General features: G+C 34.8%; 4 protein-coding genes and 1 non-coding gene across 15 annotated transcripts; 2 read left to right on the top strand and 3 right to left on the bottom strand.

Moving 5' to 3' along the window:
* Positions 1-28,706: 28,706 nt before the first annotated feature.
* On the top strand, positions 28,707-33,976 carry LOC110897864 (spastin-like). 10 transcript variants are annotated; one of them, XR_002569041.2, is made up of 15 exons: positions 28,715-28,958; positions 29,145-29,193; positions 29,933-30,000; positions 30,229-30,306; positions 30,419-30,501; positions 30,598-30,722; positions 30,821-30,881; positions 30,965-31,054; positions 31,410-31,562; positions 31,640-31,767; positions 31,834-32,003; positions 32,101-32,205; positions 32,930-33,000; positions 33,237-33,355; positions 33,553-33,976. XR_002569041.2 is itself a non-coding variant. In XM_022144594.2 (8 exons), the coding sequence occupies exons 2-6, from the start codon at positions 29,145-29,147 to the stop codon at positions 30,680-30,682; spliced, it is 363 nt and encodes a 120-aa protein (XP_022000286.1). In that variant the 5' UTR covers positions 28,722-28,958; the 3' UTR covers positions 30,683-30,722; positions 30,821-30,881; positions 30,965-31,093. The 10 variants fall into 10 exon arrangements, 1 of the variants encoding a protein (XP_022000286.1); XR_004877148.1 differs by having other exon boundaries at positions 31,684-31,767; positions 32,935-33,000; XR_002569042.2 differs by having other exon boundaries at positions 28,716-28,958; positions 32,935-33,000.
* A 239-nt stretch (positions 33,977-34,215) lies between these two features.
* Positions 34,216-38,377, bottom strand: LOC110897865. The gene is made up of 6 exons (XM_022144595.2): positions 38,204-38,377; positions 36,975-37,162; positions 36,738-36,796; positions 35,348-36,640; positions 35,187-35,270; positions 34,216-35,107 (listed from the first exon to the last, which is right to left on the bottom strand). Exons 2-6 carry the CDS (start codon positions 37,099-37,101, stop codon positions 34,343-34,345), a joined length of 2,328 nt encoding a protein of 775 aa, XP_022000287.1. The 5' UTR covers positions 37,102-37,162; positions 38,204-38,377; the 3' UTR covers positions 34,216-34,342.
* Positions 38,378-38,784: 407 nt separating this feature from the next.
* Positions 38,785-38,887, bottom strand: LOC118486205. The gene has a single exon (XR_004878060.1). It is a non-coding gene; the product is annotated as a U6 spliceosomal RNA (small nuclear RNA).
* Positions 38,888-39,212: 325 nt separating this feature from the next.
* Positions 39,213-41,184, top strand: LOC110902659. Of its 2 annotated transcripts, none has more exons than XM_022149148.2 (4): positions 39,213-39,631; positions 39,753-39,822; positions 40,253-40,284; positions 40,966-41,184. In XM_022149148.2, the coding sequence occupies exons 1-4, from the start codon at positions 39,375-39,377 to the stop codon at positions 40,991-40,993; spliced, it is 387 nt and encodes a 128-aa protein (XP_022004840.1). In that variant the 5' UTR covers positions 39,213-39,374; the 3' UTR covers positions 40,994-41,184. The 2 variants fall into 2 exon arrangements, 1 of the variants encoding a protein (XP_022004840.1); XR_002571310.2 differs by having other exon boundaries at positions 39,418-39,631; positions 40,239-40,284.
* A 6,037-nt stretch (positions 41,185-47,221) lies between these two features.
* Positions 47,222-47,758, bottom strand: LOC118485770 (zinc finger protein 8-like). The gene has a single exon (XM_035982214.1). The coding sequence runs from the start codon at positions 47,756-47,758 to the stop codon at positions 47,222-47,224; it is 537 nt and encodes a 178-aa protein (XP_035838107.1).
* Between the last annotated feature and the right edge of the window lie 24,331 nt (positions 47,759-72,089).

Raw genomic sequence — 72,089 nt, forward strand, 5'->3', positions numbered from 1 at the left:
GGAATAAAAAAATTCACAAGTGTTTAAAATAAGCTTGAATATGAATAAATTAAATGAAAAGCAAGAAATATTAACAAATAAATAAACAGATAAATAATCAAGAAAATATTCACAAATATTAACAAGTATATACACCGAAAAAACAATGACTCGGGTCGTTCCTAAAGCTCGCCATTTCCCCGGCAACGGCGCCAAAAACTTGACGTGTGCGCGACTACACATATTTTTACAATGAAATTACACACTATTTGGTTTTAAATTTATAAAAGTGATTATTACTTTTACATCAAAACACACACGAAAGAGGCAAGTGTACCCTGTCATATATGTAGTAAAGTATCGGTAAGAAGCAAGTATCGATCCAAGGAAATGGGCGGAGAAATAATACTAGACCTTTGTCACTAAACTACCGGTAAAAACATAAGTTGTTTGATTTTTAATAAACTAAAGTAAGCATAAACAAATACATATAAAACATAGTAGATTTCAAATACTAAAATAGATAAATAGCCTTGCTTAATACACAACCAAAGCATGTCAACTAAGTCGGTTTTTGCACTAGAAGCATTCGGTCAATTTTCCATTTTTAAGACAATTAGTATCCCTTTCGGGAATCCTAACATGACAATCATTCGGAAAGCTAAACCGATAAAAACACTTTAACCACCTAAAATTGTTCTTTAACGTGCAATTGATAAATGTCTATGAAAATCTTCTAAAAATAAGTTAGTCGTCCGTTAGGAGTTTTCTAACCTCACTTAAACAAGGAAAGCGACACCGATAAACACAATGCAACCACCGAGACAAGCATAAACTAGATTAAATCACAACCGAGTTCATTTTACAAATCTTGCACATAAATTCACCAAGATAGCAATTTTGTCCTAAACTACTAACTAAGCTAACAAATCATGGCAAGAATTCATAACGACACCATTTAACCCGTTAAGGTCCTTACATGACAGCAAGCTTTCTTGATTAACAACAATTACATTTTATTAAACCACTAACCATTTCTAGTATCATGGTGCCCACATTTTAACCAAGCTAAACTAGTTAACCAAGTTTAAAGTTTGCTAATACATGATTAATTAAGCTTCATTTTTCAACTATCTCAACTAACCAAGTACCAATCATCCAACACAATTACTTATAATCAAGAAATCAATATCAATAACAAGGTTGCAAACTAATCATCAAAGATTAACATAGAAAATACTTCCAAATGTCATTACAAACAAAGATTAACATACTAATGGCTATAATCAAACAAGGGATTGTTGTGTTTTGGCCCAAAGGCTACAATAATACATAAATATTAATCTAAATGCTTGAAAGATTAACAAAATTCTAGAAAGATTAGAAAACCAAACCATAAACAAGCATAAGATTAAGAATCTGGAAGATAACGAAGCTTATCGGCACAATGTGGCTTGAATCCGGGTGAAAGCAGAAGCCTCCGGAGCCTGAAAATCGCCAGAATCGCTCCCAAAATGTCCAGAGTTACGAACAGAATGTTTCTGCAAGTTTTTTATATCATTTTACGATCGCACAGTCGTGCCAATAAAGTGCACGACCGGTCACTTTTTCATTACGTTGCACCATACTTTTATGACATCAGCAGAGTTGACTGGTCTTCGATCTCGCACTGGGGTGCCAATCGTTGCACGAGCGTGCGTCTCCGGGGTTGGGGTGGCACGAGCAGCTGCACTGGTAGTGCATATCCGGGCTGGTGCTGGTCATCGCATCAGCACGGGGGTGCCACCATTCGCACGGGGGTGCGTTCCCGAGATTTCATTGCACTCCTGATCGCACTAGGTGTGCAACACCGAGCTGAGCCTTGTTGTCGCATCTGCACGGGGCTGCCACCAACCGCACGGGGGTGCAACTTGCCCAGATCAGATTTCTTCACAGAATCTTCGCAGTTCAGCCGTTTCACCCGAAAAATCATCGTTTTCATCATTTTCTTGTTTGGTATGTTGTTTTAGGCCTGTAAACAAAAATATACCTGATTAAGTATCCGAATGACGGTTTTACGGCTGAAAACGCATAAAATAGGGATAAAATGGGGGACTAAAATATGTGTAAATTAGTGAATATCACCCAGCCAGCCACGTCTCCCCGTCTTGTGTCAAGCCTACTAGGTGAATCGACCCAGCTCGGGCCTAGTCTACCAGCCTCGCGGGCCGCGAAGGCCGACCCAGAATCCGTCGCGGGGCGCAAGCTGCCATACTTCAGGCCTATAAAAGGAGGCCTAGGCCTCATTTCTCAAACATTCAGAATTTCTTTCTCTCTCTAAATTCTCTAGTAGTCTAAACTCTCGGGAATTATACCCCTAAAAAGTGAAGCTCTGCCTCGTTGTAAGTATTATAACTCCCGATCACATATCAGTTACCCTACCCGATTGATCTAGGGCTCCGTAACACATGTCAAGGCTTTGCCTGACTCAGTCATTGGAGTTCTGTCTCAAGTTGTACGATTAATGTAATTTGGGTTATCTTACTAACACGTGTGCATTGTTTAATTTTAATAGATAATAACCAGGAGAATCACAAGAAGCTGTAGTTTTATCTAAGTCAACAATGTGAGTCATTCCCCTTTTATAAACTCTTTTTATGAGTCATTCTCTTTTTCTACCAAATTGTTTTACCAAAACCTCAAATGTTTTCAATTACAATTACAGTGATTATGTCTTTGTAATTCTACAATTGCTGCCAGTATTATGGGCTTTGTATACAGTATTTGATAACCTTCACAATTGGGCACGGGTATCCAATGTGTGATATGACCATAGTCACAGATCCGTCAAGTGACACGTACTGAACGAGTAATTGTGTAGATATAAACGTCGTAATCGCCCTTAATTGTCACACCCCGATTTTTCCATGTATTACCAGTGGGCCCGGTGGGGAGTATCGTGACGTAGCTGATATCATCATAGTCAATTTATCACAGTTCAATGCACAGCGGAAGTCTAAAGTAAAAATATTACAAATCGAATCGAAAGTAGCATAAGTATTACAAACGGAATGTAAAAGGATCCACAGGCGGATCAAAACAAAAGAAGATAATTGTTCAACAGATTTTTAAGCATCTAAAGCTTGCAAGACTCTTTATTGATACTAGGAGTAGCCAACCCATTTCGCTTAGTACCTGCACTTAACCTTTTTGGAAAATACGTCAGTTTACACTGGTAAATACAATTAACTGACACTTTTGAAAATGTTTTATGAAAATTTATTTAAATGCACAAGGCACAAATAATCTTTTATAACTTGGGATAATTATTTAAGAATAAACTTATAAAAGAATTATATGTTTGTTATACGTTCAGTACCCCGGGTTGAACACCGGGTTAAAGATTAATAGACACACCACATAAATAAACCCACGGCGAGTTATTCTCGAACAAGCAGGCATATTATTTTACATACGCACCGGCAGGTGTATGCCTACACCCCGTGCTTAAGTCGTGGCCATTTCAATGAATGAGCCGAGGATATCCAGGACATGGTCCTTGACCCCCCCCCCCCCAAGGCTTAAAACAAACAAAACAGATTAAACGGGTTATCTCAATGATTTAACCTTCATATGATTAAAAATTTAATACCCGACCAAGCGGTATTTTATATACCGTACCCCAAGCCCGTATAAGGGAAAATAAGTTAAAAGTATTTACCTGAGTAAAATATTCAAATTTATCTCAGCCGTATACAATCAGCAAGTGCAAATATCTTTTACTGGCCTCCTAAATCTGAAACGAAGGTTTTAATACCCTATTAGATTCCTAACGAATCTTACTTAAGTTTAAACTTAGACTGGTTAATTTTAAAGAAAGATATATGGTTCGAAATGCAAGATTAAGCGAAGACCGGATTAGAATGTGATTTAGACCCGACAAGTATGAAGACTTGTATAATATGGGTAAACTAAACACATTCTGGATTTTAAGGTAAAAATGATAAGGTTTGACCCGTTTCAGTCAATTTATGCAAACTAGTTACATAAACTGCACCGAACGCGAATAATGCATAACGGGTAACCAAAAGAGTCACATAATCACAAGTTAATATGCCTTAAATATGTTGTGATATTAGTAGGATACCTTCCATTATGCCCAAAACGAATTTAAAATCAATTTATGCCTCGTAGGGGTATTTTGGTCCTTTTTAAGATTATAAAAGAGGTTAAATAATAATCTGAGGTTCTGGTCTAAACTGATCAGTAAAAATATTTATTTTAGTAGGTTATATCAGTAAGATATTGCATATGTGTGAAATATATCAATTATGGCCAAACTATGCACCGTAGGGGCATTTTGGTCATTTCACATAAGCTTTAATAGTCAAATTTGGAAATATGATTTCAAAACTTTTACTTATTATTAAAGTATAAAAATTTACTTAAAACATCAGTAGGTAATAAGTCTTATGTGTCAAAAATAGTTTTAACCCATACTATGCGTTTAAAATGCGTAAAAATCGGTTTTAGGCGATTTTCAGGTTATATAAGGAAAGCTGAGATTTTTCTCAGTCCAGAAGGCTTAAAATATTTATTTAACATATAAAATCAGTAGCAAAAGGTTTGGTATCAAAATTTTATGTAAAACTTATTTTATTAGCAAAAAGGGTATAACCGTCAATTACCGAATCAAAGCAAGAACCCCATGTTATGATTAGTTTAAAAATTAATAAAAAAATCTTCAAAAATCCCAAAATATTATATTACATCAGTGGGTAAAAGGTTTGGTGTCAAAATTTGGGTTTAAATGGGTTCTATGCCAAAAATACTGTTTAATTAATAAAAAGGCTTCAATTTACGATATTGAGCATAACTCCTAATTAAACCTCAAACTGATGTCAAATTTTTAGGACAAGTTTATAAATCAGTAATAAAGGTTTCTATCCTCTCACATTTTTAAAAATCTTGTTTTAATGTCAAAAGGGCATAATGGTCAACATTTAAGCAATTAACAGAAACATGCAAATGAATCGGATAAATAAGGAACCATGTAGTATAACCTCAGAGGGTTTTACTAACTTATAATATGGTCCTAAAGGAACTTTAAGGCATATCTAAAACAAGCTAAATCGGGTCAGAACTGAAAGTCAAAGTAAAAGTCTTCTTTTGCGACTTTCGGTTCCGAACCGAGCCTAAACTCAGAATTGTCGGGTTGAACATGCTTAGACATGTTCTTACATTATTTACCAAGTTATTTTAGTGATAAAACATGTTCCATTACCTTTACATTATCAGTTATGAGTTTATTTGCAAAAATAGCTTTCTGATGACTTTTTAATATTAAGTTTGACCCGACATTTGACCAAGTTAGAATGATAATCAGGGGGTGCCCTTTTAAGGACTTATTACCCACATAATTACCAACTCATAGCCACTTTCAATTTGAATAATGACTGGACCATTAGTGATTAATCACTAAGTCAAAACTTAATTACGACGTTTTGACTTTTGGTCATTAAGCTAATAAAACTTGAACTAGAGAAGCTAAGAATGCTTACAATGACTCGTAGCACGAATTAGGAGCTGAGGGAAACTTGCTTGAAGTCCGGAAAGCTCCAGATAGTGAGTTTGAAAGACTTTTGTGAATGAACAAATGAACTAGCAAACAAGAGTTCTTATATAGGACTTAAACATCACAAGATCATTCCACACAAGCCTACAAATGATTTCTGATGATCCCAGGTGTCCCCTATGCATGTAAAACTGTTGGCTCAGTCCCTGAAATCGAAAACCACCATGCAATGGCGGTGTAACCTGCTGTACATGCACCTGTCTTTATTTTCTGCATCTGGCAATCGGACGCGGGCCGCGTAGGTCTTAACAGAAGCCTACGCGGGCCGCGTAGATGGCTAGTTCTGGTAAAAACTTTGCTGACTTTGCAGTTTTGGTCCCTGGTCCATAAAAACTTTATATAACTTCCATTTATTGCACTTTGGACCCCCATAGTTAACTTTTGAAGGAATTAGGTCATAGACTAACTCCGATAAGCTCCCGGTTAGTTATACGATCACCCGAAAAGTCTTGTTTTCTTCAAAACTCTACAAAATTTATATCTAATATTCTTGTGAGCGAAATATTAAATTATTCACAATGTTTTTGGGTTCGTTAAAGGTCACTCAGAGGTAACTTTAACATGTTGACACTTTGGATCCCTTTTATTAACATATTTACATTGTTTGATGAATTTCAGTCCCTCCAAATCAATCCATTCCACGTTTAAAGTCCATGACACGTGTCTTCATTATATTGGTCATGTTTTACGAGGTGTTACATTAATACTATAATGTGTAACAACTGATTTTTACAAATTGGAATGTACTCGCCAGTATTTCTTGCTGATAAAACCTTTTAAAAACGCGTTTCAGGTAACTTAATGTGAAGCCAATAGAAGCCAGCTGGAGAGCACTGAAGACTTAAAGTTGTGGCTATAAAAGTTACCAAATAAAAAAGGGAGTTTATGTTTTCAATAATTAGGGTTTACCCCTACAAATATATTGTCAATGAAACTTGGGTTTTATCCCATTTATTATTATAAAAGTTTGGTGTTTGAACTCTGATAAAAATATTTCCTAACTACGGTCCTGATGTATGAATTCCGCTGCCAAATTAATACCACCGATACCATCTGACTGGCTCATGACTCCCGCTCCCGGGGTGGGGTCGGGGGCTGCGACATCAGATCTAAAAATTTATATAAAACCGGAGGGTAAAAAAACGTATATACCGAAAAACTTCTATACGAAAACTACAAACTCTCCACTACTGAGCGAAAAGTTTGGGGGATCAGCCGCCCACTCCCGCCCCTTAAAAACTTCGCCCATGCCATTATGGGAAAAAAGTCGACTTATTCTTTCCTTGTAATAAGGCTACAAAGTATGGAAGAGAGCCCTAGCCCTAGGGCTCTATTGTGTCACATCATCATGTAGGTGTTACGTAGGACAAGAAGCTCTAGTGCGTCTTCTCAGTAACTCTCATGGTATGGAATTGAGCCTCTTCAATTATTACCTAATCATTTTTTTAATTTTGTATTTATTTTTTTAATGTTGTATTTATTTGTTAACATCTAAGAAAATACATATATATATATATATACTAGTCGTTTACCCGCGCGATGCGGCGGGAAACATATCTCTTAGGTTGGTGAGTTTAGGGCTATCTACGGGGATGTAGTTTCCAATGTGGCTTGTGACGACGATGGTGGTAGTGTAGCAGAATGTGATGGTCGGTTGAGGCCTTCTTCAGCGGCGAGAATCAGCGATTTGCGGCGATTGGTGGTTTCGTGATGGCGTTTGGTGGTTATTGTGCGACTCAGGAGAAAACAAAGAAAATTGTTTGATTCTAGTTATGTTACCTGAAATAGACGGACTACCTAGGCTTTTGTTGGTTCAAATTGTGATACAAATTCACAAATAACTAACATTAACTACTATATTGTAAGATGTACAAAACATAGTCAAAAATTTCCCAAACAGTCTTAGGTTTGTAAGAGTCCTTAATCTTGAATTCCTAAGGTTTGGAACTGAAATTTGTCACAAAATAAAGGATTTCCTTCAATTAGTTTCTTAAGTTCAACCAGCATCATACCTCGAGCAGATTTAGTATCTCCATATTTGGATAATTGTTCATTCTCCCTAAAGTAGTGATCTATAAAAGTCAGTCAGCAAAGGCGCGATAGATGATGCTTAATACAAAAATTAAAGTAAGATAAATAAGTTCGTTTACAGACAAATGGTTACAAACAAATCAATCGAGTCGTTAATCAAACGATTAAACGCATAAACAAAACAATAAATATGAATTTGTACATTCTGATACATATCTACTTAGAGGTGGCAGATTTTTTATTTTTTTATTAACCATGCCGCTGCGCTCGTTGCGGCTGCCCTCACCGCGCCGCTGCGGCTGCACTTGTTGCGCTCGCATGCTCACTGCACCGATCAAATTTTAGTAAAGTACACGGATGGTAAGCCAGAGACAACTGAGGTGATGGCACCAAGCAAGAATGACACAGTGCTGAACACTGCTGTTCCCTTTTACCCTGCATATACCAAACAAACTTGCGATTAGTTTATGCACAGCTATTCATAATCATTTTATCATGAAATAAGGATACCTGAACAAATGTCTCGCTCGACCAATAGTTTCCCTTGACGCATTATGCAAGGTTCGCTCGGTCCAACAACTCAAGCAAATGTTTTCTATGTTTTTTAGGGGGAAGATGGGTGCATCTCTCCACAGGGCATACAAGACACAGGTCATTGGCGGAAGCCCGCCAAATTTAACATATAAAGTTTTTTTATATGTTAAATATGGCGAGCTGCCGCCAATAACCTGTGTCTTGTATGCCCTGTGGAGAGATGCACCCATGTTCCCCCTAAAATGCAAAGAAAACATTTGCTTGAGTTGTTGGATAGATTACACAGGCTCAGTTTTTGCATCACAGCCTCAAAACACTTTCAGTTCAGATAGATTACACAGGCTCAGTTTTTGCATCACAGCCTCAAAACACTTTTAGTTCAGACAGATTAAGAACACAAGGTCAGCTTATGCATCATAGACTCAACACTTTTAGTTCAGACAGATTAAGAACAAAAGCTCAGCTTTCGCATCACAGCCTCAAACACTTTCAGTTCAGACAGATTAAGAACATTTGGACGGAAGATGTATAACCTTGTAAAGGGTAAAAGGGTTTGTGTTTTCTTGTTCCTTAAGAGTTGTACATTGTGCATTAAGTGTTTTTTCAACACCCTTTTCAATTACCATCTTGTCCTTCACATATGTTTATTAAGGATATCATTTGGCAAATCAGGCATTAACTCTTTTTATAAGTGAGCCGTTTGCCTCGAATCGGTGGATCTCTCCACAGGGCATACAAGACACAGGTCATTGGCGGCAGTCCGCCAAATTTAACATATAAAGTTTTTTTATATGTTAAATATGGCGAGCTGCCGCCAATAACCTATGTTTTGTATGCCCTAGGAGAGAAGCACCCATGTTCCCCCTAAAATGCAAAGAAAACATTTGCTTGAGTTGTTGGATAGATTACACAGGCTCAGTTTTTGCATCACAGCCTCAAAACACTTTTAGTTCAGACAAATTAAGAACACAAGGTCAGCTTATGCATCATAGACTCAACACTTTAATTCAGACAGATTAAGAACACAAGCTCAGCTTTCGCATCACAGCCTCAAACACTTTCAGTTCAGACAGATTAAGAACACAAAATCCGGAGTACACAACAAGAGTAATTTGCCACGAAACTTAAACAACCTTTAAGTCTCTATAAATAATTCAGGGATATCTACACTCTACTCACACTTTACAGCCTCAAACACTTTCAGTTCAGCTTTCTCTCAATGCTCACACATCTCACAAAACAACATCACATCTCACAAAAAGGGATGCCAAAAGCAGGGAAGTACAATCTACAGGAAAAAGCAACACTTTACTTTTGTGTGAAAGACAGCTTGCTTGCTGCAGTCTCTATAATATATCAACACTCTTCCATACACTGTTTGAAAGACAGCATGCTTGAAAGACAGCATGCTTGCTTCAGTCTCTATAAATAATTCAGGGATATCTACACTCTACTCACACTTTACAAACTCTCAACTTCACTCAACTGGAAGACTCAGACATGTAATTGAGAGATGAACACAACTACGGGTAAAGCCATGGCTGCAACACACGGTTGCAAAGTGAGAACTATGCAACCTGGATATTGCCCCGCCAAGATGCTACTCGGATCTTCTATGTACCCTCAAAATACAATCATCATCACAGTCTATTGTGTTATGTAACCTCGCTTTAAAGCATGATGTACAAGAGTATTTTTCCACCAAACTTAAACAACCTTTAAAGCATGATGTACAAGTGTTTTAAGCACAAGAAACACATATGTAACCTCACATGCTCAGCTTATGCATCATAGCCTTAACAGTTTCAGTTCAGACATATTAAGAACAAAGCTCAGCTTATGCATCATAGAGTCGACAGGCTCAGCTTATGCATCATAGAACACTTGGGTAATGAAAAAGTATATCAAAACATCCCACAGAACAAACTAAAATCAAAAGTACATAACAATCTATCTTTTCACTATTCCATATCTAAAATTGACCTAACTATCATAATTTTCATTGAACTACAACACTTATCATCCCCAAAAATGACCTAAATATCATAATTATCACAAAAACATGACACTTATCAGTCCCAAAAATGAAGGAAAAGATCAAAATATAACAGAACACAGTAAAATCAAAACTACAAAAACAATTTATCCTTTCACTATGTCATATCTGAAATTAATCTAACTATCATCACCAAAAATACAAATTCAAATATCACAAAACTTTCAACCTAATTTGAAATAACCGCATCTACTAACAAATCCACATCAAGATTAAAGATAAATCAACATTTAGAACCTAACCTGAGTCGATTCATCACAAAACACATGCGAAAATCCTTCGTAAACCTCAGATTTCGTCCTTCGAACATCCGTCAAGCTGTTCCTATCACTTTAATAAACACTTATAATGCACAATGTACAACTGTTAAGGCACAAGAAAACACAAAACCATTTACCCTTTACACGGATCTACATCTGCCGTCCATTTTTTTAACTTTATCACACGGATCAGACATGTACTTTTAGATCTGTGAATCTGTGATAATACTTTTACAACTGGAAGACTCAGACATGTAATTGAGAGATGAACACAACTACGGGTAAAGCCATGGCTGCAACACACGGTTGCAAAGTGAGAACTATGCAACCTGGATATTGCCCCGCCAAGATGCTACTCGGATCTTCTATGTACCCTCAAAATACAATCATCATCACAGTCTATTGTGTTATGTAACCCCGCTTTAAAGCATGATGTACAAGAGTAATTTTCCACTAAACTTAAACAACCTTTAAAGCATGATGTACAGCTGTTTTAAGCACAAGAAACACATATGTAACCTCACAGGCTCAGCTTATGCATCATAGCCTTAACAGTTTCAGTTCAGACATATTAAGAACACAAGCTCAGCTTATGCATCATAGAGTCGACAGGCTCAGCTTATGCATCATAGCCTCACAGGCTCAGCTTATGCATCATACCCTCACAGGCTCAGCTTATGCATCATAGAACACTTGGGAAACATCCAAGCCATCTAGGTCGTATAACTTAGGACCTTAGTCCGACAACCATCAAACTCTGAAATCGAAGTAAATAGAAGTTGTTAAGTTGATGTTTTGAAAGTAGGATTATTCAACTGAGATAAACTTACAATTTCAGTTGAGTGTAGTTGAGAGTTTGTAAAGTGTGAGTAGAGTGTAGATATCTCTGGATTATTTATAGAGACTGAAGCAAGCAGTGTTGTCTTTCAAACAGTGTATGGAAGAGTGTTGATATATTATAGAGACTGCAGCAAGCAAGCTGTCTTTCACACAAAAGTAAAGTGTTGCTTTTTCCTGTAGATTGTACTTCCCTGCTTTTGGCATCCCTTTTTGTGAGATGTGTGAGCATTGAGAGAGAAAGCATATGGTGATCCGTGTGAAGTCAAATGGACGGTCCCGATCTTGATCCCTTTTTGTCTGTAGCATAAGTCAAATGGGTTAAGATCAGTTAAAAAACAAAAAGCATAAAAATAACAAAACACATCATAAAACACAAAATATAGTCAAGTTTATATTCTCTCAGTAGCATAGCATGTTAAAAATTAATATTCAAGGCTTAGAAATTACCAAAAAAGAGCGAAAAACCGACTGAATTCGAATCTCAGCCCATTCTTGACACTAATGCTCCGTTGGTTCTCGCAAAGTCAACCATCATAAAAAGAAATCAAGTATTAGTAAAGATTTGATATTAGTTATAACCAGTACACTATTAACTTAAAATAAATTTAATATAAATCACATTTTGTCAAGTTGCAAATATAAAAACCTTTATTATAAAAAAAAAGAAAAGAAAATTGATGAATGATGATAAACTTTACTTTACCTCTGCTTGAGTGAGCATGAGACCACTAAGTGAGGGAACATTCTGCATATGAAGCCCCCATCGATTCGAATGAAGCAGCGTTCAGCGTCGCCAAAGCCAATTCCGAGACTCTCCAAGCAGATACACTTTCTCCGGCAGCCAGAAGATCGGAGTGAGCTTGTTCTGTAATAATAGTGATCGTGACAGTCGTTAACCAAAGGTATAACTAATTAAATTCAGATCCTAAAAAAAGGTTTCCTTGCGAGTTGCGAGTGACATACCTGAGTCGATTCATCACAAAACACATGCGAAAATCCTTCGTAAACCTCAGATTTCGTCCTTCGAACATCCGTCAACCGCTTCACCTGAAAAGTAAGAATCACAAAAGAACATGGTAAGATATATAACACTCATTGCAACTTATCAGAACATCAAACGGATCCCTTGTTCAAATCTGTGGATCCCTTGCCAGATAAAGCTTGTGATACATCTCATGAAACCCTAGATCTGCTCATCGAGCATCCCACAGAACAAACTAAAATCAAAAATACATTACAATCTATCTTTTCACTATTCCATATCTAAATGACCTAAATATCATAATTATCACAAAACCATGATACTTATCAGTCCCAAAAATGAAGGAAAAGATCAAAATATAACAGAACAAAGTAAAATCAAAACTACAAAAACAATTTATCCTTTCACTATGTCATATCTGAAATTAATCTAACTATCATCACCAAAAATACAAATTCAAATATCACAAAACTTTCAACCTAATTTGAAATAACCGCATCTACTAACAAATCTACATCAAGATTAAAGATAAGAATCACAAAAGAACATGGTAAGATATATAACACTCATTGCAACTTATCAGAACATCAAACGGATCCCTTGTTCAAATCTGTGGATCCCTTGCCAGATAAAGCTTGTGATACATCTCATGAAACCCTAGATCTGCTCATCGAGCATCCCACAGAACAAACTAAAATCAAAAATACATTACAATCTATCTTTTCACTATTCCATATCTAAATGACCTAAATATCATAATTATCACACAACCATGACACTTATCAGTCCCAAAAATGAAGGAAAAGATCAAAATATAACAGAACAAAGTAAAATCAAAACTACAAAAACAATTTATCCTTTCACTATGTCATATCTGAATTTAAGCTAACTATCATCACCAAAAATACAAATTCAAATATCACAAAACTTTCAACCTAATTTGAAATAACCGCATCTACTAACAAATCTACATCAAGATTAAAGATAAATCAACATTTAGAACCTAACCTGAGTCGATTCATCACAAAACACATGAGAAAATCCTTCGTAAACCTCAGATTTCGTCCTTCGAACATCCGTCAACCGCTTCACCTGAAAAGTAAGAATCACAAAAGAACATGGTAAGATATCTACTAACAAATCTACATCAAGATTAAAGATAAAGCAACTTATCAGAACATCAAACGGATCCCTTGTTCAAATCTGTGGATCCCTTGCCAGATAAAACAGATCCCTTGTTCAAATCTGTGGATCCCTTGCCAGAACATCTCATGAAACCCTTGATCTGCTCATCAAACGGATCTGGTGATAGATTCAAACGGATCTGGTGATAGATCTCATGAAACCCTAGATCGCCGAGAAGAGAGAGAGAAGAGAGAGAGAAGATCTGATGTTGTTTTGTGAGATGTGTGAGCATTGAGAGAGAAAGCATATGGTGATCCGTGTGAAGTCAAATGGACGGTCCCGATCTTGATCCGTGTGAGAAAGTTTAACAATTGGACGGCAGATGTATACCCTTGTAAAGGGTAAAAGGGTTTGTGTTTTCTTGTGCCTTAACAGTTGTACATTGTGCATTAAGTGTTTTTTCAACACCTTGTTCAATTACCATCTTGTCCTTCACATATGTTTATTAAAGTAGTATAGATATAGATATATATATATATATATAAACATAAAATTTAGAAAAAGATATACCATTTAAATTAGACCAACATTAGAGAAAAGTTAATATGAAATTTAAATATATATATATATATATATATATAAAAAGACATAACATCTAAAAAAGACCCAATTTTAAAGCATAATGAAGTTCTACTTGTTTAGATATTTTGCTCGAATGACTTCTTTCTCCATTTTCATGATCATATGGTCTTCCTCGGATAAATGAGATGGAATGAGTTTTCGGAGGAACTTCATGTCGGTTGCCACTTGCCTACTCATTTGCAATTGGATATCTTGTTCCTTTAGTGAGAGAATTCGAGCATGTTTCTCATTTAATTTGGAGTAGCCACCCGATCCACCCTCGGTATTTGTTGTCGTTGTATAACTAGAAGTCAACTTGTCTTTTCTTACTTTTGCTTCAGCTTCCTTACTTTTGTCTTTACCTGGTGGATATGGCAATTCTTGTGGTTCCTCAAAGTCTTGCTCGTTGTTGAAGTCGTTTAGGTCTAAATAAGAATGAGCATCGGATCTACCTACGGACGAGCGCGATTCAGCCATAACTGAAGAAGTCTTGGAGATATTTGATGTTTGGACAGACTTCACTGGTGGCACAAGATACCACATTGGCGAATTTTGAAACACCTCCCAAGGTTTTACCATAGTAAATGTATAGTCGTATGACACTCTAAACTCATCGAGGGTGGTCTGTGTTTATTGTTTATATGGTGGTTTACAATGTTGTTGAAGTTGCTACATTTTAACCTCATTGATAACCACGTCCCTGAGAACGAATCGTTGGCCACCTCAACGTTGTAAAGACCCGACATTCGAATGGGTTAAGGTGTTTGTCGAGGTTACGGAGATTGCATGTTCCATGATGTTGAATTCTCAATCGATAGCGGTCGGTATTCGGCTTCGCCGGTGTTGATGTTGATTGTCCCCGGGTGCTGTTGAGTTGTTGTGTAAGGTTGACTATTTGGAGAAAACGCGTTCGGATCGTTATTGAACGGAAACATGATGAAGTTAATGGTGTAAAACCCCGAAAATATAAATTTTGATATTTAAAAATTTAATGTCGGTAATAAACAAAATAAACTAACTAGGAATAAATAACCTAGTTAGTTACAAGTCTAGTAGTAATAAAGAAATTTGGTTAAAATACACTCTATGCAACTTGGGTAAATTAGAGGGGCCATAAGTGACAAACTTGAAACAAGTTTTAATTAAATAAAGAGTTAATAGCCAAAATGGCCCCTGAGGTTTGCTCACTTTTGCCACTTTAGTCCAAAACCCAAATTTTTTGCATCTGGGTCCCTGAGGTTTGCATTTTGTTGCCATTTTGGTCCAAAATTTAAAAACCCTATTTTTTGACTGTTGCAACCTCCTATTTTGTCTTTTAGTTCAGGGGCATTTTGGTCATTTTGCTTTTCATTTAATATTTTCTTAATTCAAAGATTAATATATATATATATATTAATATACACACATCAGATGCAGCAGTTCATCTTCATCATATTCTTCAGCACTCTCTCTCTATTCTCTGAAATACCTCCACACCACCACTGCATCATCCCCACCACCACCATCCCACTGCCGCCAACACCACCACCACCGTGATGAGAACCGACATCGGAAAACGACGCCCATCTCTCTCTTTCTCTCTCCAAACACCCATCTCTCTCTCCTCTCTCTCTCCTCTCTGTCGAACACCACCACCACCACCGTGATGAGAACCGGTGGAGCAGGTGAAGGATCTAGGTTGTTTGAAGGATCTAGGTTGTTTGCAGGTGGTTGGTGGTTAGGGTTGTTTGCAGGTTGTTTGGGATTAGGGTTTCAGTGAGGGTGGTGATGGTGGAGACGGTGGGGGGATTGTGATGGTGGATGGGGTGGTGGGTTTAATAGTAGTGGTTTGCAGGTTCTTGGGATTAGTGTTTTCAGTAGGGGTGGTGGGTTGAATCGTGTTGGTTGCTGATTTGGGTTAGGGTTCCGGTGTTGGTTGCTGAATCGTGTTGTTGCAGGTTTGGGGTTAGGGTTCCGGTGTTGGTTGCTGAATCGTGTTGTTGCAGGTGGGTGAAGGAGGGTGACAGAGAGATGGTGGTGGTGGTGGATTAATGGTGGTGGTGATGAAATTGGGTGCAGGTCTGATCAACCTGGGTTTCTTGTCGCCGGCGTGAGGAGGTGGCGGAGGTGGCGGTGGTGGCGGTGGTGGCGGCAGAGAGGAGTATAGGGGGAGAGAGAGAGGTGGTGGTAGGTTTATTATTTTTAATTAATAATTAGTTATAATAAAATGAAAATGACTATTTTACCCATGTGCAAAAGGACAAAACTTGAGTTTTTTTTTTTTGAGAAATCTGAGCAGATTTCATTTTTGGACTAAAATGGCAAAAAAATGCAAACCTCGGGGACCCAGATGTAAAAAATTTGGGTTTTGGACTAAAGTGGCAAAAGTGAGCAAACCTCAGGGACCATTTTGGCTATTAACTCTTAAATAAAACTCCAAACACCAAAACACACACCTTGAGTGTGTGTTCTGGTCGACATCTTCCACAGGAGCAAAAGAACTCCTTTTTTTCAAACCCTAACTAGCCTAAATCCAAGAAATTGAAAGGCCAAATCAGTCCCAAATCGAAATCCAAGCTCATATTAGTGATCACCTAAGTGAAGTGATCACAAGGTATGTTAAATTTCATCTTTTGGTTATGTCTTGAATTTTGGTGAAAACATGAAATCGAAAATTAAGCTTGCATGACCAATGTTTGAATGAAATTAGGAATGAAATCATGTCTAGGAGTAAACCCTAGTCAATAGTTTGTTGAATTGATGCTCATAATTATGAAATTCATGGTCACCCATCTAAGTGTAAAATGGGTTTTGTAGAATGATAAAGAACACTAGGAATTTGATTATAAAACGAGTGTTGTTGATTTACATGAAGTGAATCTAGATGTTATTATGCATACTAGATATAATGAACTTACAAAAGTTGTTTAATTTTGGCTAAATAGTTAGTCATGAACTTGATAATGGATTTTATAAAACGATGCCCATAAAGTGTTTGTTAAAATTCCTAAAAGAAAACTAAATGTTGAAATTCAGAACAAAACGCATATTTGAATGATGTTGTGAATTATGCATTATATGACATGAACAGAGTTCTAAACGAATCGTTGATTGAACTCTATAGGCAAAGTAATCGAGTCTTCAAGCGGACAAGCCGAAGCGGACACGCGCTTGAAGGGAACGCTCTAAAGGTATGTAACTTTGGTTCTGTTACATTATGCTTGGATATTGAATGTAGTTAGTTAACTTGAATTAGTGTTATAAGAGAATATGGCATGTTGTAGAAGTGATGTAGTTCACTAGATAATCAAAACGGGTCAAAAGAATGGTTAAAGTATGATTGGTATGTCAATGAAATGGTGGTTTCCATTAGACAACCGAACGGGTCAAACAATGGTTAAATTGGTAGTAATGAAATGACTTGAATGTCACTCGATGTTTTGTGGATTATGAAAGCGTAAAACCATGGAATAGTAAAGATGCGCCGAATTTCACAAGCCCCGGGAATGGGTAATTATGTCTAGAAACCACAATTGATGAATAATGGAAAAGTTTGACATATATCTAAATGGGTCGAATAAATAAAAAGGAACTTATAGGAGTTCAGCTTATAACCCGAAGGTTTAAACAAATAATGACAGTGATCATGTTCGTATTTAAATTACGGACGCGTAGGAAAAAGAATCACGTAAAACAGATTTCTAGAATGAAAGTTATAATGTTTCAAAGTTAGGATTTTGATTAAATTGTAGCTGGGAATATGCAGCATCAAAAACTAACCTTTCTGTCAAAAGTAAGTGGTCGTGTCGTGCGACACCAACACCGAAACATCGCCGCGTCACGCGACGTTGGTCGCGGCCCGCGAGGGCCTTAATTGCTGCAAATTGTTTGAATTTTGTTAATCTGACTCATGAAACTAGTTTCAATACATTTTTAAGTTATCAAAACTAATTTTTAAGTTGGTTTTGAATTCAGGTGATAATAATTACCGCTCGGATGAAGATCAAGCAAGCACCAAGAACCGAACACTTTGAAGCTTCCGATATGATCTATTTTGTTTTAGTTTATGTGAATCTTGTATATACTTAATACTTCATTTTGAATGTTTTTAACTAGCAGGGAAGTTAACATGAATACTTTAATCATGTAGGATTATTATCTTAACAAAGTTTTTGTAAAGACGCATTTTTGTATAAAATGTGTTGTTTAATATTAAAATCTTGATTTATTGAGACGGGTCTTACAAATGGGTTGTGAGAAATGGTTTTTGTGTAAAAAAGATGGGATGAATGGTGTGTTGTGTGTTAAATATGGGTTGAAGGGGTATATTTATAGGGTGAAAATTTGTTTTTAAAATAAAAAAAAAAATTATATAGCCATTGCACAACGGCTAGTCAACCATTGGCCCACGAAAAGAGCTCGCGAACCTCCGCTATTGCAATCCTTGCGCTTCAATAGTAAAGATAATTTAACCTTATTTAAAATTTATAAACTCACTTCTTTACCAGCTAATTAAAAATTTAGAAACATTGAAATTTTAACCATTTACCAACCCATTTTTACTAGCCCACTTCCGAACCCTAAAATCCATACACACCAACAAACACGTCTGCTTCTTCTTCATTTGAACCTGAATCTCCTTTTTTGTCTCCCTCTCTCTCTCTCTCTCTAAACACTTAAACTCCATCTTTGTCTTTCTCTCTCTCTAAACACACATTAATCAGTGGGGCCCCTCTTCTTCCCTTTCGTTATTCATCGCTATTTTGCTGGTGAACCTTCAATAACACCCACTAATGGCCAGTGGCGAAGCTTGAAACTTTTCAACGGGGGGTCGGAAGTCACCGAAACTAAAAATTCTATATAAGTAATTTTTTATAAAACCTGGGGGTCGAAAACGTATATACCTAAAAAATTCTACACGAAACTTACATACATAACACTACTAGCGAAAAGTTCGGGGGGGTCGGGCGCCCCACCCGACCCCTTGAAAGCTACACCCTTGCTAATGGCGCCGTGGAAATGAGATATGGGGGAGGGGGTGTTACTGACCTTTTTAAGGCTGAGTTGGAGAAGCCGCTAGCTTATACCCACCAGCCTAAGAGTCCTTGAATTTACCTTTTCACTTATCTTTAAACATTCAAAATATTAATGATAGGTGTACCAAAGTGTCAACGGGTGCCTCATCTCTCTCATGCATCAACATTGTTTACAATTATTGGAATGGAATTGGTTGTCTATCGCTATATAGATGGTTTTAAAAAGAATGTTTCATATGGTTTTAAAAAGAATAAAATGGTGCAATTGTAACACATTAAATAGTTTTTCTTATTTCATTTATTGTTATCTTTGACTAATTAATTATTCATAAAGACTATTATCCTTCACACTAAATATTTTCGAAATTTATCATACACCTATCGTACTTATTCTACACAGTTAGTAATTTATCGCACACTCTAATTTTTTTGATTTTTTGTTTGAAAATAATTTACAAAATTAATGTAGTTAGCTATTAAAGATAAAGAATACAAATTAATAATCTATGTAAGTTTACCAATATACCCTTACAAAACATTAAATAAAAATATTAAATGAAGTAAAATGAAGCATTCTTATCGGTTGAAATTTTTTTTCTTCTTACAAATAGTTTCTTCTCATTTGAACCCTCTACTCTATATATATACACACACACACACACATATATATATATAGGGTCAGGATTTAGGGAAAACGGTGAAAAGTGTGAGAACGTTGAGAATGCTTAAGGATCGTCAGATCAAAACAATCTATGAACTAGATTGGCGCGGTGGCGTTTTCATAAATAACCTCAATTTTATTACTTGAACGTGCTTCATTAAGGGTAAAAAGGGTAAACATCCTTTCTTACATAAAACGCTATAAAATATAACACGTCAACTAAATACAAAACGCCAATTTTATTACTGCGTAGTTTTTTCTGTGTTTTAGTTAAGGTCTTGGCCTACAAAAACGCCAAGCTTGAAAGATGGGACGTGTTACAGACTTAACAGATAAAGCTGAACAAAACCGGATACTTTATTAATTGCATTTATTATTATAATAATATCCCGCCTAAACTACGCGCCAGAAACATCCTATAAAGAGAAACGTCTCAGCACCTTCCATTGATCACACCAAAAAAACAAACACCATGGTTCCTAAATACCACTCACTGTAAAACGCCAAAAAGTTAAAAAAATCAACGATGACAAACATCGTTTCTTGGATATTCAGTATTGTTCTGCGTGAAGTTTCACTAAATGGTGTGTTAGGTGAGGGGAGTAAGATTTTGGTGCATGAGATGGACAAATCTTCAAGTAAAAGAGACTGATGACAGTCATATGTCATTTTGTCTTCTTTGTTCTTGAAGAAGGCTTGGATGAGGAGAAGAGACCGATCCCAGTGTAAATACTATTTTGAACTCTATAATGATAATGAAGATGACGGACAAATAGCATCCACCCACACGGCGTCGATCTATGTCTCCAACATCCACAAAGCCACTTCAACACACGAAGAACAAAAAACCACACCAAAACCAAAACGCCATTTATTTGTGACAGTTATTGTAGTTTCAAAAGAAGGAAGAGATTGATCACAGTGAAGATTTGGAAGATAAATTGGATTCGGATTTTTAATTTATTTTTTTGCTTCTATTTTTTCTCTGGTTTGTTATGTAATTTTCAGCCAAGAACAAATACAGTAATTCTTTAAGAAAAATGTTTGTGAAGCGTCATCATGCCACAAACGCCAAACTCCCAAACTAATAAAATTATTTTGGACAAGTATTGTTAAAAAACCAAAAAAAAAATGTATAAAACATTGTGCAAGAGAATAGAACAAAGTAACATCTTTATCTAAACGCCATTAAAAATTAAGAACACCAAAATCTAAAAAAGATGGGACGTGTTACCACCATAAAACAGATGAAGCTGAACAAAAAGTAACTACAAACAGTAAACTGAAACGACCGAAACTTTATTACTAACATTTATTATATTAAAAGCCACTCAATAGGTAATTGAATTTATTTATCTTTTCAAAACACCATAATTACCTGTCACGTTATAGGACTGCATCCTACATGACGGCAAAAAAAAGTCATTATAAAAGTAGAACACTTAAACACAACTTAACACTCCACACATTATCAAAAAACCACACATTGTCCAAAACGCCATACAACTTAAAAAATGGCTAAGGTTATTGCATGGAGGTTTGAGAGGTCGGAGAGACGTTTCATCCGAAAGTTCTCTGGTACGATTGTGAAAGGACTCGAAAGGTAATAGGAAGAATGAATAGAAAATTTCTAGTAGATGATGATGATGATAATATTGACGATACTCCTCTACCAATAGTTAGCAGTTGGGGGTTGGATGAAGAAGCAAGAACGGTTAAAGTGACTTATCGCCATGGGGTGGAATATTCATCCGATTGACGAAATGCTGAAGATAGAGAGACTACATCTTCTTGAACAACTATGTGATTTAGCACCTTCGAAGGATGCAAGATCCAGGGTTGTAATGATAATTAAGTATAGGCTGCAGCAAAGAAGAGACGAGAAGATGGCGTTATACGTCAATGCAAAATATGATGATAATGAATATGAAGAAAGTGATGAACAAAGCAATGGGTACATCTCTGATGTAATCCCATATACAGAAGACTATTAGTTTGTTTTGATTTTGTCTTATTGTAATCTTATGAAAATATTAATGAATTGTAATGAATTATTAAGAACGCCATGAACGCTAAATTACCTTTATAACATATATGGGATTAATTCACCGGGCAACACCATAACGCAAAAAAAAATATCTATGTGACACAAAAACAATTAATTCAACGAGACAGATCAAAAAAACAGTAAAACATCAGGTAGTTATTGAATCTAACTAAACGCCAAAAAAATCTTAGACGCAAAAAATGAAGCAGTATTGTGACACACGAATTGGGAAAAAAGAAGATTAAAAAGACAAAAAAGCCCCTCCTACCCTGATTATATCTCGCGCCACGTGTTCCATCAGGATGCATTCTCACCGTTCTCACACTTTAGGGCGTTTTCTTCTGATCCCGTTTCTATATATATATATATATATATATATATATATAGGGGATGGTTCAAATGAAAACCACTTTTATTGTGAAAACTCGAAAACTAACTAAAAAAAGCCTAAAAAAACACACAAAATTTTTTTTTTTCAATTTTTTTTTATAAAAATCGCTAGTTTTTATATATAAAAAAAAACTTTTTTCCAAAAAAAAAAAAAAATTTTGTGTAGTGCACATGTGTAATAATACACATGTGTAGTACACATACATATGTGCACATGTGTAATAATACACATGTGTAGTACACATACATGTGTAGTACACATGTGTAGTACATACATGTGTAGTACACATACATATGTGCAGTATTACACATGTGTACTACACAAAAAAAAAAATTTTTTTTTGAAAATTTTTTTTATATTAAAAAACCTGCGAAATTTTGATTGCAAAAAAAAATTGTATGTTTTTTTGGCTTTTTTTAATTAGTTTTCGAGTTTTCACAATAACTAGTGGTTTTCATTTGAACCTTCCCCTATATATATATATATAGGATTAGGTTCAAGAGTGAACACTAGTGTAGCTTGCGAACTGAGTGAACTAATCCTGGCCATACACGTGTGTAGATCAATTGCCAGGATTTGATGTTGAAATACACTAGTGTATTTTACGATTTGATTATGAGATCCTAGAAATACATGTGTGTAGATCAATGGTCAGGATTTGTTCACTCAGTTCGCAAATTCACTAGTGTTCACTCTAGAACCCCGCCCTGTATATATATATATATAGGAGGGTTCAATTAAAAACCACTAATTAAAGTGAAAACTTGAAAACTAACTAAAAAAAGGGTAAAAACATACCAATTTTTTTTACAAATTTTCGCTACTTTTTATATATAAAAAATTTAAAAAAAAACTTGTACTGCACATGTGCATTATTGCACATGTGCACTATAATTTTTTTTTTTTTTAAAAAGAGTCTTTTTATATATATATAAAGTAGCGAAAATTTATAAAAAAAAATTGGTATGTTTTTATGTTTTTTTAGTTTGTTTTCACAATAAAAAGACTTTTCGCTTGAACCCTCCCCTAAATAGGTAATCCCCATATAAGGAGGATGGGAAGTAAGTCCCGAAATTTAATCTTTTATGTAAGGAATGGATGAAGTGTGAAATTAAAGAAACGCCTAAAAAATATTCAAATTAGAGGGATGTGTCGTTTTAAGGGATGAGATGTTGTTTTAAGAATATTCCAATTTAGGGGTGGTAATGGGTTGGGTTTGGGTTGGCTATGGGTAATCCCATACTCATACCCAGATGTAAAATATTGTCTCATTATCTGTCGGGTATATTACAGGTATTTACGAGTCGGGTATCGGATATAACCACAGATATCGGGTATACCTATTATGATTTTCATGTGTATATATTTTTTACTTTCCTTTGTAATTTTATTTTTTAAAATCTATATATAGGTAGAGGTTCCTGTAAAAAAAATGTTTTTTTGTGAGAAATGTTAGAAAGAATCATAATGGCAAAATTATAAATAATGTTTACTATTAAACGTATTAATTTGAGTAAACTGCAATTTTACCCCCTGAGGTTAGGGGTGATTGGCACCCTTACCCCCCTAAGGAAATAATTGCAATTTTACCCCCCACTGTTTGCTGTTATGTCGCAACCTTACCCCCCGGGCTCAAATTTGTTGACTAATCTGTTGACTATAACTTGAAATGACTATAATGCCCTTTCATATTACCCCGTGTGTTTTGTGCACTCTGTGATATTACCCCCTGCCACCACTGCCACCGCCATTCACCACCACAATCACCACTGCCACCTCCAGCCACCACCACAACTTAATATCCCTTTCATATATAGCACCACCACTACTTCCGTCACCGGAAACCTGCAACTCCGGTCATCTTCTCCAATGACTGCCACCTCTAGCCACCATCACAACCACCACTGCCACTTCCAGCCAAACCGAAGCTGCTGCTTGCCAATGGATATGTGGCACTATAAATGGCAGGCAGGTTTACCAGAGAAGATATTATAAACAGAACAAAAAGCAGAGGAAACAGAACACTCTATTCTTCTTCATCTCGCTTTCAACCTCTGTTTTCTACTCTGGTATTCATCAAAAGCTTTGTTTTTTTTTCCTTTCTAGATTCATGCTTTTTAGTTAATTCTATTAGATGATTTTATACCTTTTTGTTCACATTCATATCTTGAAATTTGATTCTTTATTCCAGTTTTGATCCACATTTATTTGATTAATTAAGAGTTTGTATCTTACAAAATTTTAACTTTTCTGTTTTTGAAGGTTTAGAGATCTGAACAGAGCACCAACAAAACAACTGAGAGAGAATGAAGAATTCAGAGTTAGATCAAGCTTTTTTCATTGAGAGTGATGAAGATGATGACAAAGATTCCATTAGAGGAGAAGATGATGGGAATGAATCAGAATTTTAAAATTATTCAGATGATAATCCACATCACCAGAGCAAGCCTAGTTCCTTAAACCCATCCTGGCCTCAAAGTTACAGGCAAGTCTCCACCTTTTCACCATTTTTGATTCAAAGTTTGCAACTTTATTCATTCCCTTTGTGTTTCCTATGTGGGTGACAGTTAAATACTGAATCTTGCCGGTGACGGAGGTGGCAGAGGTGGCTAGAGGTGGCAGTGGTGGTTGTGGTGGTGGCTGGAGGTGGCAGAGGTGGCAGTCGTTGGAGAAGATGACCGGAGTTTCAGGTTTCCGGTGAAGGAAGTAGTGGCGGTGTTATATATAAAAGGGATATTAAGTTGTGGTGGTGGCTAGAGGTGGCAGTGGTGGTGAATGGAGGTGGCAGTGGTGGCAGGGGGTAATATCACAGAGTGCACAAAACACAGGGAGTAATATGAAAGGGCATTATAGTCATTTCAAGTTATAGTCAACAGATTAGTCAACAAATTTGAGCCCGGGGGGTAAGGTTGCGACATAACAGCAAACAGTGGAGGGTAAAATTGCAATTATTTCCTTAGGGGGGTAAGGGTGCCAATCACCCCTAACCTCAGGGGGTAAAATTGCAGTTTACTCTATTAATTTTCAAGATTAAGGGTATATATGTAAATTTAACTTTTTTTTTTAAATTAAGAAACTAACAATAATGCACATGTAACTCCCCCCCCCCCCCCCGTCTTTTTTAAACGTCAATAACTTTTTATACGTAACTTTTTTTTTAAATTACACCATAATAATGAGCGTTTTTTTATCTTTAATATGAGTACCATATTGCAATACTTATATAGAGAAAAAATATGTTTCTATCAGATGTTTAGTCCATGAATGGTGTTATATACTTGTTGAATGGTGTTATATACTTGCTGAATGATGTTATATACTTGCTGAATGGTGTTTATAGAGATCTTTTAAAAAAATCCACTTTCTATAATTAAGGTGGCGGTTATGGGAAGTTTTTAATTAATTGAATTAATGATAAAATTACTTGTTTACCCTTTTGAATTAATTTAGATTTAGGACACATGTTATCTCCACAATATTTCTCACATTTCTCACACTTTTAACATTTTTTACAATAACCTTACCCCAGAGGTTCCTGTAAAAAAGTGTTTTTTTTTGTGAGAAAGGTTAGAAAGAACCATCAGATCTTTGATCTTTGATCTAATGGTTGAGATCATAATGGCAAAATTGTAAATAATGTTTACTATTAAACATATTAATTTTCTAGATTAAGGGTATATAGGTAAATTTAACATTTTTAAATTAAGAAACTAACATTAATGCACATGTAACTTCTCCCCGTCTTTTTTAAACGTCAATAACTTTTTATACGTAACTTTTTTTTTAAAAAAAAAAATATTACACCATAATAACGAACGTTTTTTTTATCTTTAACATGAGTACCATATTGCCATACTTATATAGAGAAAAAAATATGTTTCGATCAGATGTTTAGTCCATGAATAGTGTTATATACTTACTGAATGGTATTATATACTTACAGAATGGTGTTATATACTTGCTGAATGGTGTTATATGCTTGCTGAATGGTGTTTATAGAGATCTTTTAAAAAATCCAGTTCCTATAATTAAGGTGGCGGTTATAGGAAGTTTTTAATTAATTGAATTAATGATAAAATTACTTGTTTACCCTTTTGAATTAATTTAGATTTAGGACACATGTCATCTCCATAATTTTTCTCACATTTCTCACACTTTTAACATTTTTTACAATAACCTTACCCTATATATAATATATTAAATTATGATAAATTTCATACATATCATCATCACAATAATAATATTTGATATGTTAAAAGATGTATATATATTATAATATTAATCTCAAAATTTATTTTTTTTGCATTTCATATCATAAAAATATGTATATGAATAATATCATCAAAATATATATTACAACCAAAAGTTTATTTTTCAAATAAGAAAACTACAAGGATGAAACATTACAAACAAATATGAATATTTAAAAGTTTTCGGGTGTATATTTAATCAGGTCGGGTGTCATCTAATCCCATACCCGTCTCATGCCCACGAAATATTTTCTTCCATACCCATCCCCGACCCAAAACCTGTTGGGTATCAAATATATTCGTCCTAAATGCTTCGAGTTTCAAATTTACCCATCAGGTATTTTTATCATCTCTAATTTTCATCCTAATACCCATTTACACCTTATCCTGTAATCTAATGAAAAATTAAAGGAAATTATCCAAATCACTTTTCCATCTCATTCTATAAAATAAGGATAAAATTACCTGACCTCTCTTTTTATTTCTTTTTTCGAGATTTGAAACTCATGCCTTCAACTTTCAGTATTAACACCTATCAACTTTCTAAAAACCTTGTAAAATGTAATTTTGACACCCTTCGAATTTTACATGCTTATATTTTATGTACGTCTCGATATATATTCAAATTGGTTTACGTTTTTGTAAAAATGGTACAGATCTATAAGCAACTACTAAAGATCAAACAGAAACAACAAAAATAACGACAAAACGTGACCAAAACTTTTATTGATTTAACCCAAACCAAAAAAACGCCTAACCGAAACCCTAGATCTTACACAGTAAAATCTGTAACGATTACCAACAATACAACGATCAACTGATGAAATATCAGTTGATCAAATATAAGAACGATACAGAAAATACAAAGATCTTCACACAGATCTTCAAGATGAGATCAACAAGATCTCTAACAGACACCAAGCTCGAGAGCAACAACAATGAGAGAGAACAAAGTCTGGTTATAAAAGTGGAGATATTACGCAACAGTAATACAGCCCCTTTATATACCAGATCTAACAAAATTACAACCAGACCCTTCAAAACATACACATAGAACCTTCAAGTTAACAAGTTTCCATCGCAACCCCTAATAACTTACAGCAGCCACCTCCGTCTTCATTTAATGTTCTAGAATAGTCCCTTGCTTATAATAACCTGTACCATACTCAACCAAAACATAAGAACCACTTGTAACAGCAATAACAAACTAATTGATTTCACATTGAATGATAATATTTCAACAGTTTTGGCGTTATTTTTTTCAAAAATTAGTTACGTAAAATATAATATGTTTTCATTAGATGGTATAAAGTCGAGTTATTTTACGTTTCGTGAGTCATGTCAAACATGATACACTTTGGTACTTTTGTAACGTTTTTAGTTGGTCTACGTTTTGACATTTATGTACGTCTAGACATAAATTCAACTTAGTTCACATTTCAACGTAATGACATTTTGACCACCTCGAGTTTTACGTGCTTATTTTTATATAAGTATTGGTGTAAACTTAAGTTGGTTTACGTTTTGACATATATATTTTTTTTTCAAAAATGAGTAATGTCAAATATAATAAGTTTTTGTGCTTATTTTTCTAGATGTTTTCGGTTGGTCTACGTTTGACCGAAGCAATTACAAAGAAATTCAGTACCCTTATGTCACTTTAAAAAACCGACCCCGCTTTTTCTAGATGTTTTCAGTTGGTCTACGTTTGCACATCATTCTCTCCCAAACCCCACCACTTCTTCCCCCGCTTCTCCCCCATTCAAAGCAATTCGTATGCTTTCAACATTTCAACATCGATCTCCTTTCAATACGTAAATTTGTTAATATGTAAATTTGTTATTTAAATGTTTTGAATACGCTATCTATACTTTCTATAAAAGGAGAAATCTCAATGACATAAGAAAAGCTGATGTATCAGCTAGAGAGCATGTCCAACAAGGATTTTCTTATGTCATTTTTACATCATAAAGGCTAATATATAAAGACTTTAAAATTCAAAGTTGGCCCACTTTCACCTTTTCCAAAGGTATGCCCATTCAAAATTACCACTGATGATTCAAAATTCATCACTGTAATCAAACCACTGATGATTCCAAAGGTCTGGCCCACATTTAGATTCCAAAGGTCTGCCCATTCAAAATTACCACTGTAATCAAACCACTTATGATTCAAAATTACCACTGATGATTTAAAATTCAAACTTCAAAACCAAGTGACGATTCAATATTATGGCTCCAAATTCAAAATTCAAAATTATTGCTCCAGATATATAAGATATCATCTTCTTCAATCAATTTTTTCTGAGCTTATGAACTCTCTCTCTCTCATGGATCCAAATCAAGAAACGATTATTTGTTATCTCTCTCTACTCTCTCTCTTCGATGAAGAATACAAAGCATCCGATATACCCGTTCTTTGTTTTGTTGTTAGCTGGGTTTGTTTTAGTTTCAAACGATTGAACAAATCTTCAACATGAGCAGACGCTTAGAAACCCTAACTTCTGGAAGATCAAAAGGCAGAGGTTCAGAATTTGTTCATCGAAACTGAAGGTAATCTGAAAGAAGCTAAGAAGTAATATGTGTTGATTATTAGTTTATTACTAAGTAAGATGTGTTGATTATTAGTTTATTATCCCCAAATTAGGGATCGAAGATTCAAGTTTATTAGTTTATTACTAGGGTGTAAATAGTTTTAGCTTATTGTTATGTGAAGATGATTCCCTATCTCTTCTTCAGATGATGCAGTTGCTTCCGGTTCCGTTTCCTCCACCAATAACGCCTCCAGGTCTGTTTAGTGTTTATGTATCAGCGATTGTTTTGTTTTTAGAATTTATCTGTTGTTGTTTATGTTTAGATGTATGAAATAGATGATTTGTGCAGATAGTTTTAGCTTATTGTTATGTGTTGATTGAGGATTCATCTCGTAGAGGCTCTATTGTTGATTTGATGTCTGTTTTTTAGATGAATAAAGTTGAGTAATCTTGCTCTTAGTAATTGTGAATTTAGAAGGTGAATTTCATTGGTTTGAACTTTAAATGAAGCAATTATGCTTGTAGTGATAAGGATTGTTGATAATGTTGTGTGTATCCTGGTGATTCGTTTGGTTTTGGAGGAGCTAAACTAGAAATAAGTGATGTATGCGTATAAGAGATATGGTTTTTGATGAAGTTGTTTGCACACGTTTAGGTCAAGGTCATGTTGTGAAAACTGGACTGTGAAGATGTGTTCTATAGGTATGCGTTTGCTAAAGGCTTTATAGATATGAGTAATAGAAATTAAGAGTAATGTTTGATACGAATTACTTGTGCTTGCACGAATTAGTATTTTGATGAAGTCTTGATCTGCATGTTGAAGAGGCTTTTGATGAACCCATGTATGCCAAATATCCAACCAATATTACCTGTCCATTTTCCACTTCTATTGGAGCTACATAAAACTCAAGCTTACAAAATATTCAATCTTATAAAACTGTCTAATGAAATATTGTCATATGGCTGATCTGTGTTGCATACTCCAATCACCAGATGATTTGGTTGACTCATTGATGAACATTATTCGCCACCGTGAAACAGAATACCTGACTTCCCTACAGGTTTGGTGTTTCATACTCTCTTTTACGAGTCCTTAAACGTTTTAATGTAGATTTATATGCTAACATTTTTTCAATGACAGACGTCTTATTCTAATTTGATCGATATATGAAACCGATATTTTACATGAAGACCGATAACCGATATATCATATACCACCGATATTAACTGCATAGGAAGTAATATACATGTCTTATGTTTAGTTTCAACCATATCTGATTGTAAAACAGGTTGATTCCTTTGCTACTTCTCATGATAGTGAAACTCATGAAGCTACCTGTAGAATCTTGTCGGTCATATTACGTCAGGTAACGTTTCTTTCCCTTACGCGTATACCCCTGAATTGTTAAAGAGCGTTGACTGTTTTGAAATAATCAACCTTACCTACCATACATGTTTATGTTTACCGCTATACTGCAGATTGATGGGTTCGAGCAGGACAAAAAAGTGGTCGTGATAGCTGCAACCAATAGAAAACAAGATCTTGATCCTGCTTTACTAAGGTGCATATTCGTTTTGTTTTTAAACATAACATGATCTCTTATAATTGAAGAAGCAAAACAGTTTTTGAGTTTTCTAATCTGTCAACTCTTTTTCAGTCGGTTTGACTCCATGATAACTTTTGGCCTACCTGATCAACACACTCGTCAGGAGATAGCAGCTCAAAATATGCAAAACACTTAACAAAGACTGAGTTAGTTGAATTTGCTGCAGCTACTGAAGAGTAAATCATTCTTTCTTATTCTTGTAGACGTGCATAATGCATGTTTGTAGTTAAAGTTATTGTTATCGCTGCTTCTAACTTCATTATTTACAATCCAGAATGTCTGGATGAGATATTCGAGACGTGTGTCAACAAGCAGAGAGGCGTTGGGCGTCAAAGGTAACTAATGTATATGTTGTATGACACATGTACGATATTGCAACTTGCAAGTAGTTTGATGTTACTGTTTTTGTTAATGATAGGTTATACGAGGTCAAGTACAGAAAGATGAAGATGGTGCTTCTCTTCCACCACTCCAAGAGTACATCGAGAGCGCTTTAGAACGACATAAGGTTCTACTTGCCGCCATACTGGCTATATATAAATAATGTTGGATATCTGAATAAAATATAGGGTTTTTTTTATTAATATTTGGATACAAAAAGAAATATGGCATACATGAAATTTAACACATATCATATGCCGAAATTGAAGTGGAGTAAGCTTAGTAAATATATAATCAAAAAGCAAATTTTATTAAATATATAATTATGATAAAAATAAACTATGGTATATATATATAACCTTAAAATTATTACTGTACATAAACACTACTACAAATATATAGACATAAAATGTAACTAATAATATACGTGTTCATTTTGAGTTTAAAAACTTACACAGAGTCTGGGTTTGATCTTGCTTAAGTTAAAGTAGATGGACTTAAGCTTAGCCGAGGAAGTTGTTGCGGTGGATGACGGTACGGATCCGGTCATCGGAAGTTTTGTTCCGGAGCGTGATTACTTCAATGAGTTGTTTGAAGACCATGAACTAAATCCTGAAGTTCCTAAAAGCTTACCTGTAAGTAGTTGAGTTATAAATTGTTTTGAATTGGTTAAACTAGCGTTTTTGGTTAAATTAGTGTTTGTTTTGTGAAGATTTGTGATATAAGGTATTCGGAATTGATACTGTGTTTGGATAGACATCTTATATATCAAATGAAGTTGAAGCTTAATTTGATTTTAATGGGGCATTATGAGCGGCATTGTCCACCTACGGCGAGGAGGTATAATTGTCTTATTTTTAAATATGGGTGGTTGAAAATTGGTAATTAAATGGTAAAATGTTGCAGTGCGATGTTTGGAACAGTGATATGGCCTGCAGCTGAATATGGAAGAACAATGTGATGGATTTATTTACCAGACTGACATGATACATGGATGGAACAGATGAAGAATTTAGAAAGCACACTTGAGAGAGTGAAGGGGTCGCTTGAAGCAAGGATAAAAAGGAAGACGAACTGTAAGTTGTTCCATATATAGAAAGTAACCTTTCTAACTACTGTTTTATCAATTGTTACTAATCTGTTTATGTGTATGTAAAACATGATTATCCGAAGCCAAAAAAGAGCAAAGACAGTCCGACGGAAACCTAATTTCACAGATTCTTTTCAATTCAAACACATTTTTCGCTAATTATTCTTCCAAATCAAATTTGTACTCCGGTAAGTCTTTAGTTTCGCAAAATTTCTATTTCTAGGGTTTGTTATTCATTCAAACGAAAAGTGTTATTTTGGTTAGGTATAATAGGCATTATGTGCTATTGGTTTGAACTTTAGTTGAATAAAGTTAAGTAATTTACTCCGAGTAATTGTGAATTTAGAGTAATTGTTAAAATAAAACAGTCGTTGATACATCTGTTGACAGTCAACAGATGGATGAACAGATGTTTAAAACCACTGTTGGGTTAAAATAGTGTTTTGTGTAGAAAAAGTGAAACCACTGTTTTGGGTTAAAACATATGTTAGAAACATTGTTTTGGGTTAAAATAGATGTTTGAAAATAAAACAGTGTTTGAAACAACTGTTGGTTTAAAACATTGTTTTAACCACCTTTGAACCACTGTTGGGTTAAACAGATATTAGAACCAGTGTTTTGGGTTAAAACAGATGATAGAAAATAAAACAGTGTTAGAACAGTGTTTTGGGTTAAAACAGTGTTTTGGGTTTGAAGCAATGAAAGCTGCAGAGAAACAGTGTTAGAGCAGTGTTTTGGGTTAAAACAACGTTAGAAACAGTGTTTTGGGTTAAAACAGTGTTTTGGGTTTGAAATAGTGTTTGAAGCAATGAAGGCTGCAGAGAAACTTCAAAGTAATTTACAGTCTGAATATCCCTCTTTTGTAAAGTCAATGGTCCGTTCTCATGTGTTGTGTGGTTTTATCATTTATAGTACAGATGGATACCAAGAGGGCTATAGGCTATTGCTAAACTAAGAGAGGAGAACATTTAGTTTGCAAACAGGTACTTTAACCTCATTGACTCAACTGTACAAAGAGTTTTTATGTAATTAACCTTTCTAAAATAAAGTCATTTACAAGGTTTTGTTTATGAATACATTTCATATTGCGACCAGGACTTAAATTTCTTAATCCATGGATTTGATTAACGTTTTGTTGCCCATTTTGGACATAGGCCGTATTTTTTTTCTTTTCTTAATTTAAGAAAAAAAAATTAGTTTATGTTTTTTTATATGCCAGGTGCCTGAGACATGAAAAGCCAGAAGAAAACCCTTCCGCTTAACAAAGATAAATTTATCTTAAAGATGTTTATTCGGGGTGAGTCGATTATCATTGTCCTTATCGGTCCCAAATGAAAGGTATTTTTCTTTCTATTTCATGTGGATAAAAATAAAATAGATTAAATAGGAAATGAGTTCACTTAGTTAAACTCGTGAAAAGTTGACAAAAGTTTATTTATACACATTTTATTTCAAGAGGCTCTCATTTACTCTAAAAATGACTTTCCATTAATTATTTGTTTTATCACTAATCTCCTTATTTTCATTAATCATAGTTGGAACGAACAATTCTCGGTGAAACCGGTGAGACAATCATTGACTAACCGACTAGATCTGAACCAAACAGTAACTGAATTGATCCTGGAATAGAATAGCGACTCCGAAAGTTAATATGTTTGTCTCGAGAGCAATCGAGGGGAAGATTCCAACTATGAAAGCTTTGGCGAACAAGGGCATATAAGTACAGAATTCATTATGTGTGTTATGGGTACAGCAGACAAGATAGTAGATCATGTGTTGGTAGATGCAGCCTTGCAGATATGAGAGGATTAGAGATGCTTCAATGTAATCTGTTTTGAACTTGCTCTACAACATGGTTTCTATAACAACTTGAACTTGCTCTACAACATGGTTTCTATAACAACTTGCTGTAGGAGCTTTTTTTTTGTTTTTGAATGAAATTTCCTTTGCCTTTCTTTATCTACAATTTGTTATTTTCTTATGATTAATTGATAGACATAGCTCATCTCACTTTTTTTAGTGTTTGCTTACAATTTTTTAGTTTTAATCTATTTTTAATTAAAACTTAAAAAATGCGTATTATTTGTCGTTTAATAATATGTGTTATGCATGGTTTTCTAAGAAACGACCCGTGTTTGCACACGGGTCTTACCACTAGTTTTTAATAAAAGAACATTCTGCATAATAACTCCATCAAGTACTCAAAACGAATTGGAAAATTTTACCATGCATAAAATATTTTACAAGTCGAGACCATTACAATTTCTAAAACTACTATTCATATCTAATTTAATCACCAAAAAAAAAAAAACAGAACTGTCTCCCTTAAAGAACTAAGATATCATCCACTATTTCATTGATCAAAGAATCAAGCAATCGGGATTCGATCTCGACCCCGATTTCCAACTCTTCGACATCAAAATCGAGCCATTTTTTGTAACTATGACCGCTCATATCCATATCAACAAGCTCATCAACCATCCTGTCTTTCATATCTTCCCACCCTGTGATCTCTCGGTACACTTCTTGAGCTAACCAGTCCGGTCTTCTCACAACCGCTAGCCCTTTGGCCCACACCCTGCATCGCGTCTCCATACACTCACTCACACAATTGAACATGAGCTCGCGCCTTAACTTAGCCACTTCTTCAACCGGTTTACCAACTTCTAACCGGTCAAACACACGTGGGTTCACCGGCTTTCGGGTCTTGCCTATGGTGAAATCGACAAACATGGTCTCGATGTTTGCAAGCACTTCTTTCACGTAATCCGGTTCCCATTTGGTAACCGTTGTGATGGAAGAAGCCGAGTCTAATAACTCAGTATCAACATCCATCGGGGTCGGGCGTGTTGTAAGACTTGCAGCGATTAGCTCTTGCGCTTGAACCGAAGTCGAATTTTGCCTGCAACTATCCGCAGTATACGAAGAGTTACAGCTTTCGGTGGTGAAAGATGGTTCGAGTACCGAGTTTGGGCTCGGTTGTTTACCAAAAAGATATTTTCGATACTCATAGTCGCGAAACATCGGTTCTTGAGGATCAGATGAAGAAAACCCGAAACTTGATTCATCTTTATTGATTAGATCTCCGCCCTAAAAACATCGAAAAGATCAAATTAAGTATTTATAAATCATACAAAGATTCGTTTGTTGTTCATGAATCATGACATACCGAATTAAGATTGTGATGCTTCTTCATAAGTTCTAAAGGATCATTTGTCGAAAACGCGTAACTTGAATCATTTCTATCTTGATCCTACAAAAAAAAAAAAAAAAAAAAAACATATTAATCATATTTGAACTACAAGAAATAAGTATAATGCTGATGCATACCTGATCAGGCTTGTACGAAGAAAACCCGTAACTCGAATCATCTCTAACATCGGTTTCCATCGCTACAAACAAATCTTGAGACACGGATTCGGAATTATCGGTTAGTTCCCTTAACTTTTGCTCCAGAAGGGTACTTAAAGCATCACTCCCAATGACATTATACGTCAAAGACGACAAGTTTGAAACATTATCGGTCAAGTCGGGCGTGTTTTTAATTCGATTAGTGGACGGAGAACCGTTGTTAGAGACCACAGGGCGTGCAATCGGAGCGGTGAAAGTAAACGAAACAACATCACTTCCACTTCGGTTACTTCTATACTGTCTATCCCCAACAGAATTCTTTTCGGGATGATTATTAGTATGCTCACTTTCTTCCATAGAGCGTTTTCTTCTGGTGGAGTACGGTTCCTTTTTATGGCTCGTTTTTTGGGAAACGGGCTTTCTCGCTAGTGAGCCGGTCGTAGAACACGAAGACTTTGTGGTTGACTTTCCTCGGTCAACTAAACCATTTTGTTTCTGATTATTCTGCTTTAGAACATTTGAAGAAACGGGATTTTTCGGTGGATTTCTTTCGGTATTAGACTGAGTTCTAACCGACTGCGATCGATGATTCAACCCTTCGCGTTTTTGAACATTAGCCTTGGCTTGAAGAGCTAATGAAATTGACTTTTTTGGTTCTGACGACTGTTGACTTTTCACGTTTTTGACATTTGTTGACTCTAATGGCCTGCGAGGAGGCTCGGGTAGCTTCGGTTTTTTTGAAACTTTCACTCTAAACTGAATTGAAGATGACGGTGACGGTGACGACGATCCAACAAGCGGTATCTTCGATGCAGCTTCCATTATACGAGCGGGATTACTCGATGACACATATCCCGAGCTTTTAATCGGAGATAAGAGCTTGTTACGGGTAATCGGGATCGATTTAGCCGATTTTGGCGGTAAAGTTTCGGTTTGAAACTTCTCAATCGCCCTGCCAATCACCATCTTCTGCGGTTTGACTTTTACGGGTCTAGAAACGGAAACGGGCTCCATTTGACAGTCAACGGGCTCAAATTCGGGTTCTTTTCTAACGTAACTTGTGGACAAATCTCGAAGAGACTGAGAGTCAAAAGACGGATTTGAATACGTGTCTGAGAAATTAACGGTTGGCAATGAATCTAATCCCATAAGTCTTGCAACGACCCCGGGTGCTTTGGTGCCGTAACCGTCTTCGTCGGTTACTGACGTTGCGCAACTGTAATCACTACTTCCTTTCATGCTCATACCACCTATCATGTCGTCTTCATCCATCTGTAAACAACAAGAGTTGACTTTTTTCTTTGACTTTTAAGATCAAACATGTCATTCACAAAGTCGGAAACGACGGTACATAAAAATAAGTATATACCATATTGAAACGAGTCATGGGCATGTTGCCATCGGTTCTCTTTGTTTGCTTCGGTTGTTCTACATAAATTTACCATCGACAGTTACATAGGTCAAACGGGTCAAAAGAAATTTTATTCAAAAGAAATTTAAAAACAAAGTAGCTTAAAAGGATGCAAGTCAAACACGTCAAAAGTTACCCGAAGTGTATTTTCAATGCATAAAACCATCTAAATCGGTTTATTCATTGATCTTATACCTGGTGATTCCGTCTTGCTTGAGAACAACTTCTTGCGAGATTTTGCATTCCAGTCGAACAAATGGAGAAAACCGCCAACGTAACCGCTTCCACCGCTACTCTTTGAGCCATGTTTATGAGCACCCATCTCGTTATGTAGGATTTAGAGGCGGCTGCTACTATAACTTTGTATATAAACCAAAGTCCGTCTGTGAATATGAATAATGTGATTCAGTACGTCACTATATGAGGCATCTTACACGATATAGGGGCTACACAATGATTGTCATTTTTTAAAGTCAAAGATTAACTTGCTTGACATTCATAGATACCTAATGTTTTTCGGTTGCAAGGGTGATATGTATTTTAACACTAACAAGTAACCACAATGTGACAATTTCTAGAACATGTAATCAATGCCCAACGAATTATCATAATTAAACATTCCACCTGATGGAATGTCCAACCGAAGTAGTTAATGCGGTAAAATATCGGATATCGGTCAAGAACTGATATTTGAGATATCGGTTATCGCGGTGGGATATCGGTAATTTTAATATCATGCTAAATTTATATATATAGCAATTTAACACTAACAATTCAGTATACTCTCCTACCATTAACAAATTAACCTTTTGCCACTTGCAAAACACTAACGACTGTAGCAAGTAGGAACTGACTAAGACTTAAAACACTAGCATTTAACACTAACAACTAACAATTAAGACTTAAAACACTAATAGCAGCAATAAGAAGAATACGAATGGTAGAACTAAGAAGAAAGGTACTGATATCGGCAAAATTTGTGATATATCGGTCAAATATCGCCATATCGGTCAATATCGCCGATATTATCGGTACCGATATTCTGACTAATATTTTGCACCCATATCTCGGCAGTGCACCGATAACCGATATATCATATACATTCAAAGTCTTCATCATTATCTTCATACATATACAGTAAAAGTAACCACCTAACAAGCAATCACAAAAGGGCAAAAACTCAGTTCAATAAAACCCTAAACCTTTAACATCACACTAAACATTCATACATACAAACAAATCTGATTATATAAATTCACAAAAACCCTAGATTATAAACCAAAAAATGCTCAATCAACCACTATCAAATTACAACAATCGGAACCCAAAAACAAAACATTCACAAAACCAGATCAAACAGCACAGAAAGTTCAATCAAACCAAGAAATCATCAAATTACACAAACCCTAGATCAAAAAACTTACCTAAAGAGAAATGAAACAGCAAAATTGACAAATGGGTATCACCATTTTAGGTCAAGAAGCTTCGAATCTTGAAGAAAGTTTTGAACTTGCAGCGATTTTGAGAGGAATTGTAACGTTATTGAAGAGAGAGAAAGAGTGGGTGACATTGATCTTCAAACCAGAAGCTTTAAATGCTATATCAAATTGCTTGAAACCGGCTGGTTATTAAAAAATGTGTTTTTTTTTAATTATTATTATTATTTTAAATTTAATTGTTTTATTTTGAAATGTAAAGAAATGACAAAAAAGCTATAACGTCTCTTTATGGGGAGGGAGAGATTTCAAATTACAAATGAGAAGGTTGTTAAGATGTAGTTCTGGTGTGTCGCGGTACATGGTATGTAACTGTGCCGCATCAACACATTTACATATCCTATGGCTGTGAATAATTAAATATGTGTGGTAATATTTTAAATGAGTCAACATATTTGATATCTTGGATCATGTATTTGTGGGTCAGGCTTTTTGGGCCTAAACATGATTCTTTATAACAATTTTTTTTTATTTGAACATAATTTTCTTTTCCTAAGTTCAAAGGTTAACTTAATGTAGACCATTTCTTGATTTGTAAGTGTTATTCTTACGCAAGGGTCATGCTAATCTTCTCTGTATTATTCCAGTTTTATCGGATGTCCCGAAAGGGACTCAAAGGTTAACTTAATACCCTTCATTATTGTCATTCATTACTTCCTTGAATATTTGACCACTACTTAATCATATTTTTTTAAAGGCCAACTTTATAAAAATACATTGTATTATCAAAATTGAAAGTAGACCATTGAGCCCAATCCAAAAGATATGGACCTTGAGCATTTTTTTTATCCACCCAATGATTTAATATCATCCAAAAGCTTCCCAAATATACATATTTTTTATTTGAAAACTGCTTCGCTTCAAGCTTCCCAAATTGCCCAACCAGCTACCATAATGGCCGAGTGCACCGTCCTCTTTTTTATTTCTGAACCATTAATCTCTATACCTAATAAAAGAACAAGGTTCTGCCACTTGGCACCCCCACATTCAACCAATACACATGTCAAAATTCTAGCCAGTCCACATCATCCTATCCTAGGTGTAATTTTGTGAGATTTTTCAATTTTTGTGTATTATTAATTCTTTCAAATATGCTGAAATGTTTGGGCGGCCAGATTATGTGGATTCAATTTTTGAATTTGAATTCCATTTACTCATCCCAAGAAACTCATTACCCTGTCCTCTCACTATCAACTTTTGGATTCATTATTTCCCTGCACCTTATTTCCTTTTTCCTTTCAGCCAAGAAACCCTAAATTTGTTTTTATTCGTTTACATATTCAAGTTCAACAACGCATCACCATTCCATCTCTCCTTCTTTCCAGTATTCTCCTCTCATTTCCTTTCCGAGTCAAGGTACAACAACTCTAATCAATCAATCATCATCACAACATCAATTTCAATTTTATTATTTTCAGTCTCCAGATCTGCGTTTTTGCGCCTATTTGACGATTGTTTTGTTGATTCTACATTGCAGTTTGTTTTGTTTATCAGCGATGGTGTTTTATCGGAGCGTTTCGCTTCTTTCGAAGCTAAGAAATCGTGTTGTAAGTTGTTTTATAATTCGTTTATTGTTCTGTTCATTTGTATCTGTTATTGATTGATAGTTAATTTGTGTTATTTGACTGTAGTTTGTAACAAATGATAGTATTATTTTGATCAACGTGTTTTAATTGTTTACAAAGTAATTGTTATGATGCACAGTGTAGTTTTAATTTTTTAAACAATTTAGGATTTACTACAATTTGAATAGTTGAATGACCTAATCTGATTTTTTAAGTTAATCGATTGAAGTGAGTTACTTTCGGAAAGCCGATATGTCATAAGTTTTTTCTGTAAACAAAGAACTAAGAATTGATTATTTGTTAGATGTACAGTATTTATATAACAAAGAACATACGACTTTGACTTTGTAATCTCTTAGTGTTTTTCTGTTTATTTCTGTTTCGATTGATGGTGTTAGAGATGATGATATAGCGGAAGACGGTGGACCAGTGGGCTTCTTCAAGGTTAGTTCTATCAGTTTTTTTTTTTTTTTTTAATTTCAAGTGGTGGTGAAGCATAACAGAAGTAAAGAAATTGTTGGTGGGGAATAGAGTATGTTGATCAGTAAAATGGGGAACTAGGTACATAGTGAAATGATAATGGGGAACTAGGTACACAAATCAACTAAGAATCGAAGTCTTCTGTGATATTAGGTTAAAGAAAGAGTGATTTGTATTTTGATTAGTTGTTTTGATGGAAATTGTGAGGTAATTATAGTGGAATTTAATGACCATAATCATGATTTTAGAACTGTAATGCTGTTAAGATTTGTTAGTAGCATTCCCGATCCGAAACCCATATGGGCTGGTTCGTAAAACAATTGTCCGTTTTGACTTTCGACCCATAACTCAATGCTGCCTTGGCCTGGCAATTCTGACCCGTGCATCTAAAACTGGGCGTATAAGGTTTTGGAGCTTCTTTGTTTGAATCAGATTGTATTTTGAATCTTAATTGGACATTACCAGTATACTTCCCTTAGTGAAATTAAAACCATATTCTTTAACTATTCAAGTATCATAGAAGGAATGTACTAAAGGCAAGTGATGCTATTTGATGGCTTCACTTCTGTTCAAGATAATTTAAGATATGAAATGGGACTTGGTGTTTTTTTATTTTTTGATTTTTTATATCTGTTTTTTTTTCAGATTGGCTCATACAATGGAGATAGTATGATTTTGGTCCTGGCACTGCTGGTACTGCTAATGTGTATTACAAGTTACAAACAAATCATGACACTGTCAATGAAGGTGAGGCCCAAGTGATTACACTTCAGTTGTGGATTTATTCAACATATAATAAGTTTGAGAAGTGTATTGAACAAATACAATTTTAAGTTTATATTATTAATATTGAATTTATTTTCATTTAGTTTTCATTAAATCTGAACAAATTCAAAGTATTTTCATATGTTAAACCGCGTGTACACGCGGGCTATAACCTAGTCACACTATAAAGGTTAATGAGATCATGAATAGAGAATGCGAACACCGGGGAATATGACACCACATGGCTATTTGTTGCTATACGAAAGTCACCATCATGAGGGTTGTAAACGAACCGAACGAACACGAATAAGGCCTTGTTTGTGTTCGTTCGTTAAGGATAAAATGTGTTCACAATCGGTTCATGAACGCTTATCGTACGAGATTTTCTGTTCGTGTTTGTTCATTAAGGAAAGAAACGTCACGAACACATATAAAATCGGCTAAGACGAAGGTGGCTAGAGGTGGGTGGTGAGAGGGAGCGACGCTAGACCTTGAAGCCCTAATCTTCGAATGAAGGTCGATAGTATTTTTCGATGTGAATAATAAGAAGGAAAGTGGAGCAGTGCATAAACAATGTGGAGATAGGGTTTCCTGATTTATTTGTTTGGGTAATGAGATTAATAAGAATTAAAGAATATAAAAAGTTTAGCTAAAATAAATAAATGTTATATAATCTTTAAAGGACAACATAAACAAACAAACATGAACAAATGTTCACGAACACATTATCGAACTTTCACGAACGTAATTGAACGAACGAGACATATATTCGTGTTCATTTTATTAACTAACCGAACGGAATTTCTTGTTCATGTTCATTAATTAAACGAACGAATGTAAATGAACTTTCCACCAAACAATTCACGAACTGTTCACTAAACGTTCGGTTAGTTTACAGCCCTAACCACCATGCACGATACGAAGAGATGCTCCAAGCTCTCCTCAGCCTCACCACATAGTGGACACACTCACACACTGCAATGTTGATGTTAATTCCTCTTCTAGGCCTAGCCAACGTGTCTCGAGTCGGTAGCCTCAAAAGGTTTAGGCGCCACCCAAATATATTAACTTCAGTATTTGTCACCCATTTCCCATTTATCCATCCCACCATCCAACCTTAATCCCCACCACTTGATCCATTTTTTTTACAAGTTTACTTTTTCACCCTCTTCATAATGTCTATTATGAATTAAAAGTTCATATATTTATTTTTGTCCCTTTTGTTAATATGAAATTAGGCTAAAATATAACACCAACAATGTAAAATAATTAACAAATATGAACTTATAATGGTATGCTTTTATCTTATATAACAATTTTAAATTAAAATAACACATATGGAATTTCAGGGATTACAACTCCATCCACCAGTTAAAGCATTTACAATGAAACCTCTATTCTTATTCACATTTAGTCAAAATTTGTTCTCTTTTTAAAACTCGTCCATATTTATCTCCCGTATAAATTTATAATCAATTAAATCATACATTCTTCTAGTCGCAACCTCATTAACTATATGATTGAAGATTAATGTGAACCCCCAAATGTAGGGGTTTTGTTTAATTTTTCATATAATTGGAGAGATGGGTATGAAGATGGGGACTCCAATGTAGAAATTAATATGAACAAAAGATTATGTTTTTCTCATAATTTGGGTATCGGGAAAAGGATGGGGACTTCATTGTGAGTGCTCTTAGGTTTCCTCCTTAGATCACCCTTAGTGGTGAGGTGATTGGGCGTGATTCACGTTCACCCCCATAATGCCGGAAAACACCGCAAACACCACCCCCGGGGAGTTTTCTTTGGTTTTTTTTTGCTTGGGCGTGTTTGTCAAAACGCCATGAGTTGTGGGAATTTCAAGAAATCGGACCATCGTGCAATGGATATAAAAATTATTTTTCAATTTTATTATTTACTTTTACCTCTTGTTTAAAACCCAATTCAACCCATTTGTATACACCTTTTCTACACACTCTTCTCTTATTTTTATAAAAACATACTATGCATCTGTTTCGCCCCCCCCCCCCCCCCCCCCACCTGGCGCTTCGTCTCGCCAAGCAACCCAAATTTGTATCGCCTAAACACCACCTAACCACTTCCAACCTATAATTTTCAAGATTGTGATCCGAACACAATGGGGTACACGCAACTATTAAGCACGCCCCAACAATACTTTCAATGGCCACTCGGTTTTGCATCAAATATGAACATCAACATGGGCGGTACGTACGGTTTCCAAGACGAAACCGAGCCCGAGATCGAGACGGCGCCGGAGACACAAGCCGAGAGCGAACTCGAGGGCTCCCAACGTGGAAGACGCTCGCATAAAAAAGAGTGTGTCGTTCCTTGTGCGAAAAAAGACCTACCAACCTTGGACAAAAGACGAGGAGTACAAGCTCGCACGGGCTTGGCTCGACATCTCAGAGGATCCTGAAGTTGGTAAGTGTTATTTTTTTAAAGCGTACTTATTTTTAAAAATAAAGTATAATAATATATTTTCTAATTTTTGTAACCAACTATCAAAGACTACCCATTTTTGGACGAAAATTCGGGCAAACTTTTTTGCTTTCATGGGTAAGGGGAATATCAGGATAAGGATTTCGTATCAAGCAAGTGGACCGATGTAAATGGAAAATGCCATGGGTTTTAAGAGGTCTTCCAACGTATGTGGAACAATTGGGGTAGCGGTCAAAGTGATGCGGATATATTAACCAAAGCATTGGACGAGTACAACTCAACGCAAGGGACATTCGCATACTTGAAGTGTTGGGAGCTTCTACGTGGAAGTCCTAAATGGTAGGCGCAAAGCAAAACTGTTCAAAACATCCTCTTCTGTTGATCCGGAAATGCCCACTTCCAATGCTCGAAATGTCGATTTAAACAATACTATCATCGAGGATGACGAGGAGGAGGAAATGAATTTGCCCCGACCTCCCGAAATAAAAAGTGGGAAAAAGGGGGAAGGGCGAAGTCGTCTTCAGCAGGTGCCGAAATAAAAGAAGCTCTGATATATTATAAGATTGGAGCTTGTATTATAAGATTAGTGTGTAAATGACACTCAAATCGCTTTGTTAAAAGTTACATCAAACAAGCTCAAACCTAGATCGGAGCTTGTATGATAAATAAGGTTGAGCTCAAGCTTCATACACTGAATTTGATGAGACTTAACTTAGAGTACCTAATTTAGTATTATTTATAAATACACACACCCAATAGGGCTTGTAGCCTAGTCATATCAATCAAGTTGGATAGTAAAGGTATTACTCCTTAAAGTGGTTGAGGGTTTTAGACTCATGGTGGATTTGGATATAGATTTATATTGAGGTTTAGACCAATGGCATGTAAGTTACATGGGCGGGTCTAACATGAATTATCGGGTTTCTAGGAACCTACTCAGTTTGGGATTTTTAGTGAAAACATAGATAGAATTTTTGGTGAAATAAGAACGAAATGGAAAAAAAATTATTAAATCCGTCACTGCTAAGTTAGCCGTTCTCGTATGTGTGTGTGGAGGATCAAGCTACATTACTCCGAGTTTAAATAACCTTTTAGAACTCTGTGTAATGATTTTTTTTCTTGATTTTGTTGCTAACATGTTTTATATGTTAATAATGTTTATGGAAATTAAAAATAAAAATAATAATAATAATAATAATAATAATAATAATAATAATAATAATTGATATATGATAAAAAGGAAACTTAATGAACAGTAATTTATTATTATTAAATTAATTTATAGTAACATTATTAAGAGATGAGCAAATGGTATCGAGTATAGGTACCGGTATTAAATTTACCAAACCGATGTATTTTTGGTACCGGTTCTACACAGGTATTCACCGGTTTTTACCCTCAAATACCGGTGCCGTACCAGTACTGACCGGTACCGAACCGTACCATACTAGGTATATTCGGTACCGGTACCCACTTTTGGGGATTTCGGTAACGGTATTTTTTAATGAACAGTAATTTATTATTATTAAATTAATTTATAGTAACATTATTAAGAGATGAGCAAATGGTATCGGGTATAGGTACCGGTATTAAATTTACCAAACCGGTGTATTTTCGGTACCGGTTCTACACAGGTATTCACCGGTTTTTACCCTCAAATACCGGCGCCGTACCAGTACTGACTGGTACCGAACCGTACCATACTAGGTATATTCAGTACTGGTACCCACTTTTGGGGATTTTGGTACCGGTTGGTACCGAGCTCATCAAATCCTGTAGCAACGCAGCAATGCAAGTAATTGCACCGTTTAGATTACTTTTCATACACACAGTAAGTAAACTGTATTTCGTTTGAATGAGGTTTTATATACACAACAACTTATTTTGCTTTCTTTTTTGTCTTTTTCTGTAATGAATGAATTGTAGCATGTAAAATTAACTTGGATATTTAGAATATTGATGAGCAAATCGTATCAAGTCCTGTTAACGAACCGGTATCGTATCGGTACCAAATTTACTAAACCAAATCATTTTCGGTACCAATTTGGTACCCACCTTTTGGCGTTTTCAGAATCGTTACTTTCGGTTCGACACCGGTCTAGCACCATACCTGTATTTATTGATTTTTACCTTCAAATACCATGCCGTATTGTACCGAGCATTTTCGGTGCCGGTACCTAATTTCGATGATTTTCCGGATCGGTACTTTCGCTGCCATTACCGGTATCGAGCTCATCCATATTTCAACGTGTTAGCACCGTAATAACTGAACTGAAAACAACCGAATTTCCAATGTATAGGACGTGTGGGTCCTATTATTATATATTAGGTTATTTGACGGAGTGACTATCCTTATAACGTCATTTTATTTATGTTTTGATATTCGGTATCTGTTTGCCGTTGCAGACACGCCTTTTGTAGTCATTGGGTCCTGCCGCAACGCGCGGGAGGAAAATAACTAGTAATAATAAAATTTGTATGCACACATGTAAATAAGTTCATCATACTCAGTAAATCCCACCAATAGCAAAGTTAAGGTAAGTTTTGAGGAGGGTAAGATGTAGACAACCTTACCTCTACCCCATAGGAATAGAGAGGCTGCTTCCAGTGAAACCCCCGGCTCGATAGTAGTTTTGCATCAAGCCTTGGACATAAGGCACATAACACTCAGTAATTGAGACAACTGCCGATTAGTGCATGTACCCCCTTATCTTTCGGTTGTCAACGCCACCACATGATACATAATTAAACATCCCCTTTTTTAATATTATTTCCAAGAAGTAATAAAATAACTTTAAAATTAGTACACATGTAAATAAGTTGTAAAACTAAATTACACATATATAAAATATGGCGAGTATTTAATTACACGGCTTTTTACACATATGTAAACTTTTTTACATGTATGTATGTTTGATAAATAAATAACAATAGACGAGTGTTGAGTTGACATGTTTGATAAATAAATAGTAAACAAGTGATGAGTTGAGAAAAGCATGTTTGATACGGTCATTCACAATCGATTTTCTACTCCATCTTTATAATTACATAAAAAATACTATTATTTCTCTCTTTTTTTCAAATAGATAATATTGTTTATACTTTTATAGTTGCTTTTTTTTCTTTTTTCAACTCACAACCACTTCAAAAAATATTAAAAAATTATAGAGGGTAAACAATAACCCTTCAAATTTACTATGAACGGTTACATTTTTTCTCTTATCCACTCACAACCACTCTAAAAAATTAAAAGGATACAATCGCATAAATATAAAGATTTGATTGTGAATGCTCGTGACGAGTTGAGAATAGCGAAACTCGGGCTTGTAAAATTAATAGAAACCAGACTAAAGTTATAATCATAGAACTCGTTTATAATAACCGATGCTATTATGTGAACGAAAAATATAATTTTAACCCAGAACAAAATGCGGTGTCACTATCATCGTTATTTTACATTAATATTATTTGAATCACTTGCAGGATAAATCAATATGAGAGTAAAGTAAATTATTTTTGTTTTTTGTTTTTTGTTTTTTGATACAAATCACCACATTATTTTTGTTTTTTCATACAAATTTTATTATTTAATTCATTCGGATTTAAAAGGATTTAAAAGGCAAAAAGTATAAATTAAAACCAAATAACATATTAATCACCCAAAACAAAACTAAAATAATCAAAGGTGCAGATTAACATCTACACCATTACAACTGTCACCTGCTTCTTCAATCATCCTTGTTTCATTGTTACCAACATTTCTGAATTCCAGTGGTCCTCCAGAATAAAACCTACCCGGAAACCTTAGTGGAACACCAGACAGTACCCGTGGTGTCGATGGTGGATATATATAGTGATCCACCACCGGCACCAGCGGTTGTTGAAAGTGTCCAAATCTTGTAGCATGTGCATTATGCATGGTCACTGGCGTTGCAAAGCGCCGGTGATTATTGGTCGTGAAATGCAAACTTTTTAATCTTTGACGTTCTTTCTTGTGTGAATTTTGATGGCCCCCTAATGCTTGAGAATTGGTGAAGTCTCGTTTGCAGTATTGGCACTCGTATCTTTTGTTTTCGCAGTCTGGTTGTGTCGCAGGAGTTGTGTCGAGGTCACTGACCGCGACACCAAACAGCTTCACCGAGGAAGAGAATGAGGGATTTTGGTCATGTAAGTTATGGGAGTTTTTCTCTATTGGTGATGAGGAACTCTCGCCCATTGTGGATGTTTATATAAATAATAATGGGATGAAAAGCTTGTTAAAATATAATGAAGTGGAAACCGATATATATAAACATTTTAAGTAATGATTATATAGTTCTAAAAAGAAATGTATTCTTATGGTTCATTGTAAAAAAAATTAAATTATATATTATGGGGTTTAGCAGTGTATGTGGTCATATATTTACTCTAATTATAATTTATTTTTCTCTTTTATTATATTATAGGATGAAATAATAAACAACGTTTAATATGGTACATACTCTTGCTAGGGCGGAGCTAGTATATTAGAAGGGTAGCACCGGTTACCCCTCAACCCCATCTCAGTACCGTTTTTATAGTGTAAAAAAATTCGATTTTATACAAAGCATACCACTGATCCTAAAAAAAAATTGGGATGCACCTGAATTTTTGGGCTAGCTCCACCACTGACTCTTACGTCGAAGCTAGTGCGCTCATAGAAGAACCTCCCACCTCTTACTATGACGAGGCTAAAAGCTAGCTACTTCTGTATTATGTGTACAAGTCTGGAGAAGTTCAACAAACGAGGTCCTACAACCCATATAGCAATGTTATCAACGTATCCATGCCTACCAATATTTTGTACATCGTCAATCGATAGTTGTTTAAAACAAAATTTAATATCAAACGGACGACTTCTTTAACTGAAAAAGAGACTTGATTTCGAATTACTAAAAAGCTAATATAACTAATTAGGTTTTGCTTTGATGATACATAAATCTCTAATCTCGTATATAAAAGATATCTCAATGCGTAATTCTACTTGAGTTATCAAGTACACACACAGGTATCCCACCAAACATAGACCTCAATAAATTTGGTAGGGGCGTAGGGCATATTCTGCTTTTATCATGATATATATGGTCTAGCTTTTCAAGTGTAGACAATACAACATTTCATTTTGCTTAAATGCAACGAGACATCGTAAATGTGACACTATGACACCACTTTGTGGTGTTGCTAATGTTGGTGGGAACGACGGTGTTGATAATGATGGCTATTTAGAGCCACCTACGCATGTGATCAGTCATTCCACTAACAATTACGAATTATGATATAAGGTTGGCTTTCAATCAACCGATCATTAGTGTCACTCGATAGAAATGTGTCATTATTGTGGGTGTGTCAAAATGGTATGGATAAACAGACGAACACACAAAATAGCGACAAAAAACAAGCGACAAAACTTTATTATTTACCCAAACCGAAAAACTCCCCCCAATACCCTTGATCTTACAAACAGTAAGATCTGATAACAAGTATAGAACAACGATCACCGGTACAAACAACCTGATGATCAAAAACAGTGATCACACACGATCACTAGATCTATCAAAGATCTAACAACAGATATATCAAAACAAAAAAAAAATACAAAAGAAGAACAAAGCAGAAAGAACTAATCTGCTGAAACTCTTGAAGAAACTACTGATATACAGCCACTTCAATCGAACATGAAGAAGAACAATATGTGTAGATCCACAGATATGCGAACACACCACACCAGAGAGCAACCAACAAATTTGGGGAAGAATCTTGAAACCCTAATGCGCATACTTAGCCTTTTATAACCCATGTACATAAGAATTTACATAATAGTCCAAAACTATGCCACATGATGATCGGGACCCTTAGAAAGTTACATAATACACCCTTGACTTCCAGTTGTATTCCAATTACTCACAACAACCATCAACCAGTTATAACAACCAATTATTCCAACATAAACAAACTCTTAGGCCCAAAAATTTATAACACACAATCCCAATAAGCATACCAGACCCAGATAATAATAACAGGCCCAGATAACAACCAACATATGAATGAGAATTACTTGTCATCTTTCAACATCCCCCCTTCATTCATATGTTTGAACAAATTAACCAGACCCAATCTATCACAGAATATCTCATGCTGTGATACAGACAACCCTTTAGTAAACACATCTGCAAGTTGACATTTTGTGTCAACTTTCTCAGGACGTATCAAACCGCAGGCAACTTTCTCTCTCAAAAAATGCAGGTCAAGTTCAAAGTGTTTTGTCCGTTCGTGAAACACGGGATTTGCAGCTATAGACATAGCTGCTTTACTATCACAAAATAAATTAACAGGTAAACTAATATCAACTTTAAGCTCTTTCAACAAGTTCAAAATCCACATTATTTCACACGTAGCCGAGCACATAGCCCTGTATTCTGCCTCGGCAGTTGACCTTGACACAACACTCTGCTTTTTACTCTTCCACGACACCAAAGACGAACCCAAAAAAATGCAATAACCAGTTACGGACTTTCGAGTGACCAAACATTTTCCCCTGTCTGAATCAGCATAACCCAGCAACTCTAACTCATTTTCTGATTTAAAATTTAACCCTTTACCCGGACAAGATTTCAAGTACCTAAGTAACCTTAGAGCAACTTGTAAATGTGACTCTGTCGGGCTATGCATAAACTGACTCAGAAACTGGACAGCATATGATATATCTGGTCTGGTCAAAGAAAGATATATCAACTTTCCTATTAGTTTTTGAAAACCAGTAATATCTTTTAGCAAAATTGAATTTTTCTCAGTTTTAGACGACACTATATAACTTTGTTCAATAGGAGTCGTAACTGGTTTACATCCTAATAGACCGAATTCATTTAGTAACTCCATACAATATTTTCGTTGATTCAAACAAACACCACTTTTATCATATAAAACTTCTATCCCAAGAAAGTATTTTAGTTTGCCTAGATCTTTTATCTTAAAACTATCACTTAACAGCTTTTTTACCTTATTTATTTCAGCAACACTATTACCAGTTAATATTATATCATCCACATACACAAGTAAAACCACAAACACAGAATCATTGCTTAAAATAAACAAGGAATGATCACATAAGCTTTGTTTAAACCCAATTTTTCCTAAAACTTCAGTCAATTTTTCATTCCACTTCCGTGGTGCTTGTTTGAGTCCGTATAAGGACTTAACAAGCTTGCAAACCTTGGTTTCATTCTTAGAATAATAACCTGGGGGTAACGACATATACACGTCTTCAGTTAAAGAGCCATACAAAAATGCATTATTAATATCAAGTTGAAACATAGACCACTTATTTTTAACAGCAAGAGATATAACACATCTAATGGTAACCATTTTAACAACAGGAGAGAAAGTTTCACTAAAGTCAATACCTTCTCTTTGATTGTAGCCTTTAGCTACTAATCTCGCTTTAAATCGTTCAATCTCGCCACTGGCCTTATACTTGACCTTATATACCCATTTGCACCCAATAGGTTTCCTATTGGGTTGCAAATCAACCAAAACCCAAGTATTATTTTTAAATAAGGCCTCCATTTCAGCATTCATGGCCTCTACCCACCTAATATCTTTGGAAGCCTCGTTATAACTAACTGGTTCAATCACTTTTTTTAAAGAACTAACAAAACTGTAATTTTCAGCAGACAGACATGAGTAATTAACGACTCTATCTATCCCATATTTAACTCTACCATCAAGCACAAAACCATCCAATTTTTTTGGTATAGACACAGCCCTATTAGACCTTCTAGATCCAGTTTGGACTCCCTCAGAAAGGTTGGTCTCTTCATTTGAGATCCTAGTGTCCTCAACCCTGCTATTATCCTCACTACTACTACTCTCAACCCTAGTTTCTAAATGTTCTGTTTCATGACCATCCTGACTAGAGGAGGCAGATGTAGAAGGATGATCTAGCTGCTGATCATCACTAGGATACTCATGAGAACCAATAACCTTCTCTTCATCATCGGGAAGAAGAGAAACTTTAGGCACACTTATTTCAACACAATCAAAAAAGTTAACATGATTTAACCTTTTATCAACAGAACTTTCTTGATTTATAAACTGTTTTGTTTTAAACGGATAAACATTCTCATAAAACTTAACATCTCTTGAGTAGAAAACCTTTTTACCATCCAAACTCCAAAGTTTGTATCCTTTTTTAACCTCCGAGTACCCTATTAATACACACTTATCAGCATGATAAGCGAATTTATCTGATTCATTTAAAATTGTGCTAAAACAAAGACACCCAAAGTTTCTCAAATGGGACAGAGAAGGTTTAAAACCAAAAACAACTTCATATGGACTTTTACCACCTAACACGGACGACGGCAACCTGTTAATTAAATAGACAGCAGTTAAAACACTATCAGACCAAAACCTAAGAGGCAAGCCACCCTGTAACATCAACGATCTAGCCAAGTTTAACAAATGTCTATGTTTACGTTCAGCCACACCATTCTGTTGTGGTGTGTATGAACAAGATGTCTGATGAAGAATACCTTTAGTTTTAAAAAAAATTATTCATTTAACTGTTTACAAATTCCGTTCCATTGTCACTTCTAAAAATCTTAATCTTAGTTTTAAACTGAGTTAAGACCATTTCATAAAAAACACATAAGTTCTCAAAAACTTCCATTTTAGTTTTCAAAAGATAACACCAAACCGTCCTCGAAAAATCATCTACGATAGTTAAAAAATATTTGAATCCTTCATAAGATGAAACCTTATAAGGACCCCAAAGATCTAAATGAACAAGATCACCAACACATTTTGACTTATGTTCACTTATAGGAAACGGAACCCTAACCTGTTTGGCTTTATGACACACTTCACACGGATCATGATCTAAACTGTTAATCCCTATATCATGTTTTAACAAGGCTAGAACCTGATCCGAAGGGTGACCAAGCCTACTATGCCATAAATTGGTTTCTAAAACACTACTAAAACAAACTCCATTTGAATTACCATTCATTCCTACGAAATACAAACCGTTATCCTGGCTACCAATCATTAGGACTTTCCCTAATTTGGAATCCTGTTATATACAATTTTCTTCATTAAACACAACAGAAACATGATTATCCTTAGCAAGTTTATGAACAGACAACAAGTTCACACAATAATCAGGGACATAAAACACATCTTTCAAAATAATACCATCAATTAACTTTAAGTCTCCAATTTTTAACACTTTCACACTTGTACCATTTGGATGACTAACACTTATATCAAATTCTGACACATCAACACAGTTATACATATTTATATCAGTTTTAGACATATGTTGATTAGCACCAGAGTCAACTATCCACCTATGACTACTACCAAAGTTGGCAAAACTAGAACAACTAACAAAACTACCAGCAAAATTACAATTACTAGTAAACTTACCTCCAACATTGGAAGCCTGAGACTCATTTCCAGGTTTCTCACCAACAAGATGTAACAACTTAGTAATCTGTTCTGAAGTAAACGGTAAAACAGAAGTACCAACAGAAGAAGTAGACCCAACAGTAGCATTAGACTTATTATTTCCAGAATTACCTTTACCCCCCTGATTACCAACCCTCCTTTTAAACCCTGGAGGATATCCTATTATTTCAAAACACCTTTCAATTGTATGACCAATCAGATTACAATGTGTACATTTTAAATTTTGGTTAGGCCCTCTAGACACTCTCTTCTTAGGATCAAAGGACTGATTAGACTTAGACACATAAGAAAGACCTTGTCCTTTAATACTACCACTAGCCATCCTATGTGACTCTTCCCTAGACACAATAGAAAAGGCCACCTTGACTGAAGGAAATGGTTCTCTGGTTAATAAACTTGTTCTTACAGGCTGATATACATCATCTAAACCCATAAGAAATTGCATAAGTTTTATTAATGTTGTAAAATCATTATAATCTTTAGCAGCTTTACAAGAGCATGAAGGCAGTTGAAGCATAGCATCAAACTGCTTCCACATCGTTGTAAGCTTATTATAATATTCAGCAACTGAACTTCCATTTTGTGAAATACAATTTATCTTTTTGTATAAATCATAAACCACTGAACCATCAACTTTATCAAAAGATTCCTTCAAATCAAGCCAGACTTCAGATGCTAGTTTAGAAAACACTTGACCCAAAAATAACTCATCAGAAATAGAATTTAGCAGCCAAGTCAACACAACTGAGTTACACATATCCCATTGAGCAGCTAACACATCATCATCCTCTGATTTCTCACATTTACCATCTATAAACCCATATTTGTTCTTAGCTTCTAACGCAAGTTTCATTGCACTTGCCCAGACAGTGTAATTTTCTGTTCCTTTAAGTTTTATACCAACAATAGTTAACGCACTCGAATCACTAGGGTGCAAATAAAGAGGCGACCCTATATCTAATTTGCTAATAAGAGTAATGGAGGTACCCTCACCATCACCCATGATAACACACACAGAAGAACAACAACAAAACAGATCACAGAAGCTATCAAACAGATAACACAAATGTAGAAACAAACAACCTAAGGCGAAGCTGAGTCAGGGACCAGATTCCAGGTTCGTCACTCGATGGTGCCTAGACAAGCCTTTACTCAGGAGCCACAACTATTCCTATAGGACCTAAAAAAGGAAAAAACAAGACAAGAAACAACAAATAACAAGATCACAAAATATAACAACACAGAGAGAACACGAACCAAAAAAACAGCAATAAAAATGCCGGTCCTCACTACCCCGACTTCAACTATTTCAACAACAGAAATAAAGAGAGATGAGTAAGAACGATCTTACAGCGGGTGCAAATATCTTCAAATAAAACCAGATCCGTAGTTTTCAAGAACCACAAGACCTGATTTGCAACAACCAATCAACCAAATGAACCAGGTTAGCTTGCCCTGAACCTCTAGGATTTCAGAGACTAACGCAGGTCTTCAATCAACCAACACAAACCCTAGAACAGGATTCGTCTTCACAGATCTCACAAGCACAGATCCCAAGGAAGCAAAAAAAATATACACAACTTCACTGATCAATACAGCAAGAAACCCTAACAGACAAAACCAACAAGAACACAATCAGATCTAGATGCGGAAGATAAATAAAGAGCTCTATAGCTCTGATACCATGTCAAAATGGTATGGATAAACAGACGAACACACAAAATAGCGACAAAAAACAAGCGACAAAACTTTATTATTTACCCAAACCGAAAAACTCCCCCCAATACCCTTGATCTTACAAACAGTAAGATCTGATAACAAGTATAGAACAACGATCACCGGTACAAACAACCTGATGATCAAAAACAGTGATCACACACGATCACTAGATCTATCAAAGATCTAACAACAGATATATCAAAACAAAAAAAAAATACAAAAGAAGAACAAAGCAGAAAGAACTAATCTGCTGAAACTCTTGAAGAAACTACTGATATACAGCCACTTCAATCGAACATGAAGAAGAACAATATGTGCAGATCCACAGATATGCGAACACACCACACCAGAGAGCAACCAACAAATTTGGGGAAGAATCTTGAAACCCTAATGCGCATACTTAGCCTTTTATAACCCCTGTACATAAGAATTTACATAATAGTCCAAAACTATGCCACATGATGATCGGGACCCTTAGAAAGTTACATAATACACCCTTGACTTCCAGTTGTATTCCAATTACTCACAACAACCATCAACCAGTTATAACAACCAATTATTCCAACATAAACAAACTCTTAGGCCCAAAAATTTATAACACACAAGCCCAATAAGCATACCAGACCCAGATAATAATAACAGGCCCAGATAACAACCAACATATGAATGAGAATTACTTGTCATCTTTCAACAGGGTGTATGTTACGTTCTCACTGCCCGCTTCTTCCCTAATCCCTATATGTATCTACATACACATGTATTCAATACAGAACTAAATCTAAATAGAGAGACACATATATCACAATAAGGTAGCATGTGTACGTAGTGTTTATCGATATAAAGTGAGCGCTTAATTAGGCGATTACTTTTTTTTTGGAAGGCAAATTTCATAAACACCACAAAACCGGCAATATCTCCAAGCTAGAGATAAGCCACAAAAACAAGTTACTTTACATCAAAAATAAATCGAGACCATCGTTTCCAATCTACCAAATCTATTTTATATCTACTTTTGTACCAAAGAAAACCCAACGCTTTCACGCCCGCCACTATTTTAACGACATCCGGGGCTATGTAAGAGAATGATTTTTCGTTTCTAGCCTTCCAAATCCTCCAACACGAAACAATAAGAATACCGTAAACCATATCTTTCTTAACACCCGTAAGCTTCAAAAAGTCGACCATCTTCAAAATATCATTAATAGAAAACGCAAACATGGGAGGAAGCTTGCACCAAGCCGACACGCCACCCCAAACACCCATGGAGAACCTACAAGCTGAGAACAAATGAGCCACTGTTTCTTCATTTTCATCACATAATTTGCAAACATCCTCTCCCACATTAACATTTCTTCTAAGAAGAGCATTAGTCGTCGGGATACGGTCTCTGAGAGCCCTCCACCTAAAAATGTTACACTTGTTGGGGATCCATTTACACCACCTGAACACGAACCCATTACTATCGCTGCTGTCTTCTATGAGCCATTTCCTTGTATCCTTGACAGAGACTAAAAGATTAGGACCAAATGACCACATCCATTCATCTGCCTTGTCGGACAAAACCACACCTGAAATGCTTCTATGCAATAATAGCAATTGATGAACCTCAACATCTGACGTGGGATAAGACCTCCAAGACCGTTGGACCACACTCCCTTGAGGTAATTAGGCGATTACTTAACAGTATTATGACTTTATGAGTCGCATTTAAGGCAATATATACGGATGTTTATTGCGGTTATTTAAAAAAAGGAAAGAAAAAAAATTTGGTTTCCTCACAGCTCGCCAGAATTATGTGAAGTATATAAAATTTTTCATGTAGTTACGTATTAAAAGTTATCCGCAATAGTGTGTGATATCACAAAAAAAAATTAAGATGTCTATTTTTATTGTTTTAAGAATCCTATATCATGTAATGTATTAATATAAATAAAAAATAATCTAAATTGCAATTTTTCTGATAAAAGTATAAGCTACTAAACATGTCAAATTAAATTACACCCTATGTCCAAAAATAGCAATAACAAATTGCATGCGTCAGTATAAATATTTTTGAATTTACAAACGTTCTTCACTTCTAAAAAAATATATATGTAGAATTTTGAATAAGTTTTATTAACTTCTAGGTATTTACACGCAATATAAAGTAGGAACACGAAATAACTTATCATATTTTATAATTATAGAAATAAAAACTTATTTAAATAGTTAATTTCTATCGAAGACGGTAAAACGGTAAAAACATGTACAAAGATAGTTTCTAACAACATGCACGATATGATCAATGCACGCGACAATAGTCAATTAAACGTCTATTCAACTGTTTTCTTTTTAAATTAATTCATATAAAAAAATTGCTATATAAACGAAAAATTAGTTACAGTTTACAATTACAAAAATCACTCTTGGCTTATTAACCTATTTTGTAACAATGTTGATAAATATTATGGAAATAGGTAGACTTTAATGAATTATAATAGCTAAAGTTTTGATATACATGTTTGTGAAGCGTACAAAAGACGTATAAGCATATGACATATGTATGTAAAGAGGGGTATATACGTTTGCTAAATTACAAGTAACTTAGACGCACTGTTATACTAGTTTTGACATACCATTATATTCACACGGTATGTTTTATGTGTCATATATTGACGCATCATATATTGATCCAACATGCCATCAACATTTGTATGCAATTTTCAACCATTTTTTTTCTATTATATACAAATTTTCACTACCTTACCTTTAACCATTGAACTGTTGAGATCAACCATCAATATCACTTTGTATGCTGCTCACAAAACTTTCTTATATGATCCAAACTTGTGAGATCATTTAATGTCATTTGACAGACATTTTGAAGGTAATATGAAAAACAAATTGTCCATGGGAAGTCAAGGATGTCATTGTGGAGTTTGTGAAGGAATTCCACATTGCATACTCAGTACCAGGGCTATTATGGAGAAGACGCTATGATGATAAATTGGGTGTTCAAAAAAATCCGGATCCAAAACTGAATCGAAAATATCTAAAAATCCGAAATATTCGAAATTTCGGATATTCGAAAACCGGATAATCCGAATTTTCTGATTATCCGAAAACTACTTTTTTATATAAATATATATAGTATATGATAATTATATTTAGTTTGAAATATAGTATACGTAGTAAAAAATAGTGAATAATCGGATTCGGATGTGGATTAATGAATGTTTTAGTTTTAATGTTGGAAATTTGAAAAATCGAATATAGGTTTAGTTTTAATCTATGCACGAAACAATTTTTTTTTATTTTTTTATAAATTCGGATGTCCGTTTGGATATCCGAAATTTTTAGATATCCGATTTTCGGATATCTAAAAACCGAATAATCCGATCTTGAACACCCCTAATAAGGACACCTGGGGCGTTTGTTCATTTTCTTATTACTAATTTCATTTTTATTTATCTTTTATATCATTATATATTTTCTAATTTATACAACACAATTAATAACATAAGTATAATTATCTTTATTTTTTAAACTTATTAAACTTCTTATATTTGTATATTTGTGTACTTAAATAATAAAGGCTTATCTTATTCTCACACTCATGTATCTTATCCTTACATCTTTTTTCACTGTCTCTCTGTTTCACTCTCTCTCTCTCTCTCCCCCCTCTCTCTGTTTCTATATATATATAGGATAAGTTTCCTGTAAAAAGGACATTTTTTCGTAAAAAGTGTGAGAAGACATAAGAATTGACATGTAGGTATCACGTTTTGGACTTATGCATAATGTTTTGGGTTGTTTTGCCAAAACACCAAACATAACAATTTAAAACACAATGCAATCTATCAATGTTTTAAAAACCGGTTCAAACCGTCGGTAGTACCGGTTGAACCGTCCGGTAGAACCGGCTAAACCGCCTGGTATACCCGGTTGAACCACCCGATTAAACTATTTTTTGAGCCCAATCCGGATTTTTGAGCCTATAATTTATAGGCATGAAATTTAAAACACACTGCTTAATACTTAAAACACGCTACTTAACGTTCTTGGCATGATGTTTTAAGTTTTAAGCCTATTATTCATTGCATTTGCGTCTTCATTTGTTATATTTGTTTTTTTTTTTCTTGCCAAAATAACCCAAAACATCATACCTAAGTTTAAAACATGATGCCTACATTTCAAATTATATGTCTTCTTACACTTCTCACGAAAAATGTCATTTTTACAGGAATCTAGGACTATATATGTGTATATATATATATATATATATATATATATATATATATATATATATATATATATATATATATATATATATATATATATATATAGGGTATGGTTAATGCCAGAACCACCTTTTATCGCGAGAACCATAAGAACCAATGTGAACACAACCAACATAAACCCAAAACAAACAATGACCTCCCCACCCCGCCGCCACCCAAAAACCAAAACACCCCCCCCCCCCTAAAAAAATAAAAAAAAAGTATACCCCCAAAAACCTAAACCCTCCACCCCCCCCCCCCCACACCCAAGCTAAATCCTAAAAACTAAACCCTAAAGCTAAGCCCCAAAACTATATACAAACAAGTTTTTTTTACAGTTAAATCACGACTTTTTAAAAAAAATTATAAATAAAATTTTACGATTATTAATGAAGAATGTTTGTGTGTGTTTTTTTAAAAATAGTTTTAGTTGTGTTCATTGGGAGGATTAATTGGAAAACACTATAAAAATGGGTAATTGGAGGACAATGCATTTAATATGTTAAATATATCTTAAAAATTTAGCTTAACATGTGAAAAATCAACTTTTTAAAAAAAAATCGGCACTTTCCTTATATATACATGTGGAAGCATTTTTAATAAAAAAAATCAAAAACTAAAAATATAAAAAAAATGTTTAAAAACAGTTAATAGGCTAAAATAATTTTTTTCAAAAATGATTTTTATTGGAATATCTTCTACCCATTTTTATATGGAAAAGCACCGAAAAAATAAAAAAAATGATTTTTAACATGTTAAGTTGATTTTATAATATATATATATATATATATATATATATATATATATATATATATATAACATGCTAAATGCATTGTTTCACGGTTCCTCACTTTTTTAGTGTTACCCAAAGAAACTCACTATATATATATAAAGGGTCGGGATTTAGAGAAAACGATAGAAAGTGTGAGAACGGTGAGAACGCTTAACGATCGTCCGATCAAAACAATCTATAGACTAGATTGGCGCGTTGGCGTTTTCGTAAATAACATCAATTTTATTACGTGGACGCGCTTCATTAAGGGTAAAAGGGTCTTTTGACTACTCCACACAAAACGTCAAATCATGAAATAAAACGCCAAAAACAAAAATCACAGACCATTCTAAGTAAAACGCCATTAAATATAAAACGCCAAACTTAATTATAGTAAAATCACGCCTAAAAAAACCGCCAAAAAAATCCTATATATACAACATCTCAGACCTTTAGTTAAAAACACACACAAAAACCCAAACGACATATTTCATATAACTCATTCGGCTTAGAAACGCCAAAAAACCTAAACATCAAATATCTTCAACCCCAAAAACGTTTTTTTGAAATTCAGTTTGGCTGTCAGTAAGATTTCGCTCAATGAAATAGACAAAATCCTCAAGTGAGGATATAGTCCATTTCATTGAGTAAAATCTCATTGACTTATCCTAAACTTCCATCAAATTTATAACGCCAAGACATACAAAAACATTATTGAGGTTTGTTGTCAATAAAGTTTAGCTGTATGGGGTGGAAAACATTGTCAGTTATCTTTTCTTAACCGAGGATTAACAATGTTGTCCATCTCATACAGCAAAACATTATTGATTTTAGCATGATCAAAATTTGAGGTTTAAGGTGATCTTATTTCGTGGCGTTCTTTTTATCGGTAAAACGCCAAAAAAAAGTTAAAATATCAAACATCGTTGATTGTAAAAATTCAAGATTGATGGCTGAAGGATATAAACTCAATAAAATTCTGCTGCATGAGATGAACAAAAATTCAAGAAAAAGATGCTGATGTCAGACTGTGTGCTTCCAAACAGCAACACAAAAAACTAATTGAAAAAACAAAAAAAAACAAAATGAATCATACGAAAGTCGAACCAGCCAGTTAACATGATTCAAAAAAGAGAAGAAAGAGACTGGAGACAGAGAAGATTTGGAAGATCAATTGTTTATGTATTCTTTTTTTTTTATTTTCCTTTTCAGTTAATTGTTATATAATAAAACGCCATATATAATAAAAATGCCAAAACAGTCAAAAATGCTTGTTTAAACGATATCATCCAGTTAAACGCCACCAAAAAACTCCCAAACCATAATAAAATTACTTTGAAAAATTATTATAAAAAACCCAAAAAAAATAAAAAATAACAAAAAGCAAACTTGAAAATGTAGCTATAAACAGTAAATACAAAATCAGTAAATACTGAAGAATCTAAAACGCCAAAATTGAAATATGGGACGTGTTACAGACTTCGGAGATAAAGCTTATCAAAAACATTAATTACAAAAATAGTAACTGAAAAGACAAATACTTTATTATAATAATGCACCGCCTAATTTAGGCGCCAAAAAGACATCCTATAAAATGATACATCTCAGCAACTTACATTTGATAAAACCAAAAAAACAAACGCCAATACTACTAAATACCACCCACTGTAAAACGCCAACAAATAAACTGAATGAATTGTTATCAGACGGGAGTACCTTAGAAAGATTTTGCTGCATGAGATGGACAAAATTTCAGGAAAAAAATACTGATGCCAGTCATATGGCATTTTGTATTTTTTGTTCTTGAAGAAGGTTTAGATGAGGAGAAGAGGTCAATGACACTGAAGAGTGGGTTCACTATAAAGATGAAGATCCAGATAAAGAAAAAGCGAAAAACCCACTCACACGCCATAGATCTATGTCCCCAAACATCCACAAAAAAAGCCAGTTCAACAGACGAGCAGGCAAAAAAAAATCAAACCAATGGGTTTGTTAAGTTTTACATAAAACGCCATATATTTGATGACAGTTCTTGTAATATTAAATAAGAGAGCGACTGATGACACTGAAGATTGGGAAAAGAGATGCGATTAGGATTTTTAATTTGTTTCCTTCCCTTGTATTTTTTTTTTCTTGTGGTTGAAATATAATTTAACAATAGTAAAACACCAAGATACCACAAACGCCAAAATGTTTATAAAAAAATAGATCAATATGCCAACTTGTTTAAACGCCTTGGAAATGCCATTCAAATAGATTTCATGCCCCCTGGGTTCCAAATGGCATACGATGTGAATAACACCGTAAACGCCAAAATGTTGATACAATGGAACCATTAAAACGCCATTAATTATTGAATTTGGTTAACACCAAAAATCTCAAAAACCAAAAATTAAAACAACATTGGGAAAAAGCGGACAGGAAAAGAAGAAGATGAAAGGACAAAAAAACCCTTCCGCCCTTTTCTAAGCGGCATGACACATTTTGGGCCAGGAAGCGTTTTCTAACCGTTCTCACGCTTTTGATCGTTTCTCCCGGTCTCGTTTATATATATATATATATATATATATATATATATATATATACACACACACTTAAAAATTTAGTTATATCAACTTTTTTACAACCTTCATTATGAGCCTCTTAAATACATTTGTCTTTCAAAGCATTTCCTCAAGGGCTTCTTAAAAGTTAAGAGGTATAAGTAGCAATGCTTAGTATACAACACACAATGCATATATTAATTATGTTTGAGGGTTAAATTTGTCATTTTTCTACAAGGACTTCTTAAAAATTAAGAGGTACAACTAGAAAGACTTAGTATACAACACACGATGCGTTTATTAATTATCTTTTAGAGGTACATTTGTCTTCCAACATGAATATTAAATTAATATTTTAATTCTAACTGATTATAATTAATTGAAATGGATCTCTAGGGACTATAATTAAATGAATGTTATGACTCATCTTAAATTAACAATTATATAGCAATCAAAAAGTCACCGAAAGTTTGAAACCATTTGTACAATTACATGTATAGTAAATGACAAATATAATACTCTCCCATGTGAAGAGTCTAAGTTAATTGTTATTCTAAATAAATTTATGCATTGTTATGAAGACGCATAATTAACGAAGACAAGGAGTCCATCAACGTAAAATTTTTTACTCTTCTGCTCTCTTACCATTGTTATATATAAGGTCATTGATCCATTAGCTTATTGTTGCATCATTGTGGAGTGATTAACATTCAAATTATATTGTGCATTGTGTGCCTGTTGGTCTGCAATGGCTTCGGCCAAGGAGCATGTGGAAGAGATAAGTTTTCAATCGGGGGAGAACCGAACCCGTTGACGGAAGATCTTCATCTGGTTGTGAACAGAAGACTCTGCCTGCAGAACTTTACGCAAAGGATTTGCACTTTTCGATAGAGCTAATTAAGGGATTCATTTCATTTATTATTGTTTATTTTCTTTACTTTGTTATGGCATGTAGTTTAACGAATTTCAAGAGTAATTTTATTTGAACTTGTGTGTTAATGTTCATTTGTTACCTTAAGTTTTAGGTTACAAAATTGGATGCTAATGCTCGAAAATGGTCGTATTCACCTCAAAAGTCAAAGCATAGCTTCTTTTTTAGGAAATTTAAAGGCTAATGATCCTTATTGCAGGATTCCATTGATTTAAAAGATGCTAAGGTAAACATATCCAGCTATGAATAAATCAAAGTTTCTTACTTCTAATAATCAGTATTATTCCGCCACTCGAATCCAAACTGCGTTTCGAGCATATAAGGTATGTGTTTATTTTTCGTGTCTCTCTTAACTTGAAATGAAGATGTGACCCACCAAATTTAGGTACCATTTAAAATAACAATTCTTAAAGATAGTGTTGTTTGTACATGAACAATTGACAGGTAAGAAAAATGCTACGGATTTCAAGATTTCAGACACTGATCACAGTGAATGCTCTTACAAAGCAGGCTCCTATTGCTCTTAAAAGATTAAATTTCGGGAGCAATATTCAGGCGGAAATCAGTGACATGATATATTTACACTAGATATAAATGTGGGTCAACTTGAGGTATTGCTTATGTGGTTATGTCCGATATGAATGCGGGTCAACCTGACCCATTGTGACCCATATTGCATATTATCCTTTCAAACTCAAACATGCCTGTACTTGACCCAACCCACCTCAACCCCCTATTTTGTCATCTTCACCAAAGAAACGACCATAAAGGTGGTTTAATGTTTCAAGCATCAACTTCACTTTCTGATATTGTAGCCCAAATGGTGTTCTTTTCTATGTAATTTGGTCAAAATTAATAGATTAATATCAATAGAAAACACACTCAAGAAGTAGAATCTATTTTCCATGCAGATTTTAACCACTTACTTACGAAGGGGTCGTGTCAAACATGTCAAAAGTTGGCTTAAAAAACAAGTCAAATGTTGTCGAAGATCTCCTAAAGTGCAGTTGATGCATAAAAACTCCTAAATCAATTTTTTAGAGAACTGTTATTATTATTAAAAGGTCAAGCAAGATAACCGAAGATCCCAAATTGAACAATGTATGGTACATCCTGTTATTATTAAATCACTTTTTACATTTTTTTTAAATCGAAACTAGAGTTAGGAATTGAAGGGGTGATTAAGATTCAAAAATCAATGGACTGTCATTTTTTGTTACTGAATTGGTTTCTTAAAAACCATCAGAACATAATCATTTTTAAAACTTGTGGTTTAAACAATTTAAGTTGGGACTTTTAGGTTTTTTATAATTCTTGGTGCCAATTTTGTCAGGTTGGTGGTTTAAAGGTTTTTTTTATATTATTAACAGGTTATATTCGCAAACCCAAAACTTGATTACTAATCTAAGTGTTGTGGTCTCCACCGTAACACACGCGTACCCCCACTAGAATATTTTATTTGAAGTAGTGGTTAGTATAAGCACCAACTATGTAAAACCAAATTATGGTTTATATTTACATTTTGTAGTTCATTTACAAAAATATGTAATATCCCAATATTAGCATTTGTAAAGGATTCATTTGGACATGTATTAGCATTTGTCAATGCTTCGTATTCAAATTCTATGACATCACATTCAATATGAACATTTAGTTTTGGCTTTACTTGAAGGTTATTAGTGTCTGCCACAATGTCGTGGATTGTCTCTTTGTGCAATATTACCCATTTGGAAAGAGGCTTAACCCGCCACAAAGGGCGTGATCGAGGTCGCCAATTATAAAAAAAACAAATAAAATAAATGGGACAAACGGGTCACACGAACACATTATGTTTAGCTAAATATGTTACTGGGTTTGACCCGAACTTACCGAACCCACGAAATAAAAACCATTGCTTATATAAGATTATGTGTTTACTGATAGTGTGATACCAATAGCATCTTTAAATTATAAATTATATTAAAATGGGTATAAATAACTCAGTGGTAATGTTTGATAGGTGTTATAAACATATTGCATACATCCTCTTTATCTAAATAAAAGCAATCACCAAGAAAATATCACGAGCAGCTCAATTTTTACTCCACAGTGCTTTTTTCGAAATATAACACTAGGTGTACTATTGAACTTGCATTTTTCAATTTTGTGTCATAGATTGATTTTAATTTATATTTTATCTCAAATTGAGTATATCCAAATAAATAACTTACAAATGGGCCAAGTTGGAGTTTACCAAAAGTGGAGTTGCTTTGTGTCCCAGTTCTATTAGTTTTTTGCACGTTTGGGTCTTACAACATGAGAAAGTAGTAAGGGCAAAATGGTCAAAATCATTTTTTTGTTATTGTATGACAAGAAGCAACCCCCCCCTTATTTTTGTACGAACATAACCTTTATAATACTCTAATATTTTTTTATTTAAAAAATGCATCATAATGTTTAATAATTGAAAAATTTTTAAGTAAAAAGGAATAACATGAGAGAATGCGTCTACATAAAGGTTATATTGTCATATATATCGTCTTGTGAATTATTCATAACCATCTAAGCATCTTAAGTATCATGATAGAGGGGCTTCGCTTAGGTTACACCATCTTACTATAATATGAATCATTGATAAACATTTACTCAAATAGCACATAGGTTTACATTATGCCTTTTGACTTATTCATCTCATCTAATAACAATAATAACAATAATAATACTGTTAATAATTATAACATAAGAGACAATCATCATAATTGTATATGCCACCTAATTTACTATGTGTTCTTAACCATATTTTAAAAATACTCAATAGTTAATGTTACTTAGTGATATATTGTTATACATGTTCCTTACAGTATGTATAGTTTCTAATATAACATGACATTAAATTATATTCTAACCATACATCAATTAAAGGACATTGATTTCAGACCCTAACTACATATTTACCTTCATAAATACAGCTTTAATGATGTTTTTAATTCTATTTTATTATATTAATGTGGCTATAATTGTTATGTCCCTTTGTATGCAAACCCCTAAATTCTCGGTTTCACTCTAATAAAAGTAAGTGACTTATCATTTTCCCATAACAATCATCATTTAATTTTGTGTTAATTAATGTTGTCCATTCCAAAAGACCATCTAAACGGCTTTATAAATCTTTGCCCATATTGTAGCCCATACCCGCCTTCTCTCCAACAACCTATAACTGCTCTGTCTACACGTGTGGCCATGGCAAGGAACGATTCTGTTGCTGGGTATTCAGAAAAATGGACCACACTAGAAGCCATCTTGACCCACGGTAGAAGAAACAAGCATCACATGGTATGCCCCCTACAAACTACATTGTATATATAGAATATTCATTTTAGATTATGTATCTTTATCGAATCGAAGAGTAAAGGACAATATATCTCTATCTCTACACATAATATTATGGAGGACGCATGACACGATTCCAGCCTCCGTAATTTGTTATCTCGACCGTCTCTTTTATAAAATTATAATGTTAAAGAAATATATACTTTTAAATTTAATATTAATTTAACTATATATGCTAAATATTTAATTATGGATAATTATATGATTACCCAAATGAGTTTATATTTTTTTATTTTGATCTTAAGTTAATTAATTTAATTGTGTTAAAAGGATACTTGAAGGATTATTTACAAAGGTAACCCAATAACCAAAACCGTATTTAGTGGGATCTTGGTGCTAGATTTTCTATCATACATTTTGGGTTAGGCAGCAAGATTGCCACTAAATAAATATGGATGTTTTTTATTAGTTAAGACTCAAAAAGAACCATATGTTCAGTATATATATACATTCATCCTTTTATGGTATTATTATAAATCAAGAAATGACTTCGTGACAGGTTGATTATTATTACATATGATCATACAATTTTCATATGCATGTATGAGTTGATTGTTATATGAAGGCACAACCTTATTTTTTAATACATTAAATCAAACATCTATTTGGACTGACATTCGTATGTTAAAACCTAACAGTCAGTTTACGAGTTTGACAGGCAATAACCAAATCCAAATTCGTATACTTTGTGACGACCAAGCTGACCCCACACGATTGTTGGTTGTATCCACATCACATAGGAGGACTATATTAAAGCGGTTGAAAAAAAATTGAAGTTTTTTTTTTAATACCGAAATCTATTTTTTAATACGGAATTCACATTTATAGATAGTTATAAATATTTTTTAACATTTATAAATATTTATAAATATTTTTTAATACCGAATTCACATTTTTAATACCAAAAAAAAGTAATGTTTTTTAATACCCAATTCACGTTTATAAATATTTATTGAAAACATAAAATGTAATTTAAATATTGGGTGGATAAAGAGTGTACGTAGTTCGTGGCGAACCAAGCATATGGAAACGTTGGTCATTTTGGTTAAGGTCAAATCAGGTTTGCATTAGAACGTAATATACACTTAGGATATGTCATTTTGGATAAGCACAATATTGGTTATCATTTTTGAATCAAATGGTTAAAGTTTATAGTTATGCTGGTAATATATGCAGAGAGCTGAATTCACCTGTCGTGTTGAAGTCAAACACATACGCAATAGCCAAGAGTGGTTCAGGCTGACATGTGGCGGTGGGAATTGCATGAAAGGTGTGGGGCGTGAAGACAACGATATGTGGTGTGATGGGTGCGAAAACCCCGTTGTCTTCCCGAGAGCAAGGTTTGTTTCTAAAAATGTTTAGTTGTATTAATTTGTAGCCATTCTCATGCAGGCTTATAACTGAAAATAAATTACAAACCTTGCACAGTTTCAGGCTAGAACTCGAGGTGTTTGACTCAACAACCGAAGCTGTCGTTGTCTGCTTTGAAGACACCGCCCAACGCTTGACAAAGACCACTGCTCATAGTATACTCACAGCAGAGTCTGGCCTGTCACGCGTCTACAACCTTTATTCCACTGACATACAGGATAAGTTCACTCTGGTGATGGTAAGGAACGCTGATGGAAGCATTTCAACACTGCTGAATTGTTTGCACTCTCTTATGGGCAACACTCAGACCCTCCAGCTTGATTCGTGTACGTATTATGATCATGGCCATTTTGAATCCTTCAACTGCAAGAATGTCTTGCTAGATGGGGATGGTTGTAAGCCCTTTGGTTCTTCCACACCTCCATCGATCCCCGCTAAAGACAAGGGGGTGCTACCCATACCGACACCAGTTAAGCGCGTTGAAGCGATCGTGATGTATATATCGGCTTACACTTTATTTGTGCCCTGTTTAATAAACCATTTTAATTAAAGATGTGCTATTTACCTTTCTACTCGATCTGAAATGTTATTTACATACCTGGTATATGTTTACTCTATTTTAAAATTAGGAGGCTACAACAGTCGGAAACTTGAGTTCGTAAATATAAAAGTGCATTGTTCTACATTAAAAAAAATAGGAATAAAAAAACTTGGTAACACATCACTTCAAATGTGTAAAGACATATAAGGGGATAAGTTGGCTTTTGAAAAAAATAAACTTGGTGTCGTTATAAATGGAAAGGCAACAAAAAAACTTTCAACTATAATTGATTGATTTCCATAAATAATGTAATTGTTCATATTTATTTTTGGATAACCGTCTACATAAATGTTTCGTGCTTTTCCTTCCCAGGCCTGCTTATACAGATTCGGATTCAGAAGAAACAGTTGACAGTGACCCACATGAAAGGTATACCGTCCGCACTTAGTGTTAGTAATGAAAACCCATACTACTTTTCGATGCATATATACGTAAACATAGTATACCATTTTTAATAGTTTTCTTTTCGTTATTTCACTGCAGTCAGTTGGCTGGTGATGAGATTGGGGATGACGGTGGCATGCGTTAGCTAAAGTTTGGTCTATGTGTTATCCAATAAAATAGGAAGGCGTGCGAGAGTTTATGCGTTTTTCCTTTTTCTGTTTCATGTTTTTTTTCTTGGAAGACATCTTTTTTCACTTCTTTTTGGACGGCAAATTTTGCCAAGGAAACAACTTATGGTTCATGGTTTAATAAAGTTTAAGCACGCCCCTTTGTAGGCGTATTGTCTTACATGTTATGCACCGGCCGTGTCAGACGTCTTACCACAAACAAACAATAGCTATTATGCATGCCGTGCATCGCACAAGCTTTCTCCCTAGTATATATATATATATATATATATATATATATATATATATATATATATATATATATATATAGGGGACCGCTAGAATGAGAACCACCCCGAGTTGTAAGAACCACGAGAACCGCGACCCGCGGGTGGCCGTTGACCACGAAATTTTTTTTACACCTAGATCCGTATATTTTAAGACCGGGTGTAAATTTTGGGTTCAAACGGCGCGCCCGAGGGGGTAGTTTTTTACGCCCAAAGTTTGGGTTTTTTTAATTTTTTTAATTTTTCTTTTTTTTTTAACCAAACTTTGGGCGTAAAAAACTACCCCCTCGGGTGCGCCGTTTGAACCCAAAATTTACACCCGGTCTTAAAATATACGGATCTAGGTGTAAAAAAAATTTCGTGGTCAACGGCCACCCGCGGGTCGCGGTTCTCGTGGTTCTTACAACTCGTGGTGGTTCTCATTCTAGCGGTCCCCTATATATATATATATATATATATATATATATATATATATATATATATATATATATATATATATATATATACTATATAATAAAAGAAACCATGTTAGGGACACATGACGCTCTATGAGGCGGTCTTAATTATTTTCTAAATATTTATTATGGAAAGTCAATTATGGATAATATTAAATTTAAAATTTGTAGAAGAGATTTTAATGATTAAGACAAAGAGTTCGAGCCCTAGCCACCCCGGGTTTTAGTCCACCGTGCGTTACGCCAAAGAGATTCTCTCTTGTGGCAACGCAAGCCCCTGCCACTGGCAGTGGGTGGTATGGTTTCCCAGGGAACGTCGTTAGTCAAACTCTGATGCCAGCGTGGACCCGGTTAAGACAACATAGTCTGGCCAGAATAGGATTAAGACCCTCTGTTTAGGAGGGTGTGAGATCTTTCTCACAATAATTTAAAACAATTTAAAAGATTCACACCGTTAAAAAAACATGTGAGTTTATGCATTGTAGCTGTTCCATATTATATATTAAATCTTTTGGCATTTCTGTAAACATAATCCTATTGATGGTATAGTAGGAATACTATTCACATACATGCAACTTGAACCGGTAGTAGAAGTAGTAACATCACATGATTGCTCATTTAAGAAAGATGGCCCGCCCCAAATTACCTTCTAGCCTAGTCATTGTCATTCAATGATTCAGTTACCTTTTAAATAGTTTCATTATATTTTCAGTTTTTTTAACGGCCAACAAAAACTTTTTATTCCTTTTAGCCAGCGGCTAACACCAAGTTTACATACACCAAAACCACCAATAACATCCACATACAGCCTAAACAACCAAATCTAAGAGAACACAAAATCAAAAACATCAAAATTTCTCCATTGTTCCCAAGTCATCCACGATTCCTTCGAGCGGTGTTTCACCCAACCAAAGCTTTTCAACTTAATCTCCTCACCACAGCCGAGACAGTCTTTGTTTTCCCGGCAAACATTTGTTCGTTCCTGAGATTCCAGATGCTCCACAACGACACTAAACAAACCGCATGAAATGCCTTCTTTTTCTTAGCCGAACCTCCGAGACTCTTGTATGCATCCAGAATATCTTGTAAACTGAAGGCTATTAGCGACTGCATTTTACACCATTGGAAAACCACCTGCCAAACGACTTGAGCTAACCCACAAGAGACTAATAAATGATCGCTTGTTTCATCATATTCACGACACAGGATACATTCCAAGTTTTGTACCATAATGCCTCTCATGTGTAGTGCTGCTCTGGTCGGTAGACGTTCCTTTTGAGCCCGCCACGCAACCACACCAACCTTCTTAGCCAAGTGTGTTATATTTTAGGTGTATATTTTAAGCCCTTTTTACACTTTTTAGCCAAGTTTTAAATTTATAAAACACGATACTTACTAACACTAAACACACATATGGGCAAGTGCACCCATCGTGGACGTAGTATAGTGTTGGTAAGATACCGAGGTCGTCCAAGGACACAAAAGCTTTTAATACTGGTTTATCCTCAACGTCTAATCAAATCAAAAAGTTAGAAAAAGATTTTTAAACTAGAAAAATAAAACTAACTAAAATGCTGAAAAGTAAAATAAAAGTAAAAACAGATAGACAAGATGAATCACTTGGATCCGACTCGTGTGTAGTGTAACCTTTGATTATTTTCGCACTTTTACACTTGTTTAAGAGATTATCTTAGTTATTGTAGTAGGCCCCTCTTTTGAAGGCGACGTTACCCTCAACCCAGTAGTTTGAGTCAGCAAGGATACAATCCTAAAGGGTCGGATTATTGAAAGATAATTAATTAAGTTATTAATGCATAATGTGGTAGGCCCCTCTTTTGAAGGCGACGTTACCCTCGGCTAAAGTAGTCTGAGTCAGCAGGGATACAGTCCTAAGTAGCCGGGTTAAAGTTTTAATAGTAGTTTAACTTATGAGGGGGTCGAGGAGTTTGGACCCCCGCCATCCAATACCGTTGGGTATTGAAGGAGTTCCTACTAAATTTGACCCAGGTCCTTTGAAGGATCTATACACTGAACAATGGCAAGACTCTTACCAAACCGTTCCCTTAACCCCCGACCAGGTAGCCAACATACCTCCATATAGACCATGGAGATATGAATGGTGAAAATCTTTTATTTTATATAGACAGTAAAATAATGCCAAGACACCACGGACAAACGATAAGGAAGAATCACCTTCAACATA

This window comes from Helianthus annuus, chromosome 13, assembly GCF_002127325.2.
Source record: "Helianthus annuus cultivar XRQ/B chromosome 13, HanXRQr2.0-SUNRISE, whole genome shotgun sequence".
Lineage (NCBI taxonomy): Eukaryota > Viridiplantae > Streptophyta > Magnoliopsida > Asterales > Asteraceae > Helianthus > Helianthus annuus.

Excerpts from the sequence above, each read along its gene's own strand:
- LOC110897864 (XM_022144594.2), top strand. The coding sequence starts at position 29,145 with ATGATGCAGTTGCTTCCGGTTCCGTTTCCTCCACCAATAACGCCTCCA. Across the intron at positions 30,001-30,228 it reads AATACCTGACTTCCCTACAG|GTTGATTCCTTTGCTACTTC; the intron begins GTTTGGTGTTTC and ends ATTGTAAAACAG. Across the intron at positions 30,502-30,597 it reads CTTGATCCTGCTTTACTAAG|TCGGTTTGACTCCATGATAA; the intron begins GTGCATATTCGT and ends ACTCTTTTTCAG.
- LOC110897865 (XM_022144595.2), bottom strand. The coding sequence starts at position 37,101 with ATGGGTGCTCATAAACATGGCTCAAAGAGTAGCGGTGGAAGCGGTTAC. Across the intron at positions 35,271-35,347 it reads CTTCGTACAAGCCTGATCAG|GATCAAGATAGAAATGATTC; the intron begins GTATGCATCAGC and ends TTTTTTTTGTAG. Across the intron at positions 35,108-35,186 it reads AGCATCACAATCTTAATTCG|GGCGGAGATCTAATCAATAA; the intron begins GTATGTCATGAT and ends CGATGTTTTTAG.
- LOC110902659 (XM_022149148.2), top strand. The coding sequence starts at position 39,375 with ATGTTTGGGCGGCCAGATTATGTGGATTCAATTTTTGAATTTGAATTC. Across the intron at positions 39,632-39,752 it reads CATTTCCTTTCCGAGTCAAG|TTTGTTTTGTTTATCAGCGA; the intron begins GTACAACAACTC and ends TCTACATTGCAG. Across the intron at positions 39,823-40,252 it reads CGAAGCTAAGAAATCGTGTT|CGGAAGACGGTGGACCAGTG; the intron begins GTAAGTTGTTTT and ends ATGATGATATAG.
- LOC118485770 (XM_035982214.1), bottom strand. The coding sequence starts at position 47,758 with ATGGGCGAGAGTTCCTCATCACCAATAGAGAAAAACTCCCATAACTTA.